We start from the raw sequence: 72089 nt of genomic DNA, 5'->3' as shown, positions 1-72089 counted from the left end.
CTATGGCTACCTCTCACATAAACATTGTACACTCTTACATATATCATAGTGAACTCATCGATTTACCTCAAAATTGTAGTTTAACCACTAAGCCTTGTCCATGGCTCCATGATTCAAGGGATGCTCCTTATGTGTGCTCCACCTCCATAGCTCCAACCATTACAAGCTCGCTTCAGGAAGAAGAAGAATGAAGAGACAAAGAGCTTCACACATTGGTCCCTCACTCTCCCTCATAGTCCCCCCCTTCTCTCTCTCTCTCCACAAGCAAGAGCTCTCCAAGATTGCACACTACAAGAATGAGCTTATCCATTGATTTTGGTTTTATACATGCAATTGATTTTTTGGCACCCTAGTGAAAGGTTGAAAGGATGAGCAAGAATGAAAGCACAAGTAGAAGCAAAAAGCAAGAGTTATGGAGGTTGGTTGGGTGTAGGATGAGATATCACCTATTCCTCACATAGCTGTGCATATATACACATTGTAGTGTCACTTTTTTCTTGTTTTTTCCTTACTCAAGCACATTTGCTTTTAAAGTGGGAGGTTGTTTAGGGTTAAAGTATGCATATGCCTAGCAGTCTACATTTACTCTGTACTTAGTGCCCACACACCTTTACGCTACAAGTGGTGATTGCCCATCACTATCACTTTATTCTTTATTCTTTTCTATAACAATAGAATAAGGGAAGGCAGGTCACACATTATGAGTGTTGAAATTCTCACATATGATCTTTGCTCTAAAGAAAGGTATAGCATTCCACTATGAGACTTTTAGTAAGCAAATCAACATGATTCTTATTTGTAGAGATCTTGAAAAGCTCTATGTGCTTGTCCTCAACCAAATCTCTCATAAAGTAGTAATAGACCTCAATATGCTTGGTCTTCACATAGAAGAGCAAATTACGTGCTAATTGGATGGCACTTGAAGACTTTGAATGCAATGTAGAAGATATATGTGATATTAAGACTTGCAACCAAGCCACCTAACCATAAGGCCTCCTTGCAACAAAGGTGAAGACATAGCTAGAGGTGGACTCCCTACTATCTACATGTCTTACATAATCTGAGTTTATATAAGCCATGACTCTGGTGTTCTAACTACCATAGCGAAGACACAAGTCTACAATGCCCTTAAGTTATCTCATGATACCTTCACGATGTCCAATATCACTTACGAGGTGTCACATATGATAAGCCACAATTCCACTACAAATACTATGTTAGGTCTAGCAGTTATCATGGCATTTATTAAGCTAGCCATTGCATATGCATATGAAATCTCGGCCATCTTAGCCCTCTCATCATCTAATTGGGGACAATCTACCTAACTTAACTTCATATACGAGAAGGAAAAAGTTTGCCAATCATCTTACTACCTTGCATGTGGAACCACTCAAATATTTTGTGAATGTACTCCTTCTATGATGACAAGTAGAGGTGTCTCTTAGAGCCTATATGATCCTACACAATAAGTGGACCCTAGGATACTATATCATTGGTAGTTATACATGATGCCTAATTGGGACTAGCTGTATGATAATAAGAGGCTCTTCCTAAAAGATCACCTTGCACACCTCAATCACTTGCTTGCGTTGCTTATGCATCTTGTCCTCATAAAACACAACATCATGGTAGCTGCAGATAACCTTCTGAGCCTACAAATCCCAAAGGTGATAGACAATCTCACCTACATCACCATATCCAAGAAAGATGCATTTGATGGATTCTGGATCCATCTTATTGCATTTATCCTTGAGAATGCAAAATGTCTCACATCCAAAGACTCTCAAATGAGGATATGAGGGAAGTTTTCCAAATCATACTTCCTTTGAAACTCTACCACCAATAGCAATATTATCAAGATCTATTAATCAAGTGAATTGCAATAGTAATTGCTCTACCCAAAATGTATGTGATAAGCCTACATAACTAAGCATATTCTAGACTCTTTCTTGAATATTCCTATTCATGCACTCTACAATATCATTTTGGGATAGGGTGTAAGGGGAAATCAATTGATTCTTAATACTCTTCTCATCATATTGAATGTTGAAATGACTAGGTTTTTTGGATGATTTTTGTTATTTTTGAGGCCTGAATGGTTGATTTTTGATGGATTTTAATTTATTTTTAGTAGTTTTGGAAGTGTTTGAGTGTTTTGGATGAGTTTGATTATCTTTTGGAAGCTCATGATGTATTTCAGTAGAGATATGAGGCTCTGTGATGTTCTGATAGGTTCTATTGAGGTTCTGATTGGTTCTGTTTAGGTCCTTTTTTTCTTCTGTATGAAGCATAGAGTAATGATTGATGAAGTTTGAGGTTTTTTGAAAGCTCATTAAATGGTTTTTGATAGTTTGTAATGGTTTTAGGATGAGCTGTGTGGTTCTGATGCTTTCTGTTGACCTTCTGTAACCCTTTGTTGTTGAGCTTTTGTAGGGCCTCTGTTTTGTTATGTTCTATTCTGTATGCCTCTATAAGTGTTCTATAGAATATATGTGAGACTTTGGGAAAGTTTTCTAGCCTTGGAAAGAGATGAATGTAAGTTCGAAAGAGCTCAAGGAAGTGGAAGAAGCAGTTGTTGAAGACTTAAGAGAAGACTGGAGTGAAGTGACAATGATGAGCTATGAAGAGTTACTATCATGGCTCTGGTGACCTTTCATATTAGACACCTTTTGAAAGGGGCATCCACGACCAAAGAAGGGTTATTATGAGTGATTATTGAGTATTTTAGTAAGGATATGATGTATTATTGATTGAGAGAGAAAGAGAGAGTCGAAGATAGCCAATTCTATGCCAAACAACGTATATATCTATGAGAGATTATGAGAGAAAGCTATGGAATCTTTGAAGATGATTCATATGTGATATTTCCATTCAAAGTGGAGTATTTTTTTTTTGTTTTTATGGTATATCAAAGAATTCTATGAAGAATATGAAGAGAATGATGGATTTTGTTAAATTTAAGGCTGTGGGAGAATTGTTTCTATGAAGCTGTGTGAAGATTTTTTGTTCCTGGTGTTCTTTTTCTTGTTGTGATCATATAAAATATGAAAGAGATGGTTGTTGATGATACAATATAGATTTTCTTGTAGTAGAAACCCTATCTCCTTGGTGTTCCTTTTGCGGCTCCACATCACAAAATTGCTCAAAATCACATGAGGCATATTCACCCCCATTGTCAAATCTTAGGTATTTCAGCTTATGCCCAAATTGATTCTCAACCATAGAAATGAAGTGTTGAAAAGTATATAAAAGTTATTACTAATGCTTTATGGGATAGGCCTAGACTTTATGCGAATAATCATCAATGAATATAACAAAATACTTAGCACCACCCAAGGACTGACAGGGCATGGGACCACAAACATCCAAATAAATAAGAGTCAAATTCTCACCAATGTATGTAGAGCCATACCTTTTATGCATGTTATGAGTCTACATACCATATAAACAATGATCACATGAATCAAAACATAAAAGTCCAAGGGTGGAAGATACTACAAACTAGTCAAGACTTTCATTTCTTTGAGGGACATATGCCTAAAAGGGAGATGCCAAAGAGATACATGTGGAAGATCAATCACACAACCGAAATAGGATTAGTAGTGCCAAATATAAGTAAGGATAAAAACTACTAGTCTTGGCACCTCTAGCTAAAATGAAGTTTCCATGAGTAATTTTCCATGCAAAATCACCAAAAGAGGTATAATATCTAGCATCATTCAACTGTCTAATAGAAATGAGGCTTTTACTCAAAGTCAACACATGGCAAACATCCTTCAAAACAAATAAAGTGCCAATAGCAAATTGCAAGAGAACATCATCAATGCTAACAATATCATGAACATGATCATCTAAAATGCATTTATCTCTTCAATCTTGACAATAGACTTTGTGATGCTATGATCATTCAATGTCTTAACATTATCCTGCTCTTTTCACTTGCCTTATCACACCTATCCTAGCACATTTTATGGCACTATGTTAGAATATGATCCAATTGCCCACAATAATGGCATGTAAGAGATGACTTGGGATCACAAGATTTACTACAACCCTACCCACGAGATCTAGACTTTGATCTACCTTATTGTGAATCTTTGCCACAACAATCATTACCATTTCTACCATCATTACAATCTCTATCAATGAGTGTATGAAAGGTGAGTAATACATCAATATTCTTTCTATTGATTTTCTTAGTAAGCAAGGAACCCTCTATATCTTTGAGTTTAAAACCATCTAAGGAGAATTAGTGCTTATGGTAATGTGTGGAAAGTACCCCATGACTCAAGGAGAGTGACAAGCAAGAACATAGCTCTAACATTCTCCTTAAAGGTAATCCCCTACAAAGTAAGCTAGCTGTAAATATAATGAAACTCATTTAAATGAGAATACATAGCAATGCCTTCCTTCATGCAAAGATCCATGAGTTTCTTTATCCAATACAATTGTGAAGTAGGGCTTTGATTATCATAAAGATTACATATTCTTCCCCATAATTTCACCACCCTCAAGTCTCAATGGCATTAAAGAAACCTACTTTAACAAAGACACAATGATAGTGGACTTACATAACTCATCAAGATCATCCCAAGTGCCAGCATCCATACCCTCGGGCTTTATGCCTTTGCATTTCAATGGCCTAATCTACTTCTTTTGGACCAAACTTGCCATATTTAGGTCTTCCAATAGTTCAAGTTATTGCTATTTGACTTGTTTATATTGAAAATAATAGAAGTACTTGAAGAAAATGCCATCATGACTACTAAACAAAGAGGATATGTGCTACTATAATAATAGTAAATCACCCCAAAACCAACCCAAAAATGAATGCAATAGGCAAGGTGTAATATAATATATAGTGTCACAAAATGCATGCAGTAAAGTACTCAAACCAAGTGTTTACTCTCAATAAAATGACTCAAAATTGAGTTTCAAAATTGATGTCCATAATGCTAAAATAAAAAAGGTATGCAACAATAAGAAAAAGTTCAAAAATGACAAGCTCCCATTGCTAAGGGGATCCAAGTAGCAAATAGGAAGTACAATGCAACTAGTAGTGTCAACAAAGAGTATAAACCACCAAGTACCAAACATCCAAAGGTGTCAAGTATGTGGATGCATACCAAAGTGCTTAACAAGCACATATGCACCACCATTGACAACCCATTGACAAGAATAAGTACTAAGTATCCAAAGCAAAAGTAAATTAGCCCACTAGTGTAGGCAATGTCTACAAAGACAATGTATGTATAAACTAACTGAGCATGTACATAAACAAGAGACTCCCATCGTCTCTAATGAACCAAGCTCTATAAGGAAATGCCAAATTACTCCTACTAAAGCAAATCCAGAATTTCTAAAGAGCAAAGTAAGCTCAATACATAAATCTCATAGCATCCGAGAAGCCCAAGTACATCGAATATACATCTAGGAGCATATACATACAATAGGTCTTCAAGATAATAACTGAGAAAAGTAGCCACTATGAATAGGTATATAATTGAGCTCAAAATCAAAGCTCAAAACTCAACAAGAGCATAACCATACATGTACATCAATATCAAGCATCCATATATCCATGTAGCATTCCTAGGTAGCATGTATGCATCAAATACATAAGCATTCGAGTTACATGCTTACTATCCACAAGGTATTATAGCAATAAACCCTCAAATGGTAGAGTTTATGAGCTCTAATGGATCTAATGACTTTCCCAAGTGTTAATGCATCATCCAAGCATCAAAACCCTACCCCATAAGCATCAATGAAGCATTAAATAATCAAATAGCTACTATCCAAAAGAGTGAATGACATGTCTATCCATAATTATGAAGCAATGGCTAAGCTATACCTCTTCAAATAATGCTCAAGACGGAGTCCAAGAACCTGAGGAAGATACCCAATAGGTTGCTAATGGCTTGAGAAGCTTGGGGTATGAGTTATAAGTTAAGAGTAGGAGTAGCTAAGAAAAAGGTGCAACCACATGAGTAGTCTAGGGGGGTGTTGATGTTGATGCTAGCCTCAATGAGGCACTTGTCATTACTTGGGTAGTCCTTGGAGGGCCTTAGAACAAGTTGAAACAAGTTGAGAAGGACGTGAAGCTCACTTTACCTCAAATGGACTGATGGGGCTACCATGGAAGCTACAAGTGAATTTTTTCTTGGGCTGAAATGAATATTGGTGAAGCTCCTAAAATGTCCACTTTGATACTAGTTGAAAGGTGAAAAGGGTGAGCAAGAACGAGAGCACACGTGGAAGTAAGAAGCAAAAATAGAAAGTAAGACCATCTATGGGAACTCCAACAATCACAATGTGTGTCATGTCTTCCCTTATTCTATTATCATAGTAAAGAATAAAGAATAAAGTGATAATGATGGGCAGTTGCCACTTGCAATGTACAGGTGTGTGGGCACTAAGTATAGAGTAAATGCCAATAGCTCGACACAAACAGCCTTTAACCCCCAACACCTAGGCATAAAATTGGACTTCTCTTATTTTAAGCATGCTCTCTAACTTTTAATCGACCTTCCCAATTTTAGTAAGCCAAGGCTTCGTGTTGCTAATGCCTCGCTCTGATGTATGTTACAATTTGCATGGGAGTAATCCTGACTAATAACAATAATTTGAAACACAATGTCTTCAAAAAATTATGTGTCCAAAATTTTCCTTTATGCCAAAATTTGCCTTGGTGTCTACTTCCTTGCCTTGGACTTGTTTTTCTAACTTTATTTTTTAATTTATAGAATTCTTATAAGGACAAAGGACCAAATATCGAGGAGAGAAACGAGAGAGTGAATAGTAAAAAATAGACAATGTGAGTGCAAAATGGAAAGTGTACTTGCTAAACTGAACCGAATGATAAGTGAAAGTACAATTAAGGTTTAGGTCTAAGATTTGACCTAACCACACTTCCATCAAGTAATTAGAGTTAAGTTTATTTACTCTAGGGTCAAATGTCATTACTTTAATGTCCTAACAGACTAGGTGTACATGCCATTTACTCTAGAGTCAAATGTCATTACTTTAATGTCCTAACAGATTAGGTGTACATGCCATGCAGGAGCTTCTTCACATTTTGTGACTATGACACAATGATACCGTGTTGATTTTGGTTTGATTGAATCCCCATATAATAATGTAAGTAGCTCATATCTAACATAACAAAAGCATGTTTCAAATTAGCCTTACAATTTACAATTGTATCCTCTTTAGGTCCAATGAGTAGCATATTATCTACATAGAGAATGATAACCAGCAAGCCCCCCCCCCCCCCCTTCATTCTTAATGTAGAGAGTGGGAGCAATTGGACTATTTTTGAGCCCAAGGCTAACCAAGTAAACATCAATTTTTGAGTGCTCTTGTCCTTTCACCACAAAGCTTGGAGACTATGAAACACAAATACGCTCATGAAGGTCACCATTCAAGAATGTTGTCTTTATGTCCAAGTAATACACTTTCCAACCATAATTTGTAGCCATAGCAATAATACACCTAACGGTACTCATGTGGGATGTAGGATCAAATGTCTCCTCATAATCTACACCTTTATTTTGAGCATATCCTTTTGCAACCAAACATGCATTGTAAAGAAGCTAATTTCCACAACAAACTGAAATATTGAAAATGCAAGAAATACACAATAATGCCAAGAAAGTCATAGCCAAAGTAGCTAGGTTTTCATGAATCGTGTTACTAATTGATAAATGGTGGCTAAGAATCATTTATGAGAGGCTACAGCATGATATCCTCCTCATGCTATGGAGGAGCATGGTATCCACCCCAATGCCATGGTGGCCAAAGAGAATGCACACTCAATGGTGGATGGTGGGAGGTAAAAACCTCAAACAAGAAATGTTTTGAATGGGCAAAAGATGATTGGCAAGTTGCAACTTAGTCTTTTATATTTAACCCTAAACCTAAGGCTAAATATTGGCTAACCTATTATTTTGCTTTGTTAGAATCCATCTCTGTTTAAAAGAGCTTTGTCCTCAAAGTTGAAATTAGGACAAGATACAAGAAAGATGATAAGGATAGCTTAAAACATATGGATCCACATTGAAATGAAACTCCAAGTTGAAAAAGATCACATAAGTCGATGAAGGAGGAGTATGTATATTGAAGAAACTGCTATAGGTTGTCCAAAATAGGATGCAATATAATTTTGACCATAACTTGAAGTAAAAGTGTTGGATTTCCATGTGCGAGCTATAGAAATGTAAAGGACAATATATAGTATCCAGCCGTGTTGTCAAAATTCAATTTTGATGATGATAAAGTAATTAATTTCTTCACAAAAATTCAATACAATAAGCCGTTTACTACTCAATGAGTGAAGTATCCTCTTGAGGAAGCTATGGAAATTGTTCCAAATATGAAGTATACTTCCAAGAAGACTCTTTCATAGGCAAACCCTTCCACTTAATGAGATACTCCACAAAATAATTTAGTTCCTTAGAACCTTCTTCCTCTTGCCAATAATCTTTTTAGGTTCGTAAATGATCAAACCATTTTCATTAAAGGGAAGTAGTTCTTCAAGAACCTAAATTTCAAGGCCAACATACTTCTTTAGTTGAGATACACAAAAGACATTGTGGACACAAGTAGTTGAAGGAAAATCAAGTTGATAGGTGAAATCCCCTACTCACTTGATTATTTTGTATGGACGGTAAAACCAATTTGCAAGTTTATTATGCCCTCCTTTAAGAGAAGCATAATGGGATTTTGGACCCTTCAAGAAAACCCATTCACCTTTGTCAAATTCCACATGCCTTCGTTTCTCATCTGCATAGGATTTCATTGTCTCTTGAGCTTTTCTAATATTGTCCTTACATTGCATCATAGGAGCCTCCATCGTCTCTAACTCTTCACGAGCATGAGGATTCACATCATCACTTTGTAACTATACAATGCTTTGAGAGGATATATGCCAATACTCACATGATGATTATTATTATAGCAAAACTCCACAAGATGAAGCCAATGATCCCATGCATTTTGTGTATCATGGCAAAAGTGTCACAAATAGACCTCTAGTCATTTATTAACCCTTTCGGTTTGGCCATCCCTTTGTGGATGATAAGTCGTGTTAGGAGTCAAAATAGTCTCCATAGAAGAGAACAAACTCTTTCAAAAGTTACCCATAAATTTATGTCATGATTGAACACAATCTTCATTGACATCCCATGAATTTTGAAGACACTTTCCATAAACAAATCACCCACTTGCTTTGCTATAAATTGAACCTTTGTTGGGATGAAATGGGTTGATTTAGTCATCCAGCCTACAACCACATAAATGATATTCCACCCATGATTTATTGTAGACAATCCCGTAATAAAATACATGCTAATATATGTCCACTTCCCATGAGGAATAGGTAATGGCTGAAGCAATCCACCGAGTGGAAGTGTGGAATCCTTATTTTGTTGACACAGAAGATATCTCATGACAGAGTCTTTAACATCTTGCCAAATGCCCTTCCAACAAAAGCTCTTATGTATATTATCAAACGTTTTGAATAAACCATGCTGTCCCACTAAATGTGAAGAGTGCATCTCTTGCAAAATGCGGTCCTTGAAAGATGATTGAGAAGTCAAGAAGACTTGTATTTGATACCATAAAAGACCATTGTGCCACTTATAATTTGGATACTCTTCTCCTTTTTCTTATTGCAATTCCTTCATCATTTTGGATGCTTGCTCATCAAGCAAATACTCTTCTTGAATGTCATGGATTCGATCCTTAGCACAGTTGAAATGGTAGACATGGAACATGCCCACATTCTTGATAAGGTATCCATTGTTACCACATTATCTCTTGTAGCCATATAGGATATCTCAAAATCATATCCTTGAAGAGTAGCTAAGCATCTTCGTTGCTTGAGAGAAAAATTTGGTTGTGAAAGGAAGTATTTTAGCACATGATAATTGCTTTTAACCTTAAAATTACTACCATAGATATAGTGATGCCACCTTTTGATAGCGTGCAATATTGCCAACATTTCTAGCTCATAAACATGTAATTGGCACTCCTTGTTATTAAGCTTTCCAGTTTCGTAAGCTATGACTCCATGATCTTGATATAAAACAGCCCCTACTCCTCTTCCACAAGGATTTGTATATATGATATACTCCTTAGAGAAATCCAAACATGCAAGGATAAGTACTAAAATTAAAAGAGATTTAAGCTCATTAAAGCATTTATAGGCTATGGAGTCCCACAAGAAGGCTTCTTTTTTAAGCCTATCCATCAATGGAGCCACCACATGAGCATAGTTCTTGATGGACCTCCTATAAAAAGAAGATAATCCAAAGAATCATCTCAAAGATATTGATTTCATAGAGGTAGGCCATTATTTAATACATTTCATATTGTTTGGATCCACTCTAATTCCTTGTTCTCCCACAATATGATCTAAGTATTCCACTTCATCTTCCATGAAAGAATACTTTGTTATCTTGGCAAAGAGTGTGTGTCTTCTTAGGGTATCAAAGATCCCCTGTACATATCTCAAATGCCCTTCCTTGGACTTGCTATAGATAAGGATGTCATTGCAAAATACAAGGACGGTTTTGAACAAGAAAGGATGCAATATTTTATTCCTAAGGGCTTGAAAAATAGCGGGTGCATTGAAAAGCCCAAATGGCATAACCAATAAGTGATTAATCCCCTTTCCGTTCAAAGTGCTATTTTGAAATCATCTCCGTCCTTCATTCAAATTTGATGGTAACCCAAATGAAGATCTATTTTGGTAAAGATATTTGCATCCTTAAGTTTATCCAAGAGATCATCAATGCGGGGAATAGGATACTTATTCTTAATTTTTAACTTGTTCAAATCCCTATAATCAATGCATACGTAAAATGATCCATCCTTCTTCTTAACCAAGAGCACGAGAGAGGCAAAGAGTGATTGACTTAGCTAAATCGAGCCCATTTGTAGCAACTGCTTGACTTATTACTCTGCCTATTCTCTCTCAAACTTCGACGATAGGGAGGTTTGTTGATAGGCTTTGTATTGGGCAAAAAGTGGATAGAATGGTCAACCTCTCATTTAGGAGGCAAGGATGACGATGGCTAAAACAAATCCTGATATTTCTCCAATAGCTCTTCCAATATTCGGTCTCTTTTCTTTGAAGAAGAAGACGGCTGATTTGATGGCTAACATTGATCTACTTTTGCAAGCAAAAGAGTGAAGATATATGACTTGACATTGATTTCCTTTTGTAATTTCTTCATGGAGATAAGCTCTATGTCTTTATGGTCAATGCCCTTCATGTGTTGCTCTTGCCATTTCAATTCCATTTGTATTTATTGTGAATCCAACGTAAATTTGCCAAGATTTTTCAGCCACAATAACAACATCAATTAGCTCCATATCCAAAGTGATTAAATCCACTTGTATTGTGCAAGTAGGTAACAATTCAATAGAAGTACATGGGCACACTTCTTTTCTTGACTCATAGGTACCATTTTGCAACTTGTATCCATAAGGATGGTTCCATATCAATGGGTAGCAACTTCAGCCTACTCAAGGATTTGGTATTGACAAAGCTACGAGTGTTGCTCGTATCCACAGGAATATTTACAACCTTGCCATTAATGATATCTTTGAGTCAAAGTGTATTTTCTCCTTTTCAATCCATCCATCCATGCACAATGTGAAATAGAACATAAGGAAGAATGAGAAACATCAGTGCCACCTGGATTGAATGGAAATCTATCCATAGGATTAAAAATTTCTTCGTTGGTGACTTCATACATTTTTTCCACCATTGGATACGCATAAACATGCATTAAATTGTCCTATTGTTCCTCTTCTTCTTCAACTTCCACATTTTGAGTAATCACCATGTTGATTTTGGAGCTTTTGGCCTTGCACATCAACTTATAATCTTGGGACCAATTCTCTCCACATTTAAAACACAATCCTTTGGCATGCATTTCTCTAAGCTTGTCATGAGGAAGGAAGTTGCTATTGGAACTATTTTGGGTGAGTTTTGGAGCACTTCAACTCTTGAAAATTTTCTTTTTGCCTCATCCATATTTCTGAAATTTTGTCCCTGTTTTGAAGCATAATTCCCACCCTATTTTGAGGCATAAATAGTAGGAAAAGTCGGCACTTTGCGATAATTACTAATATGACTATTGAAACCCTTGTTTTCTTGCTTAAAACCGTCTCTCAGCTGGCTATAAACTTGTCCATATCTTGTAGGTTGATGGGAGAAATTACTTCCCAAAATTCTTTGCTAAAAATTTCCTACATCTTTCTTGTATTTTTAAGAATATCTTTTAGCCAACAGAATTGCTTCATGCACTTTGTTGTAATTACTGTTATGATTGTTAAAACCCTTGTTTTCTTGCTTGAAACCCTCTCTCAGTTGACTAAAAACTTGTCCATATCTTGTAGGCTGATGGGAGGAATAACTTCCCAAAATTCTTTGCTAAAAATTTCTTGCATCTCTCTTATATTTTTGAGAATATCTTTCACTCAATTGATTTGCTTCATACAAAGTTTTTGGTTGTTGAGCTCCCACCTTTAATAACAAGGTGGAGTCAAGACCAAAGATATACTTGTTCAACTTTGCAAAATCTAAAATGCTCTCAACATACTAGAGAGATTCAAATAGGTATTTGAATAATCTCTAATGGATATCCCTCTTTAGGCCCATGCATACCATCTTCTTTGAAGACTCTCCTTTTCCAAAGGGGAAACAAAAGCATCAAGCATGGCTTGTTTGAACACTTCTCATGTGGAAAAATGTTGGCCAATCTTGCATATATATCACCACCAAGTGTGAGTGTAGCCTTCAAGGTGAAGAGTTACAAAATAAAATTTTTGCTTCATTGCTTCAAAGATAGAGTGAAATACATCTCAAGTTTGTTTATCCACTCCTTCCATTCCAAAAGTGAAGAAAATTTCCCCTTCAAGTTGGTCATATTGACCTTTTCTTTGTACTCCTCCTCATTGTAAGATGGTTGCAGATTGCTATTCATTTTCCATAAGAGTGTTGTCTCTATTTTTGAATAAAAAATCTCATCGATCCAATATTGGAAGCTCAATATATTTTAGTTTTACTAATAGTGGGTATAGTTGGATAGTACCTTAATAGCATAACAAGATAACAGTATTTGTCATTATTTTACCCAAAGCCTTATTCCAAGTTGAAAACTCTTAGCTTCCTATTGAGCTATAGAGCACTCGGATTGGAGCTACATTTGGGGAGAAACAAAGGATTTACCAATAAATACTCCACTATTACAACACCTTTCTTTCAATGGCCAAGAACAAGAAGAATGACCTTATTTTAGAAGCAATAAATGGTTATGTCAAGAGAGTTTCATGATGGTCAAAATTACACTAATGAGGCTCAAAGTCATGAGTAAGGAGATGAAGATATTAGAGTAGGAGTTGCCTACAACATGCATTAAAGGATTGAAGATACTCATGAGCCACATGCAATCAATGACTACTTATTATTATCCAAAGAGCTGGGCCACACGAATGAAGGGATTTCTAAGGACTTGAAGAAATTCAATGAAGGATTGAGACAAATGAATGAAAGGTTGATATATAGAGTGGCACAAATGAATAAGGGGATTACTAAACTACATCAGCAATAAATCTCTATTTGAAGGTCTTATTTCAGCCATAAGAAACATGGACAACAAATCACAAAAAGAATCCCAACCTATTGGTGACTCTCATAGGGTCTCTCATGATGCCAATCCAACCCATCTTAATAAGGAAAGTACCCAGCTTGTTATCCCCACCTTTGAAAGAGGTGAGCCATCAAAGGTAAGGGATAACTTCTTTTCATCACAAGCTGATGGCAATCATACTTCAAGACCTTAGTTCAGTAGCCCTAAAGATGATCATAGACATGCAGATGAACAAGATGATGTTAGGTTGGATTAAGATTATCATGGATGTGATCCCTTTTATAAATAATTTTTACCATTAGCCCACTCGTGTGCCTAAAGGGAATACAGTCAATAACCAAGATCATGTTAATGGGAGGAATGATAGAAGAAGATTAGCCCAAGACACTGATTTGAATAACAACTAGTAAGAAATGATCAATATCTTGATTAGTAGTGTTTAAAAACACTAGTATCCAAGCTTAGTAAAATGCTTGTGTTGAAGTTTGATTGAATGTTAGCTTGAGATTCACCTTTCGGGCAAGAAGCTCTGAGTTTTGAGCCTCCAAATTTGCAACGAATGTGAACCTTGCTCAGTTCATGATTATAATTACTTTTCATGACTTCAGTGCGAAGAAAGTTGAAGAAAACCAAACTTCAAGCTTTTTGGCTATGGTTGCTTGCCAGATCCACAGTTAGTGTTTTGCTCACAATGGCTAGTAGAGGAGGAATTTTGATTGAGCTATCAAGCTTAAATCATGGATCAATACAAAAATTTATGTAATAAGATCTTTACTAATGTATAGTTCCTTGCATCATGTCTATTACCTGTAGATGCCTTGTTTAGACTTGTAGGAGTTCCATATGTAACAACAAACCCTGCAAAGGAACTTGGAAAGGGTTATTGGGCACATGTGGGGCTCAAGGTAGACCTATAAAATATTGGGCACCTATTGTGAAAACTATTGAGATATTTGCAATCACACCTACTTCAGTCCCTTTGTAAGAAGCAGTGAGGGCTCAGGACTAAAATCCCATATGCACAGTAGGAGAAAGTACCGCCACTCAATTCCTATAAAGCATTGTACGTGCACTCTTTTTCAAATGCAATAATAGTACTCTTTTCTTTCCAATAAAGTGTCATGTCAGAGTGAAAACGCCACCAATCATGATGATATGTCTCAATGTTGGCCAAATCTTAGTGGTGTGGCTTTACTCTTGCCTTTCTTGAGTTGTATACATCATAAGCCCCATGCTTTGAGCCTCATTCAAGCAAAATTTTGAAGAAACCATTGGCTACCCTATTTTCCCCAAATTGGAATGTTCAAATCATGCCAAGAAGCTCCAATGTCAAGTCAATGATGAATGTACATGCTTGTCTTCTCCTTTGTGAAGCGAAGTACCAAAATCTACTCAAATATTCAAGAAATTGCCAACATTTGTAAGTTATCCAAGATTTGCCATAGCTAGAGTTTGGAAGAAGCTTGAAGAGAAGAAAATGGTTCAATCTTTGAAGGATTAAGTAAGAGAATGCTTCCAAGAGCTTAAAGGAGTGAAAGGCCTATGAAATATTGAAGAATTTCACTACTGTCTTGAATACTCAGTAAGAAGAGGAGAGAGAATCCATGGCTAACCTTGAATCTTGAAGAATTCTTGAAAGAATACCATCTACTTGTGGAAGAAGCTTTAAGAAGTGCCAGGGAACAATCATTAGCCATTAGGGATGAGATGCTAGCTGTAGAAGATGACCAAAAGATAGCTCAAAAATTGCAATAGAATTCGTGCTAAATTGGCTGCTCCCAAAGCCATGGGTGAATTTCTCCACCACTGATCTATAGGCTGCTCCAAATGAAGTGAAGAATGAGATAGTGTGCTCAATTAATGAAGATCCTGATAAAGATGAAAGTTCTTAGTAAGATTTGAGCTATGGAAGCTTGAGACAAGCTAAGGGAGAAGAGGGAAACTCTTGATTAGCAAAAAGTAATCCCATTTAAGCTTTTTCTAAACTTTATTAACCTTGGTCAGACCAAGAATCTCCAAAATGGGCCTCTTTTTGATCAAGAACTACTAAAATGTCCAAGAACTCACCATTTCTTCTTCATATCTTCTCCAGGAGCTACAAATTTGGTCAAGACTAACTGCAAGCCCGATTACTCGAAGTGTGAGTTGGTGCTCAACCATTGTACTCGTCATAGTGGATTCCTATTCCCGGTTACATCTTGTGCATTGCCTCTTTTATCAATCTTGTGTCTTTCGTTATTTTGCTGCGTGTTTTGCTCTTTTAACATTAAGTGCCTCTGCAGGTGCACAATTCAACACATGATTAGCACATTAAAGGCCATTAGGTCAAAATTTATGTGGCAGGCCTTTAGATTTCAGCATGCATCTATTCATCTCCAAGCGTGTCTAATTTTTCCTTTCAACCATGCCATTCTGTTGAGGTGTCATCCTTAGAGTAGCTTGATGTGTGATACCATTGTCAAGCAAAAATGTCTCAAATGCACAAGCCATGTATTCCCCCCCTCGATCCATGTGAGGTGTCTGCACTTTTACATTTCATGCAATCAATTGAATAGTGCTTTTATCATAGCACATGATAGGAGGTACCATAATTTAGGAAAAATTACAAATACTGTTCCCTTAATTACAAAAATTGCATTTGTTGGATGTTCCTTCCGCAGAAGTTCAAAGTTTCCCAGGGCATCCAAGAAGCCGCAGGATTTCATGTGTTCAATCTACACAAAAGAAGTAACGAATGCCCCCAAATCCCATTTACAATTTGCGAGCTTCAGTCTCGAATGCAGAGATTTGGGTGCAGTAGAGACAGGCAGCTTCGATCATGTGGGATTCATCCAGATTACAAACCTGTACTCGACATCAAGACTGTTTGGTCTTACAGAAGGAAAGTTCTGGAGTTATTTCGGGCATCAGATGAGCTGAAACCATATCTGTTGTTTTTCTGTTAACTCGTGTTTATCTGTATCGATTGCCTTCGGCTTAGACAGCAGTCTCCCCTAAACTAGATGCTTAGCATTTTCGAATGAGATTTCACCGCACATGTTTCAGCATTTCAACTAGAAAAATGTGTTATAGATCTTTATCTTAGAGGGAGGGAGAATTCCATTTTTCATGAACACAAGCTTGGATTAATTTTTTGTAAAGACATGAGACAATGCTTCCTTTGATGGTTACAGAAAATTTTTTATCTACTTTTGCATGAATGAGGTCACACTTGCAGAGCAATGTTAACTTTTTTGTCTGTAAATCATGATTTGGATATGTCTTGTGCCTGAGGCTCTAAACTTGCACTCGGGAGAAGTTTAGGATTTCTATTATTATGAGTATTAGTTGGAAAGATCATGGCTGTGTATGGTTTTTGTGCTTGTCTGTGAATACGCTGTTTATTTTTGAGTTTTTTCTTCACATGAATATAAATATGAGAAGACAGAATGAATGATTAAACATTCTGCAGAGTTAAGTGCATGTTCAGGTGCTTTATCAAGTTGCATTCTTTAACTCATAAGGCTGTGATGGGCAAGCGGGCAAGCTTATTAGGAGTGCTGCCCATTTTCCTTCAAGCTTTTCTGAATCACATTTACAGGTTCCTGTGAGAGCGTTCCAGCTGTGCTGCACAGCACTTAGCATTTATAGCACGGGTTTGTGACAAGAGCTTCACTTGGGCTCAATCACAACAGGCATAATATATCCACCACTGTATTGGAAGGAAGAGTCCACCTCTTTGCTGAACTTGGGCTCTGCTTTCTCATAGTCATCAAAATCGTAGGCCTCATTCTCTTTAAGGGTGTCTGGGTGTGAGTCAACCACCAAGGTCTCAAGCTCTTTAGCCACTTGTTTCATTGTCGGGCGTGAGGATGCAGCCTCTTCGACACACCGAAGAGCTATCTCCAGGAATACTTTCAAATCAGTTGCAGGACAGTCAGCCAATGGTCGGTCCAATATTCGTCGAAATGAAGGCAGTCCACCCTTTTGTAAAGCATTTCGGACTTCACGAACGATAAATTTACCATGTTCTATTGGCTGTTTACCAGTTAGAAGCTCCAAAAGAACAACACCAAAACTGTAGACATCGCTCTTTTCAGAAAGTCGTTGGCTTGTGTAGTACTCTGGATCAAGATATCCCTATTGTGCAGTAAGAAGAGAGTTGGTTAATCAAAATTAAGTTACTGTACAAAGATGGCCGCAACATTACAATAGTTGCAAATAAGATGTGAATTATCAGTAGAGAGACTAGATGCATGAAAGAGTCTCTTTTTTAGCAAACCACAATTTGAAGCAAGAGACAACATCTGGATGCTGAAACATTTATGTTCAGTTTGTCATGTACATTTCAGAGATCTGGAAGTTTAAATGTTGTGTTCTCCATTTTTCATGCATTTTTTTGACGGAAAATAGATTATAATTTGATAAAAAAAGACTGTTCCTTTTGAAAAAAACAGCAGATAGGTACATAGAGTAAACAAAACAGTCATGGAAAGATGTGTTCTGCCCATTTGACAGCCAGTCTATTCCATATCCATTTTCAGAAAATATCATTTTACTAGGTATGAATCATGATGATCTCTGAGCAGAACCTGTGAGGCACACAAACAGAATGGAAATTCAGAAATATACAAAACAAATGCATAAAATCACTCTGGCTGGTTGCTCTATGGGGAGTCTTTTGTACATCAAGTAGAGAGAGAAATGCCATTTTGGGGCTATGGTCTCTTTTTGAGAAAAGGCCAAGTGACCAACCACCTATGAAAGCACACTGATGGCTTGCTGCTGCATCTGCTGATTGTAAAGTCGCATTATATTAGGTGCTTATAAGATCAAACTGAATCAATCACAAAACAAAAGTAGAAGGAAGAATTAGATCTAGAGAATAGAGATATTAAAAGATTGCAAGGAGGTGGAAAGGGTCCATTGCAAAGGAAAGAGACAACTATTGCCCCCTTGAACCTCTGAATTAATGTAACCCAAATTTAGCACACAAATTTATCATTTTCAGAATATCATCCCAAATGTTCAGGGTTAACATTTAATGCCATCTTAATGTCCTAAAATTTTGGGACCTTTAAATTTTAGGGATCTTCCTCAAAGTTAGGCATCCCCAATGTGATTATCATATGGAAGCTCTTTGCTGAATACAATACTTTCAGCCTGTATATGCAAATTACACACTTTTCATGATCATGCGACTATTTGTTTTGTAGGATCTAGCACACACTCCAAAGCATAAATCCTTTCTATGTTCAAGTCTAGCCTTGATATACTTGAGTTCCAATTATAGGTGCCCAATTGGGTTGTGTTGGTGGAAGTGTATTATGTGCCCTATCTTTGTTCTAATCCACTAATTAAATATGAAAATTTACCAAAGGATACAAATTCTTATTCTATTGAGTTGTGACAAGAGGAGCTAGCTTTCTTGGGGGTGTTCACCGTGCAAGTTGCCATAGTCAAGGGTTGGTTTACTTTTTTGGGATAGAGGCTATATCCACAGCAAGTGCGCACTAGTCTATGTTGGAGTGTTGCCCTTCTGTTTCCAATAAGAGCTATTTTAATTCCTTAGAGAAAGGGCTACTTTCTTTCTCTCAAGGTTTTACTTTAAAAAGAAAGAGAGTTTAGGAAAAAACAAGTAATCTTAAGTTGAACTATATCAGCACTTAACCCAATTTACATATAGAACTAATTTCTCAAGGATAGTTACCCTAATGGGCAATGCTAACAAGGAACCTCTATATGATTGAGATAGAGATCATCCATAATCTCCATGGGAGATGGGAGAGATTGGAGGGTGACTTTGAGGACACGAGGAGGAGAGAGGCTTTTCTTGATACAAGAACTCCGGCACCTTCTCAAGAATATTGCTAGAGTTTTAACAAGCACATTAGTTTGTGGATTGCTGAAGGCCATAGTTTTTGATAGGGGCAAAATGTTTATTTCTGCATTCATGATCAACAACATAAGTGCAAGTGTTTTTTGTTAGCCTGCCTATGTTAGTTATGTTAGTCTATCGTCTCTTGGTTGCGAGAGCTCTTGTCAGAGTCTAATGGAGACACAGGAGCTCTGGCAGTTTAGGTGCATTTTCTTTCTTTATCAATTTCTTGTGTGCAGTCCTAGGCCAGTTACTACTTTCCACAGTCCATCGACACGTGCCAAACATTGTCATTGTCATCTGGGATTTTTCCAAGGTCACCACTATTTTTTTTTGGTATTTTTCTTGACCAACATTAAATGCTGGTCGGCTAGCTTTTTTGGCATCCACTGGTGCAAGTTGGCCAAATTCGGGCATTTATGGCTATTTACAGTCCCCCCCACTTGGCAGACACACACACTCTTCAGTCTTAAGTCTTCCCTTTTCAGGTGCACACTTCAGCATTTTGACTCTTCGTGCTTGGTGCTGCCATCATCATTAGCCTAATCTGATGCTTTTACTTATGCTTTGGACCACGTGCAGGGATTGATAAGTCCATCATCATTTTATCAGCATTCTTCTTCAGTCAATGCAATATTCTTCCTTCATCTTCTGCTTCTTCTCTCTGTCTCTCTCTGTCTCTCTCTATCTCTCTCTCTACTTCTCTCTATGTTTTTATTTCTCTTCCCTTGTGCACTCTCACATAGTATCATCGCCTATGCGAGGACATGGTTTGGAGATTTCTTATAGAAGAGTAGATTTTCATCGTGGAGGAGCAGCTTAGATCTTCAAAACCCAGATTTTCAGCTTGTGTTTACTACGTTTGCAGCCCGTATAGGTGGTCCATTGCTCGTTTGATCTTCCTGACAACCAGGTGACAATCTTTGGGACCTAGGCGATAGCATTTAGGCATTAGTAGATATGTTAGCTCATGTGTGAGTTTGTGCATGCTTTAGGGCTAGGCATTATTTAGGTTATTTTAGGTATTTTTTGTGGTCTTCATTCTAGTCAGATTTAGCATTTATTGATGGCTGACCTGATCATATTGAGGACATACTTTTGTCCCATTTATTTAGACTCTTCCTGCTCAGTCAGTTAGTCACTCACCATCTCACTTGTGGAACTTCTATTGGGGAGAGGAGCCAGTGCCAGTGCCCAAAACTAGTGACTCACTGTTGTATGTGACTATCTCATGTTGGATATATGGATTCCATTTCCTGAGCATACATCTTAGTTCTCATCTGTATTGTGTTCTTTAGTGTTCCTTCTTTCCTTTCTTTTTTGTCTTGTGTGTAGCAGTTTATCACAACACATATTTATGCTTCCATTGTTGCATTCACTTTTGACACGGTATCAGAGCTCAAGTTCTGTGCTCTTGCTATGTTTTCTTTGTTGATTTTAGGACTTTTTTGACCATTACTGATCAGGTGATTGCTATTCCAACTAGGCGCCCTATTTACTTGCGTTTTTATTGATGTCAGCATCTGTACAGCTTGCGTCAGTACCTCTATTGCCTGCATGTTAGTTCCAACCTGTGTTTTGGTGTCTTTCCTCTCCTCTTGGCTAGGCGACTGCATTATCAGGCCGTTTTTGCCATTTTAGGCAGTTTTTGACTGATTTTTTGACTTCTCGCAGCAGATTTCTTCTTCTTTTGGTCAGATTTTGGTGAATATTACATGTGAACTCTCATTCTCTGTAGTTTGTGTGTGTGGTTTGGTTGTGTTCCCTCTCCAAATGCTTTCTTTTCTCTCCTTATCTTCTCATTCTCTATAGATGGCTCCTCCGTGCATATCCACTGATGATAAGTTACATGGGCGTGACTATCTCACTTGGAGTGCTGTCATGAAAGCTTGGTTTGTGCAGAAGCGGTTATGGTATGTCGTATGTGGAGCTATTCCTTGTCCTCAGTATCCTACTCTGACATCAGATAATTTTGATGAAAACAACCATGAGGAAGGGGTGCGTACATGGGATTTGGACGATGCTTGTGCCTATTCGGTCTTGCTTCAGTGTATCTCTAAAGAAGTCCTCTCGACGGTTACCTCCTGCCGGACATCTTCTGAAGTATGGACGAAGTTGCAGCTGTTGTACATGGCACCGTTCCCCATGAGTATAGTCACTCTTTCTAGACAGCTCCAATAAATTACGCTTGAGGCCAAAGATACTATCTAGTCTTTTCTACTTCGTGTGATTCAGAACCAAGACCAGCTTCGGCAAGTGCAGTTTGCCCTTCTAGAGGCTCATCTTATTGGACTTGTACTCTTCAAATTTTCTCAGGTGTTTGATGGAGTGGCGAATGCTTTGAGGGCACATACATCATCCACTTTGTCAGTTTTACACATTACCTCAATGCTACTTGAGCATGATGTGTCTTTGTGGTTATAGGGGCGGCTTTTGTCATCTTATGGTGGTTCCAGTGAGACTTTTGCAGCTTCAGAGAGGGATTTGAAGAAGAAGACCAAGTGTTACACTGTGGGAAGAAAGGTCATTTATGGAAGGACTACAAAGAGTTAGTGGCTTCCAGGAAGCAGAAGGAGAAGAAAACAAAGCGGGCTGCAGACTCCTCCGACGAGTCATCCTCTACCTTAGAGTACTGCTAGTAGTGGTGGTGATAATGGCATTCCTCACGACTTGGCAGCCGCATCTCATTTATACATCTATATAGATATACAGGATTCAGAGAGGGACTTCCCTGATGCATCGATCGAAGTTTGGCAGGTTCAAATCTTGGAGCCAGGATTGACATCTAGGTTCATGATGGGCTATTTGACAGAGAACGGGATTGGGTCCTAGTCATGAGCTCACATGAGAGGACACTTTGGCAATCTGGCCAAAGGCGGGGAATCCATGGTCACGTATGTTCTAGAGACATTTTTGATTGGTTGTTCATGTATGCTACTGCGAGACATTGGGACGAACATAGGGATATGCTATGATCTTCTCTATTTTTAGATGTTGGTATGATCGACATCGACATCAGGTTTTCTTCAAGAAGGCAACTTGGTGGTGGCTTGTACACCCATTGCTTGGGTATCCATGGTTCTACTTGGTGGTTCTATATTTTATGGTTTATGATTCACTATCATTGTACTATTGTATTGTATCAGGTCACCCATGATCTGAGAGAGGGTGTTAGCAGATATGTCAGATCATGTGTGAGTTTGTGCATGCTTTAGGATTGGGCATTATTTAGGTTATTTTATACATTTTTTAATGGTTTTCATTTTGGTCATATTTAGCATTTATTGCTAGACGACCAGCATTAAATGTTGCCCGACCTGATCATATTGAGGACATATTTTATCCTATTTAATCACGCTCTTCCTCCTCAGGCAATCATGTTGAGTGTGTGGATAGAGGCAACGTGAAGATTTGCAGCAAGAGAAGTGTGCAGGTGAGTGAGAGCGACCGAGAGAGAGTACGATCTGATTTGGGTGTACCAATAAATGTGTTGGTACACAAAGAATAAAATGTATTATTACTTAGGACTCGTAAGGGTGCATTCACATATACAACATAATAATACATGTGTACAATACACAGAGGTGAATAAAGGACCTTTACATCCCAACAACCTCCCACTTAAAGGTCCGAAGTGAACCTTTAACCAACTCCCACTAGTCGTATGCAATGGTCATGCTGAGCCTTGCTCCTAAGGGTGCATTCACATGTGCAACATAATAATACATGTGTACAATATACGGAGGTGAAAAAAGGACCTTTACATCCCAACAACCTTCCACTTAAAGATCCGAAGAAGTGAACCTTTAACCAACTCCCACTAGTCGTATGCAATGTTCATGCTGAGCCTTGCTTAAAATTTTAGTAAGAACATTTGTAGAGTTGTCCTGTGTTTTGATCTTGGTCATGTGATTAGACCATCTTCCAGAATCTGTGTGATAAAGTGATATTGCACATCTATAAGCTTTGTGCGTGAATGATACATGGCATTCTTAGCCAGATATACAACACTCTGGCTATCACATCCCAACGCCAGAGTACTCATAGACATGCCGACATCCTCTGCAAGTCTGCTCAACCATATAGCTTCCTTAGAAGCTTCAATAGCTGATATGTATTCAGCTTCAGTAGTACTCAGTGCTATGATGTTCTGCAACCTGGAGCACCAAGAGACAGCTATGCCAGCAATTGTAAAGACATATCCGCTAGTGGACCTACAGGTGTCCAAGTCACCTGCCATGTTTGCATCACAATAATCGTGTCGACTAAGTGCACCCTGCCCCCATAGCAAATACGCTTTCTTTGTGTACCCTTAAGATATCTAAGAATATGCTTGACAGCCTCCCAATGTGGTTTGCCAGGATTTGACATAAACCTACTGACAACTCCCACTGAATGAGCAATGTCTGGCCAAGTAGCGACCATAGCATACATAAAAGAGCCACAAGTTGATGTATAAGGGACTCCCTTCATAGCATTGGCTTCCATGTTATCTTTTGGGCTGTTGGCTTTACTAAGCTTAAGATATGGAGGTAAGGGCACCCCAAGAGGCTTAGCTTCAGCCATGTTAAATCTGTCTAGTACCTTTTCAATATACTTCTCTTGAGATAAGAATAACAGTTTCTGCGTTCTATACTTGTGAATCCTCATGCCCAATATATGCTCTGCATTTCCCAAATCTTTCATGGAGAAAGCTAATTTCAGCTGATCTTTGAGAGCATCCAAGCTAGTCTTTCTTTTCCCAGCTAGCAACATATCATCCACATATAAAACAAGTATGATGGGGTTGCCATTTGTATCCTTTTTCATGTACAAACAATGATTTGCATGTCTGTGTGTAAACCCATGAGAGAGCATAAAAGTGTTGAACTTTTTGTACCACTACCGTGGTGCTTGCTTCAGCCCATACGAGCTGCGTTTTAGTTTACACAACAATTTCTCTTTTCTAGGAACTACAAAGCCCTCGGGCTGTTTCATGTAGATCTCCTCATCAATGTCACCATGCAAAAAGGCTGTTTTCACATCCATTTGGTACAGCTCTAAATCCAATACAACAATGAGAGCAAAAAGCACACGTAAAGTGGTCATCTTCACAACAGGTGAGAAGACCTCTTGGAAGTCAATCCCTTCCTTCTGTGCATACCCTTTGGCAACTAGTCTTGCCTGGTACTTGGGTTTCCCATCAACTGTCTTTACTTTGTAAACCCATCCCTTGGGCAACGACACAAGATCCCAAGCATCATTAGCATAGAGAGATTTAATCTCTTCTTGCATAGCTAGCTCCTACTTACTATTGAATTTGCATGACTTGGCCTCTTTATATGTAAGAGGCTCACCCTCATCTGTAAGCATCACATAGTGCAAAGGGGTAGCCACACTCTATAACCAAATTCACCCTCATCACCATAGCCCATGAAAATGCCTTTGGTGGATTTCGGGTCAAGTTTACTCCTCAGCTCATCTCTAACACATACAAAAGCATCACAACCGAATATTTGTAAATGGTCATATGAGGCCGATTTGCCAGACCCAACCTCCTCAGGTATGCCATTATTTAAGGATCTGTTTGGAGAGCGGTTGCAAATGTGAACTGCGGTTTTAAGTGCCTCTCCCCAAAATTCATGAGGGAGATTAGCAGTGGACAGCATGCACTGCACTCTCTCACATAAAGTCCTATTGTATCTTTTAGCCACACCATTTGAAGAAGGGCTGTAAGGAGCTGTAAACTCCCTCTTTTTTCCATGCAAGTCACAAAAAAGGCTTAAACTCAGTAGATGTGAACTCACCCCCATTATCGGTTCTCAAGCATTTCAGCTTTCTACCTGTATGAGTGGTCACAAATGCATGAAAAGTTTTAAAAACAGCAAACACTTCACTTTTCTTTTTCAACAAATCAACCCAGATTTTCTTGGAACAATCATCAATAAAGGAGACAAAATATGCAACACCATCAAACGATTTCACAGGCATACTACATACATCAGAATGCACTAAGTCCAAGACATTGGACTTACGAGAGACACCAGAGTAAAATGAAATTTTCATTTGCTTTTCAAACTGACAGTCATTACAAAAATCAAGTTAGAGCCTTTTCCAACAACTCTCTTCAAAGAGATAAGGACATCAAGTCCTTTCTGGCTCATATGGCCTAATCTCTTGTGCCATAACTCCAAATGATAGCCAATTTCAGCAACTACAAGAAACTTGCCATTCAAAGCTTTACAATGCAAACAATACAAAGTGCCCTTCTTGGTTCCTTTTGCAATCAGCATGGAACCCTTTTTTAATTTCCACAAACCACCACCAAACAGTGTAGTGTAACCATGCAAGTCAAGTTGTCCAACAGATAGTAAACTCTTCTTGATACCAGGCACATACCAGACATCTTTCAACACAAGCTCTTGCCCATTATCCAAAGTAAAGTGTACAATGCTTATGCCATCAATGCTGCAAGCATGGTTATTTCCAAGATGTACTTTTCCATAACTACTTGCATTGAACATAGCAAAATACTCCAAACAAGGAGTTACATGGAAAGAGGCACCAGAGTCTACAATCCAAGTCTGAGTGACACCATCATCAACTAACAAAAGTGCATCAATCACATCATCCTTGGTAATCTGCATATCCTGCATGTGACATACAAGAGCATCATAATCTATTGCACATAGTACATCAGCCTTTGCATCCGAGAGCTCCTCTATGACTACATTGAAGGCCACATTGGTCTTTTCAGATGCATTTGTCTTATTCTCTTTCTTCTTTTTATCTCTTGCATTCTTCTTTCTCTCTTGTTCCTTCTTGTAGTATCTGCAATCAGGTTTCTTGTGGCCCTTCCGACCACATTGATAGCATCTAGCCGTATATCCACCAACTTGCGCATTAAATACATCTGATTAACAGGTGTGGTAATCTCATAGGTAGTTTTAAACTTCTCCCATATTGCATGACCAGTATCTAAGCCCTTAATGTTTGTCAAAATGTCATCAATGGCACACATCTTTATATAAGCCACAACCTTTTTGTTGACTTTAGCCCAATCTGCATCAGACATTTGTGCGGGTTTATCTTCCTGCAAAGCATCCTCACAATCCTTTAAGAACAATATGCCTTGCATACGGTCTTTCCAAAGGTCAAAACCTTGACCATCAAACCGTTTGATTTTCATCAAACTCTTAATGTCGGAATTGGAAGAAGTTTCAGCCATTTGTTTATCACAAACACAAGTGTAAATGCATTGAACTACAAGAGCACAAGCTAAACCGGCAAATACACTGCTATTCTTGCCCAATCAGCAATAAACCTCTGCTGTTTTTACATAAACCAGCCACCACACGGGCAAATACTGCAGAAATTTACCAAAATCTGCACAAAATCCCAAATTTCTAGGTCAAATAATGTGTAAATGTCAGCAAATCTGACCCAGCTGAGCAAAATTTCATCAATACATGAAAAGCCTCAATTTTTCTGGGTCCAATGTCAAGAAATTTTACTCAGATGAGTAAAATTCCAACAAATTTGGCAAAATTTCCAATTTAACTGAGGTCAACATGCACAATGTCTGCTTGTCCCGTCGTGTTAGTCCGTCGCGTGATATGACTTGTTGCCTGCCCGTTGGTCCCCGCTCAACCTTGTTGCCTGCTCATTGGTCCTCGGTAGACCCTGTCACCCAGTCGCGAGCAGTGTTCGCTTGCCTATTGGTCCCTGCTAGACCCTGTCGCCTGGTCGCAAGCAATGTTTGCCTGCTTTGTTGGCGCCGTTGGTCTTCAGTATGAACTATGCTGCATAGGTCGTTTGCATATGACTTGTTTTGCCTCACGTGTCGAGTGATGTTTGTAGATTGCTATCACTCCTGTGACCTAATACTCTTGGGAAACTCAAACGTTGTAACTCAGCTCTGATACAAGTTAAGTGCACAGATAGAGGCAGCGTGAAGATTTGCAGCAGGAGAAGTGTGCAAGTGTGTGAGAGCGACAGAGAGAGAGTAAGATCTGATTTGGGTGTACCAACAAATGTGTCAATACACAAAGAATAAAATGTATTTATACTTAGGGCTCGTAAGGGTGCATTCACATGTACAACATAATAATACACGCGTACAATACACGGAGGTGAATAAAGGACCATTACATCCCAACAAGTCAATCACTCACCATCTCACTCGTGGATCTTTTGTTGGGGAGAGGAACCAGTGCCGGTGCCCACGGCCAGTGGCTCACTATTGTATGCAATTGTTTCGTGTTGGATATATGGATTTCATTTCCTGAGCATATATGTGAGTTCTCATTTGTATTGTGTTCTTCAGTGTTCCTTCTTTTCTTTCTCTTTTGTCTCGTGTTTAGTTCTGAAACTGGTCTATGACTCACATAAAGCGGTAGTCCCTTCAATTAGTACGTGGTTTTTTCACATACACACAAATAGAGACCTCACTTCCTCGCTCAACACTAGATTGGCCCTGAAGACCGGCGTCCCTCTCTGTATTTCTTTATCAATTAAAAGATGGAAAGTTACAAAAATGAAATGTTCCAAAATACAAAACCTGTGAACAGTTAGCTTTCATCTTTTCTGAGTAAATCTCAGCTGCATAAGGACAATACAACATATCCAGAACAACATCCCTTTTAGGAAAACACTTTCTGTGACCATAACTCAATAATTCAAGTGCAAAATTGCAGTCTGCAGAACTATGTATTTATTGTTTCTTGACTTGTTCTCAGCTTTATTCCATTCCAGATCTGTTCCATACCAATTGGACTACAAACTCTTTGACTCTGGCATCATTCCAGCAATAAAGCAGTCCCATAAACAGCACTAAATCAGAGCTGAAAACCTTGTTCCTATGTGGCGTAGTCATCACTTTCTTTAATCCCTGTATTGGAGAAGTAATCAGCTGCTCCTGAACTTGGACAGTGAGGCTCTTGCCTCAGTAGAAGTGCAAAGAAAACACAGAACTGTACATTCGATGGATTCAGCCCATCATGTAGAGCATTTCCTCTGAGAATGGAGAGAGAGTTGACCAGAGAGAGCAAGCTCTACCTTCGTACATGAGTCAGAGACGAAGAAGTACTCTCTATAGCTGATGTACTTGCAGCAATTGGCTCTCAGCCCTTGAAAACTTTACTCTTAGATATGTCTCTCTTGTCTATTACGTTTTTTTCAAATTCTCTCTCTCTCTCTCTCTCTCTCTCTTTTGGGAATTTGTGCCCACATTGTGACACATGGCATACACGTAACAATTTTCCCGTTTAAACCTTCCGGTCTAAAATGCTCCATGATCGGTGCAAAATTTGACCTCGGCACAGACGAGAGAATTAATCTCTCTCTCTCTCTCTCTCTTTTGGGAATTTGTGCCCACATTGTGACACATGGCATACACGTAACAATTTTCCCGTTTAAACCTTCCGGTCTAAAATGCTCCATGATCGGTGCAAAATTTGACCTCGGCACAGACGAGAGAATTAATCCTCGTGCAAAAACGAAGATAATGACGCGAATAGATTTTGAGGTCCAAAAATAGTAACTCCCTAAATTTTAGGGATGGTGACCCTTGCATTTCTCAAGTTGTTTTGAGCAACTTTGATCATTGCAACCACATCAAAAAGTATAATGTGGCTTAGTTACGGTGACTTTTATTCAGTGGGCATTCTCACATGTGCATCTTCTATCTTGGCCAGGCTCATTGTCCTACACTATCTCTAGTGGCTAAGCACACAGTCCCAAACCATTGGCATTCTATTCTTCAATGCCCATTCAATCCAGTCCCAAGGCTCAGACAAACCATTAGTCCAATTTGTCCCAATGGCTGCCTCTTTTGGCCATGCAAAGATATCGGCTTAATTCAAGAGAACTTTGGGAGTAAAAAGCAACAACAACTAAAGAAAAGAAAAATAAAATATTTATCGAAGCAACTGTAAAAAGTATCACCACCTGGTGACAACTTCTAACATAGGGGGACATCTATTTTTGCATTTTGCAGAAAATGCGAATTTGCGATTTGCAGGTGACCACATCCTAGTGCAAGTGATGATAGCATCCTGGTGTAGGTGACATCTTCCTGGTGTAGACGATAGCACACTAGTGTAGGTGACAGATTCTTAGCCACATGTTTTCCCTAATAGACGACACATCTACAATCTCTATAGTTGATTGCCTTTTGTCTTTTTTGCTGTCTTCATCAAAACGTAGATTTCTAGGTGATTGCAAGATTGAAGATGTCTTACTAGTTCACGAGCTTTGATGACTCAGAGGAGAAGCTTCTTTCCAAACTCTTCTGAGTGGAGATGTAATTATTGTGATTATAGTTAGCGAGAGGAGTCCCTTATTCGCACCTATTCCCCTCCTATTCATCCATCATAGAAGGCTCTGCCTCTAGTGAAGATGCCGTCCTTGATACCGTCGATACAGGTGCTTGTCTTACCTTCACTACCCAGAGAAGACAAACTCAATCGTTCCAACTATTCGTAGTGGTCATGTAAGGTGGAGTGCATACTCGATATCTTTGATCTTTGGACTCTTGTTCTAGATTGCATTCCCCGTCCTAAGGAGGATCCAACAAATAGGGACTCCTATGGACTGAGCAGCCTTGTGGGATTGGCTCAACTCTCAAGCCCAATTCTTTCTCTTTATGAGTTTTCAAGATTTTGTCATTGTGCCTGTTTGTAGGTTGGAGACCGCAGTGGAAGTGTGGAAGAAGCTTGTGTCTTTGTATCAACACAAGATGTTTTCCCACAAGATTTTCCTTGAGGAGAAGTTGTAGATGTTGAGTCTTGATGATTCCTTCTATATGAGGGAGCACATCATGAAGATGGAGGACATGAGAGGTGAGCTTGCCTCTCTTGGTTGGATGATATGCTTTGAAGATATGGCTTTTTGTCTTAGTTGCCATCTCCTCGGTTCAATGTCTTCTACATCAATCTTATTACATTGAGGACCAACAAGATACTCTTATGGGAGGAGCTTTTGCCGCTTGTGTTGGAGCATGATAAGAAATTCAAAGAGGTTGGAACCAATGATTTTGGCTCCACCAAGGTATTTACTATAGGTACAGGTGGAGGGAAGGACAAGAAGGATGAAAAGGAGAAGAAGCCACTCACATTGTGGAAAGAGCACTCATCCTGAGGAGAAGTGTTGGCAAAAGTATCCCCATTTGAAGCCAAAGGAGAAGGATTCGAAGGATTCAAAGGCTGCCCTGGCGACAACAGAGTTTGTATTTGTGCATGTATTTGCCGAGGAGGATATAACTCTTGCTTCGTCCGCTTAGGAGAAGGCCTTGGCTTGTTGATAGTGGGGCCTCTTCTCACATGACCTATAGATAGGATTGGCTTCAGGATCTAAGTGCAAAAGGGGGCACAATCACCATTGGTGACAATTCTACCATTCTCGTTTGAGAAGTGGGGACTATACCTTTATTGCTAGACAGACAGTCTTCTTCAACCAAAGTTCTTTGTGTATTGGATTTAGGTTTTAACCTATTGTCTGTTCATGGTCTTACACGGCTTGGTATCTGTGTGATATTTATATAGGATGCGGTGATAGTGGAGGATGCTAGGAAGGTGGGCTTCCACAAGTGTCGTTCTTTGGACAGGATCCTAGGAAGGTGGGCTTTACATGCTCACAACCTTAGCCATGCGGTCTTTCCATGAGCTTGGATTGCTTTGGCATGCTTGTTATGGCCATCTCGATTTTGATGCTATACGATAGGCTTCTCGGAAGAAGACGGTGGAGGGACTTCTTGATTTCTCTCCTATTTATACTTTGTGCCCTAGTTGTTTAAGGAGCAAGTAGCATAGGCAGTCTCATTCCCAAGTTGCCACTAGGAGGGCTTCTACCCTACTTGAGTTGGTTCACACTGACCTTTGTGGACCTATGGACATGGCCTTCCTTGGGGAAGGCCAAGTATTTGATGTTGATTATTGATGACTTGAGTCATTATGTGTGGCCTTATTTTTTGGAGTACAAGAGTGAGGCGTACTCATGTTTTTGCGAGTGGAAGGTGTTTGTGGAGACACTAACTACTTCCAAAGTTCATGGCGTATGAGCCGATGATGGTGGAGAGTTTACTTCTAATCTCTTTTCTTAGTTTTGCAAGGATCATGGCATTCGAGTGAAGTATATCCATCCAAAGAACTCCTTTGGAGAATGGTGTGGTGAAATGTGGAAATCAGACCATGCTAGAGATGGCCCAATTGATGTTGGAGTATCGGGGTCTTTCTTATACCCTTTGGGGTGAGACAGTAGTTCATATCCGCAATTGTTTCCCGACTTCTGCATTACAAGACATGACTCCCTATGAGGCTTTCTTTTGCTCTCCGTGTCTCACTTCTGCATCTTTGGATGTGATGCTGAGAAACGCTTCACCCACAGTTTGCGTTTTTGCGTTTTTGCATTTTTGCGTTTTGCATTTAGGGTTTGCAGCTTCAAAAAGGGGCGCCATCTTAGACTGACTGTGCCTATTTATAGACCACTCTCTCATTCATTCCTCACGGCTGATTCATTCAGTTTGTCACCTCTTCTCTCCAGTCTCTCCACTGCCCTCACACCCCTTCAGGAGTACATTGTGGTTCATGGTTTGTGGTTGTCTTCGTCATCTTTCTTGTGCTATGGCACCCTTGTTCCTTGATATCACATTCACTCCATGATTCACAACTTCATCATTCCATTCATCAGAGTTTTTTCTCTCTTCTCTTCTCTTCTTCATGTTTGCCGAGTTTACTTTGTGTTCCTCCCTGCAAACCCTATTGTCTCACTGGTATGTCATCTTTTGATATGGTATCAGAGTTGGATCTGCTCAAACAGCAGCAAAGATCCTCCACTCCAGTGAAGGCAAAGACCGGTGGTGGGTCCCGCATCCACTTCTCTTCTTCTTCCGTTGCATCAAAATCTCGTTTTTGTAGGTTTCAGGTGTTTACAGCTTATTGCTTACACCTCTTTCTTGGAGGACATTGCAGTCTCAACTGTCCCTTGCGGTCATCTACAGTCTGGCACCTATTTCTAGCCTTCCACCCGCAGTTTGCAGCTGTTTACAGCAGAGCGATTGTTGCTGATCACTCTCCATTCGGAAAACAATCTCGTTTTTGTAGATTTCAGGTATTTCAGCTTTCTGTCCATACCTCGGATGCAGAGGACATCGCGGTCCAAGTTGGCCATTGCTGTCTACAACAGTTTGGTGCCTGTTTCCAGCCTATCACACACTGTTCGGAGCTGATTTTAGCATGCTGACTACTACTGCTGGTTTTTCTTGCGTTTTTAGTATTTCTCTCTCCTCACCTGCGTTTTTCTACTGGTTGCAACCTCTTACTGCTGGTAGCATCCTCCTCCCACTGGCAGCTCACTTCCAGCCCTTCCACTGCCCTCCCACCCCTTGTGGCGGACATTGCAGTTTGTGCTTCACACTGCCCTCACACCCCTTGAGGCGGACATTGCGGTTCATGGTTCATGGTTAACCTCTTTCTTCTTCAACAAGGCACACTGCTATCCATGGCTTCTTTACCAACAGATGACCAGACTATGGGGTGCTCCTACTGCGGCAAGAATGGTCATTCCATTGATGACTGTCGACATCAATCTTTGCTCCCCACCCCCCCGGAGATTGTGTCTTCCACCAGGCACTCATTGTGCCACCTCTCCTTTCTGGGCCATTCTGGGCCATAGAGATCATTCTGCATTGGCTATCAGAGTACTATGCTCAAGGCCATAAGATGCATCGGATATGCACTAAGTCCTTTCAAGCGCTTGGAGGATCAATTGGCGCTATGACCTCCTAGAGATCATCGCAATGCTAGTGGCGGTCTTTTCCCACCTATTTTCGAGTACAGTGGCTACCACAGACCACGGTTCTGCAAACCGCTCCATTGAGAGACAATGATTGTTTGATACCGTCTCCTCGTCAGTCCGCTCCTTCGAGAGATAGTAGCTGCTCGACTCCTTCCTCTTCTTCGGCTTCCCGGTCCGCTCCATTGAGAAGCAGTGATTGTTGCTTACTCATTGCTCAGTCTGAGCCGCACCCTTCACCCTTGCCTACTCAGGTCTGAGAGGTTACTTCTAGGAGTTCTTCACCACCCCAAATACCTTCTTCGGCATGACTGGTGGCACTTCCTTCATCTTGAGACATTTCGGAGTCCATGATCCATGAGTTTTTGGATTCCCTATCTACCTCAGAGGGGGATGATTTTTCTTTACTCTCCGAGGGGGCATCTACATCTCAGAGGGGGCTTCTATTTCTCCGGTTTCAAAGGGGATTCCCACCCACCACTCCATCCTTTGCATATCCTAGTGGAGGCCGCCTACCTTCTTCTTTTACCCTTGGATGGGGTGGCTTCCTTCTAGTGGTCATCTCACCTATTGATACCCAAGAACTCGAGGATCTACCTAGATAGGGCCTTGAAGGTTCAGCCGTGACTTGGTGACGAGGCCTTTGTATTCCTTCCCGCATGGATGAATAGAGCTAGTGGCTTCTCTCTGGAGGTTGAGTTTCGGGTTCTCCAGTTCACTCTGTCTACTGTTCTTTACTGCAGATTATCTTTCAGGTGGAAATCTTGGATCTTAGGAATCCTCTACATCTTCTTTCTCCTCTTCTTCTTGCCTTGGTCACTTGGTCAACATGGAGCCAAATCCTGAGATCAAGTACAGGCATATTCTTATGGTTCTTGGCACCACACAAAGTCCAACATTCCTCCTATGCATTGCATGTTTTCATCATCTTTATACTAGGGCGCTTGGGCAAGTGAACAATTTCCCCACGAGGGGCACTGTCCAAGTGGCATCTGTTGCATGAGTATTCTTCAGCATGTAGCGTGGTATCTCCATCTCACTCTTCTCTTGTTCCCCTTTTTGGGCATGAGAGGGGGTGTTGAGAAACCCTTCACCTGCAGTTTACGTTTTTGTGTTTTGCATTTAGGGTTTGCAGCCCCAAAAAGGAGCGCCATCCTAGACTGATTGTGCCTATTTATAGGCCACTCTTGTTCATTCCTTACGGTTGATTCATTCAGTCTGTCACCTCTTCTCTCTAGCCTCTCCACTGCCCTCACACCCCTTCAGGAGGACATTGTGGTTCATGGTTTGTGGCTATCTTCATCATCTTCCTTGTGCTACGGCACCCTTGTTTCCTGGTATCACATTCACTCCATGATTTAGAACTTCATCATTCCATTCATTAGAGTTCTTTCTCTCTTCTCTTCTCTTCTCCATGTTTGCCGAGTTCACTTTGTGTTCCTCCCCGTAAATCTTATTGTCTCACTATGATCTTCAACGAGGCTTTGGCCTCCGAGGATCCTATTGATGGGTTTATTCCAAGTAATTCTTCATCATCGATTGACCCTCCCCCACTTCTTTTCTCTCCTTTCTTCTAGGTTGCCTCTTAGGACCCCTTCTTCATCTTCAGCTCTCCCCTCCTCCTTATCTATCCTCTACTTCGGCTTTCCCATCACCTCTGATAGATGCGACTACTTTGTCGCATACTTCCATTCCTTCAGTCTCCCCTTCGAAGTCTTCTAGGGCCTTCAGAGGGGAGTCTTCTTCAGCTAAGGAGGATTTACCTTCCCTTGGTGAGGGGGAGTTCCTACCCCAAATAGGTGCATTATAGGTATCAAAGGCTACTCAGTCTTTCTTGTAGCAAGATGAGCCTATTCAGATTCCTTGTTGGTACTGATAGCTCATGCAAGATTTTGGTGTTTCTCACTTTCCTACTCCTACGCGTCCATGCAAATCGGCTTGCTTACAAGTCTAGGAAAATAGTTCAATCTGTGTGAACTATGCGTTTATGTCATAGATTCTTCATGCCAGCAAGCCTACTACAGATTCTCCAATGCTCCCTCATTTGTTGTCTTTTGTTGTGGCATTGTTGTCTTCTTTCATGCTCTTATGTCACAGATTCTCCAATGCTCTCTCGTTTGGTTTATTCACACTTGGTCGGATGTTTCTTTTGTTGTGGTATTGTTATCTTCTTTCATGATCTCTTCACACAATTGATCTCTTCACACTTAGGAGCATTGGAGAGTGGCCTTGCGCATTCTTCGTTATTTATAGGGGACTCGATCTATGGGATCATGTATGGAGAGGGGGTTACTCTCTCTATTTGGAGTGATTTTGATTGGGCAGGTGATGTGGATTCGCGATGGTCCACTATAGGTTACGCCTTTTCCCTTGGCTCGGGAGTTATCTCATGGAGTAGCAAGGAGCCTAGTGTGGCCCTTTTTTCTATAGAGTCAGAGTATCGTGCATTATGCTCTATAGCTATGGAGGTAGTTTGGCTTTGCCGCATGCATGTTGGCAGAGATTGGTTTTCCTCAATCTAGACAGGGTGAAAAATTTATACCAGTCACATCCAAGGAGAACCATGACGCAATAACAAAGCCTCAAGAGAAACACAGAGCCGCATGTGGCTAACTAGAGTGCTCTAGCTTTGGCAAAGAATCTTGTGTTTCATGCTCGCATGAAGCTCATAGAGGCTCAATATCACTATGTTTGAGAGTGGATCATGGATTGCGAATTAGCGGAGGCCTATTGCCCCAGAGAGGACAACACAATTGATCTCTTCACGAAGCCTTTGCCCCATGCTTCTATGCTTCATCACATGAGGTTGTTGGGTCTTCATACACTTCCAGGATTTGAGAGGGGGTATTAGCTTGCCTATGTTAGTTATGCCAATCTGTCACTTCCTGGTTGTGAGCTCTTGTCAGAGTTTGGACGGAGACATAGGAGCTTTGGCAGCTTAGGTGCATTTTCTTATTTTCTGGTCCTCCTATGTGCATTCCTAAGGGAATTATTGCTTTCCATAGTCCGCCTGCTAGACATTGTCATTGTCATTTGGGATTCTTCTAGGGTCACCCCTATTTTTTGCGCATTTTTCTTTAGTGACCAGCATTAAATGCTGGTTGGCCAGCTTTTTTGGCACCTATTGGTGTAGGTCAGCCAGATTTGGGCATTTATGGCTGTTTATAGTCAATCCGCCCACTTGGTAGACACACACACTCTTGAGTCTTTAGTCTTCCCTTTGTAAGTGCACACTCCGACATTCGTTCTCTCCATGCTTGGTGTTGCCATTGTCATAGTCAGTGCAATATTCTTTCTTCATCTTTTGCTTCCTCTCTTTCTCTCTCTCTACTTCTCTTTGTGTACGTGTTTCTCTTCTGTTGTGCACTCTCACACTTTTTGTCTTTGGTTCAACCTTTTCTTAATAATTTTATTTCTTCTTGTGTAGGTGGACCTCCTTATAAAGCAGGATTTTGGGTAGTCTTTCTAGTCATTCTTGACTTGGATGGTGTCCTCCAATACCTATGAGGAGGTACTGGGCCACAGAAGGACAAGTGGGCAAAAGCAAATTAATATGCATGATGGTAAAAAATAATGTCATATGCAAGGCAGGGACTGGGTTTAACATGATGAAGAACATGTTGACATTGGTGAGAAAGAAATGCCCCATGTTAATCCCATGCAGCTTCAGCATGTGATTGGCTCCTAGGCAGGTGGTATCACTTGAGTAGGCTAAGGCTGGAAGCTGCACTAGGAAGTTAGAAAATGCATTCTTTCTTGAGCTGAATCTGTCACATCCTCTGATTTAGCAAGAGCCACAGTTATGCTTGGATGAGCCTAGCATAGCTAAATATGTGCCCGCCGATTTTCCATCTACAGGAGGCTGTGCAAGCACAGGTAGTTGCAGACTGCAGTTTTTGTCATCAGGGGCAGGTCACATCTACGTGTGTACTCCAGCCCCAGTTAGCATTGAATTGCTATATACTGAGACCACACATCATTGGATTTAGTTGGTAGCAGTTCTGTAGTTTTATTCCAGATGGCTCCTTTCATACTAGTCCCTTGGAGCTTCTATTCAGAAGGTAGATTAAGTCTTGAGATCTTTTTTATTCTCTTCTTCTTTCACCTTTCTTTGTTACTGATTTATTGCTGCTAGGAATAAGGAAGTGGAACTGTTAACAAGATGAGTACAAGACCTGCACAAAGTGCATGCAGACGTGCTAACAACCCTAACCATATTTTGATATGAGAACAAAACCTGTAGTTAGAAACATTGTGGGTGTTTGCAAAACTCATGATGTATTAAAAACCCTGCAAAGTTTAACGTTTAGGCCTTTACCAGGGTTCCTTTGACTTGTGTAGAGACATGGCCTTTTCCTGTACCTCCATCATCAGGAGCAAGTTTAGATAGACCAAAGTCGGCAACCTTTGCAACAAGTTTTTCATCCAAAAGGATGTTGCTAGACTTGACATCTCTGTGGATAATGGGTGGATCTGCTTCTGTATGCAAGTATGCGAGCCCTCTTGCAGAACCGTGGGCAACTGCCACTCTTCTGTGCCAGTCCATTTTCACATTTGTTCGGCCTGGCGAACAACTCCATATTGATCATGTTTTTATGTGCCTTGCATTTCCATATTTATTAAAAGAAAAGAATCCAAACTGTTTAGTGTCTAACGTACCTGATAAGGATTCACGTAAAGTTCCATTAGGCATGTACTCGTAGACAAGCATTTGCTCCTCAAAACAGAATCCTGCAAGACCTACAAGATTCTTATGGTGCACTCGAGATAAAAGCTCAATCTCATTTTTAAACTCAGCTCCTCCTTGTTGAGAGCTTGCTTGAGCTTTCTTTATTGCCACTAGCTCGCCTGATGGTAATACACCTTTATACACCTGAGGAGACATGTATAGAAGGCATCAATTGGGTTATCATATATAATAACATACCTTTGTACACCTGAGGAGACATGCATAGAAGGCATCAATTGGGTTATCATATATAATAGCATGGCTGCCTTGACACGTGTGGCTGAGAGAGCTACAATGAAGCAAAATTCCAGGCTTTCGGCCTTAGGTAGCTAAGCTTTACCCTCACTTTTTTTTCTTGTATATAAATATGTATTTTTTACTTCTCATCCTGATATGGAAAATATCTTTCACATGAAACAATGTACCTTTCCATAGCCGCCTGCACCAATCTCGTTGCTTTTGCTGAAATTGTTAGTGGCTTTCTTCATCTCAGAAAGAGTAAATAACCGAGCTCCCTTTATTTTTGGTGCATCGCCATTATCTTCTCCAGCTGTCATCCAAGATGCTGAATACCACAAATGTGAAGGTAGTTAGTCAAATAGACTGGACCTTGGATGCTCTGCACTAGATTTCATTTCAAAAGTTAAAGTCACTCTTTTGAGAGAGAACATAAAGATGTTGCTATCCTAAGCTGCCGAATTCGAATAGTTAACCTTTGTAAACTTGCCAATGTTTTACACAGATTGCCCTTGAAGTTGTTGACTTCCTTAAAATTCCTCTAACCAAAAAATAAGTGCCAGAGTTTTTACAGTTTAAAAGGTTCTATTGGAGACATAGTGCTAATCTTGGATTTTGGAAAAATGGGCTCACCATTCTGTGACAAGAAAAATCTTGCTGTGACTCGTTCTGCATCTCTAACACTGGTTTATAATCCCACTTGAGCTAGCTATATTTAGACAAGCGACAATGAAGTTGATGTTGCAAGTGCAACCACATGATGAGAAGCTATGCATGGAAAACACAAGAAGCTCTTGTCCATGAACTACAGATTGGAAATGTATAACTTTCAGATGGTGAATGAAATGATTATTGTCTATATGTTTTGAGGAGACGATATGTTGATGGGTATATCTATCAGACTTTTGCTAATAAATGGATAATCTGGTTGCAGTCTTGATGCTTATTTATTCGATATGGTCTTATACACTGAACATAAAAAATTAGTTGTTGTTTGAGAGTGTGAAGTAGCTGTTGCCACTGATGTCCATTGTGAACTGGACTGATCTCTATTGTCACTGGAAAGAGCATAGTTTTGCAATGGTTGCTGCTGTTGTATTGTGTACCAATCATTATTTGTATTTTCTTCTTAATAATCTTCTACATAAATTTTGAAACATATTGCTACATAGCTCAAGTATAGGTAATTGTGATCCCACCATCTTTGTATTAATGGCCCATGAGGAAGTGAGATCTAAGAATTCAAATCAGAAGCTTATTTCATTTCATGTGTTGCTCAATGCCTTCAAAATTGAGTCATTTTGACACTTTTCAGATTTGATGTAGTGATTTTACTATGTTTAAATACAAAAAGAAGTGTTGAATCCTCATTGTAACAAAACATCTGTAGATGCACCTACCAAAAGGCTTACTGATTTCTTCTGCCTTATCAGCTCTTCTCTTCTGTATACAGGCATAGACACAAATAGCAATAATAATTACTCCAAGCACTAGTACACCAATGCCTATGGCAGCCTTGACACTTCCACTAAGCCCAGATTTTTTGGTTTTTTCTGCATCCACAAGGCAGCAATAAGCAGAAGAGCATGGCATGGGACACAAACCAAAACAATATTCATACTGCTAATTGCAATTTGCTCGTCCAAGTAATGATATCACTGCTCCGTTCATTGTCATTGAATATATATATGCTCGAAATGAGTGAGAAAAAGCATGTACCAGGAGTGTAGGGACCAAAAGGTAGATATTCGTAGGGCCCAATACTGGGAAACAAAATAGCCTTGCTACTAAGGAGTGCAGTGATCAGATTAGCTTGGCTAATGTCCCAGACATCAGCATTATTTGGGTAAATGGAGATATTTGCAACAACATCTGAGACAACTGCAATGTAGACTTGATCATCATTTGTGATCAGTGGAATATTCTTGGAAAATCCAGATTGTAAAGTAGGGATCACTCTAGAGTCCAATGTGACCTTCAAAGCAATAAAAACAAGAATGCCACTGACAGGATAGCTACAAAGGCATTTCCCAGATGTAGCTGTTGGATTGGGCTGGAGTCCTGTGGAGCAACCACATGCTGAAGGAGGCATTGAAGAAGAGGGTGCTGAAGTAGGATTGCAAACACTGCTTGATTGAAATTGATCTTCATCACAGTAGAGGTTTCCTTTTAAACTGCAGATAACAACAGGGGAATTTCCTTCAGGAGGCATCTTTTAAGATGAAAACATTGTTTAGGTTGGGAGGCTTAGAGATTTACTTCAAGGCTCCACTAAAGGATCCAGCAGTTAGTGCAGATATACGGTTTTGCTGAAGGTCAACCTCAGTTAGGCTGGGACCTTCTTGCGAGAGGTCTAGGGTACCATTGAGACTATTGTAGGCTAGTGACCTGAACATATAACAGAGGTTTCAAATAAGGACATGGAGACTAATGCTCAAGCATATTACTATGTCAAGTTCATTCTAGCTTACACCGATGTAAGGTTTGCAGGTGAAAAAATCTCTGCAGGCACTGCTCCCTCCAGACTGCCTGCTTCCATGGCTCTATATAAACAAAGATCTTAGGAAACAAGTGAATGAGCACGGACAAAGTTGAAGATTGCAGCACTTAGAGCTCCACTGAGGCTTTTTTATCTTTAAGACTTACAGTGACTGCAGGTGTGGAAGGAGTGAAAACCATAGGGGTATTGGACCAGCTGTAAATTGGTTGTGGCTCAGATCCCTGTCAGTACAAGAAAAGTTAGAAGACAGCCAAACAGTGATTATCACCAAACCATTCACGCCATCTTACACTCACAAGATCTGCAACTTGACAAGGCTTCCGAAGTCTGGCAGGGTACCCTGAATTTTGTTGTTATCTAGTTGTCTGTAGGGGATGGTGAAAATTCAAGTATGTCAGTCATCTTTCAGATCTTATAATAGCAAGGCTTTACACTAATAGTGGAAGAAGACATGTTGATTGCAAATTTTTTATGGAAACACATTAGCCTACATGGCAGAAAGTGTGGTGAGGCCTTCAAAACTTTTCGGTATGCTGGAGAAACTATTGAAATCCAGTCTCCTGTAGTTCAAGGACATGATATCAGAGAACAGTAATGGAGTCTCAAGGTGATTTCCAAATGTATGTGTTCCACCTACAAGATATCCAGGTGAGTAAGATTTGCAATATCGTCTGGGATTTGGCCAGTGAAGGAGTTGTTATTCAGCAATCTGTGTCACACTCCATGAACATCATAAGTAAAGTAACTTTACTTGAAAGAGGAGTTCTAAGCCTGCAGAAGAAAGATAGAGAAATGTTATCAGTGTAGACCCACTTACAAGTGGATGATTGCCATTTGGGAATTAAAAATGCCAGTTGAAATGTTTCCTGAGAAATTGTTGTCTTGCAAATGGCTACAATATAGACAATAGTGTTAAGACATTGCCAATTGTGATTATAACATACTGCATGTGCTACTATAAGCAAAGATGTGTGTCAATTATGATAGTACTGAACATACTGCGTGTGCTACTATAAGCAAAGATGTGTGTCAAACATGTGATACACTTTGGGCCTGCAAACCTGTAACAAGCTTTGAATCATTTCTACTTTAGATGGCAACTTACAAGTGCTTTGCCTTTGTTAGCTGGCCAATCTCCGATGGGAGACTATCACTAAACTGGTTGCTAGAGATATCAAACCAGAATAGCTGTGACAACTGGCCAATGCTTGATGGAAGTGGTCCACTAAAAAAATTGTGATTCAATGCCCTGGTAAGTGTTCAATGTATGCATGTTAGATCCAATGCCAACTGCAAACACCCATACTATGTGTGAAAGAAGTCAGGAAAATTCACCACCAAACAAAGGAAACATCTCTTCCTTACAAGTATGTTAAGCTTGTGAGGCCTCCCAAATTGTCAGGTATCTGCCCAAAAAAGCTACAATACTGTAGATACCTGCAACAAGTAAACTAGAGACTTCACAACACATCTTTAGTATGAGGGATCCAACTAATCCACTGTTACAGAGGGTATGTACATAAAATGCCTGGGGAGGGTGAAAAAACAAAGAGCTTGTACAGAACATCCGCCTGCAGGGTTTTTTAGGATGGCCTTATGAGAGGAAATGCATGGCTCGAGATATTTCCAAAATCTTGCAATCTATGCATTCTGAAAACATACAAATCTAAAGCCATTCTAATAAAAGGAAAGGCAAGCAGGGCTAAATGCAAGTGCTAGCAATACACCCTCTCGCATCATATGATTGCCTCAGGTAATCATTTGATGTGTCAATAGGAACTTGAAAACAAGCTGCCGGCATGCTATCTTTTAATTTGAAGAAACTAGATTGAATATCAGTCTTATCTGCTGAGCTTATTTAATATGCCTACATGTATTCTGTTTAGGGACTTCTAAGCATCATCATTGTACATGTCAGAAACAGCTTGAAAAGAGGTTTAGATGAAATAAGCCCAGCAAAAGAGATAAACAGCCTACATGATACTTATGTAATGATTATGGCTTCGCGGGATGCATGCTGTGGAGTCTTTTAAAAGCTGAAGATATGAACTGTATGCTCTACATTTTAAGATGCTACTAAATTTGCTTTGTTTTTATCCAACAACTGGAAGGTAGCCTTTTGGTTACAGAAAAGCATATGTACGTTGGCCTTGAAGTCTCAGAAGTCAAGTCGGATGCACATTTATTGTTTCATTCTCAGTAGTTTGGACTTGGGTTTATTACATCTCGAAGGCAATCTATAACTCGTGTTCTATAACTTGCCCTATCTTGGGTGTATAAGGCTTCAAGCACAGCTGGTGTGCTAATGCACAGATGGTGTAGTGTATTTATTAAATCTTAAAAGTTAGTCCTAAAGATTGGAAGGCAGAAGCTGATGCTGGAGCAGGATTATTTCATCACTACACATAAAAACACAAAAAACCACATTTTGATGTCCTCATCACTAGGGCTCACACTTACAATTGGGTAAGATTTCTTAGGAGAAATAACCCTGGTGGAAGTGTGCCGGTCAAGTTCCCATTGTAAGACAAGTCCCTGCATGTTTTGTATCATCAGCTTCGTTTCGAGTAGATAAATAGTGGAGCGGGTGAAATATGGCATCCACTTTTACGTTTTCTTCTGTGATAACTAATCATTTTCTGTCACTTTTGTGATGGCCTGTGATGTAAGTTTGTGCTTATGGCATGCGTCTGTGATCATGTATGTGAGAGTTTATTCATTACTGTTGAATTCTTGCCTCCACCATCTTATTTAAATAGTATATCTTATATTTGTTTTAGATCAATGTGTGGGCTTGTGCTTGTGGTTACATGCCTTTGTGTGTATGCATCTTGGAACGACACTCACAGAACTTGTAGATTGACAAGAGATCCAATTGCTGAAGGGAGTAAACCCGTAATGGACATGGCTGGCAGTACTCTGGAAAAAGATTACACGAAGCAGTGTCACCGATACACTTCTATGACGAGAAATGACCCCATTTAAGTAATGTCCCGGAAAGATAGTTGAAACTTCTTACAATTTTGTAACGGTCGTTTTGGTAGTGGAATCACAAGTAACACCCGTCCAGGCATCATCGCAGGGATCTCCTGCCCAAGAGAAAATGGTGCCAGACCATGCCTGTCGCAGAGCCTCGAGTGCATCCACTGCACAAAGTGTAGGACATTGGTGACTGAATAATCCAATTTTAAAATCTTTGCCTATTCATACATGGCAACTCAACGCCAGTTCCATCTCAAGGATCCTTACATCAACTGAATGCAAGTGATATTAACATCGAAAGTTGAATTGAAATACCCCTCTGTGAGACCATTAGGTCCATGGGATGATACTTATTACTCACAAGCATTCTATGCAAAGTAGGACGACAGAGAGCAATTTAGCGGACAAGCTAGCTAGCAGCTGTGAGTAACATGCACGAAACTTACAATCTAGAGCAATCTTGCTCTAGCACTATCAACAGCAAAAGCATTGATTTGATTTGATTGCATCGAGTCACATAGTTCACTGTAGACGTCCTGATTCACTCACCATCCTGTTGATTTGTGACTGCGAACGCCTGATTGGAAAGGCATGCCAAGGCGACAATGAGGCTAATTGCAAGGAGCTTCATTGTAGCCATCAAATTCAAGTAAGAGTTGGCCTTGCGTCCTTCAGTAGAAAACGACATTCATTAGGCAAGTTTGGGTTCCTTGTTGGGAGCAAAATCCAGCTGTGTCAGTGTGGTTCTATCTCCTCAGAGTAGCTATCATTCAGCTGGAAGGTTTATCCTAAATAATTCATGACTGTGAAATCAGGCACTAGGCACTGCTCCAACTAAGAAGCACTCTAATCGGGTCTAAAAAGCACTCTAATCCGTCAGTCGATCAAGAATAATTCTGCTGGAATGAATCTCCGAGTGCCATGAATCCTGCCAAGGAAAGGCTAAACAAAGGATTGGGCGTGGCCTAAAAGAGGTGAGGAGGAGGAAGAGAGGGAGCTGAGCATGAGAGAGAGAGAGAGAGAGAGAGAGAGAGAGAGGTGCGAGGGAAACGATGAGAGGGTCGGCGGGACGGCACCCAAATGACAATCAAGCCTGTCACAAACCAATATGAATCAATGAATGAAGATACATGCGCTGAGAGAGAGAGAGAGAGAGAGAGAGAGAGACAATCTGCAAGCTAACAAGCACCTGCGCCGGCCAGCATCGTGATGAGTGTATTTTATCAAACAAATTAAAAATCCCGCCTTATAATAAGTCGCAAATATGAATAAAGGCTAGCAGACCATTTAAAGAGTTATATCCAACCTACATATAACACAAAGCAGGGCGTAGTAAGCGATACTCCACCAAGTCCCACATACATAAAAAATGATCCCTTGCAAACAAAAACAATGGAGTTGATGTACTTAGAAGAGATAAGCTGAGAAGAAGGAAAAGTTAAGGTTTAGGTTGTTGTCAACATAAATTGTAAATCCTTGTTCATTGTATAGTTTTACACCTTAGAGTTATGCTTGACATTAAAAGATTCCAAGAGCTAGTATTTAACTCGCCTTGTATTGGTATCTAAATTCTCACATGGTGACCTTTAATCTTCATCTATGAGAGGTCAATGGGAGGTGCCCAAATGAAAGATACATTTAAGGCTTGGATATACCACATTTGTAGAGTTGTATCATTATGAAGCTTTGAAGGGGAAAAATAAGAAGGAAGCATGCTTTGGATAACATGATAGTGCACATGACGTATTCATTGATAAATTTCAATTGGACACTCTCTTAGGGTGAACATGTGAAAGGACTCATGTCTCCAAACCACACATTCTTATGTTTGCCTCAAAATCCAAGGATAGACACATACCTTGCCTCATATAATTCATAGACTAGTCGTGCATTGATCTACATGTTAGTTCATTGATAAGCGTGTGTACATCCCTCCACACAAGTAAGGCTAACTTTGCATGTGTATTTGTTCATGTCCTGGTATCCACAAGTTGAAACAACATGTACATATCTCATACACATGCAATCATCCTTATGTTATGCAAAACCCTTAGTTTGATTGGAAAATGTTTAATGAGTAAGGGTTAAAAAAGATACAATGCTATTGATGAAGTGGGGGTATAAGGGACTAAATAGTAGCTAAGAGAGGCGGGAGGTTCAAAATAATAGCCAAGGGAGTGAATGAAGCCTATTCTCTCTCTTCTACCTTCTCCAATTCCTTCGCGCGCACACACACACACACACACACACACACTCTCTCTCTCTCTCTCTCTCTCTCTCTCTCTCTCTCTCTCGTTTGATGCTTATTATGAAATAAGTTGTCAACTAAAGCTAATAAGTTGTCAACTAAAGCAATATATAGGCTTGTGAAAATCTTTCAAAAAATTTACATTCCACTCCCATTAGCTTGTGATTCCATTTGCTTGCAATGGGCATGTGCATGCATATGATACCACACAAAATGAAACAATAAGGATAAATGATACAATACATAGGTGTTTTCATAGAGAAGTAATAACAAACTCACTAAGTCTGAACTCATACCACTTTGTTTTGGTTAATATTTTTGCATTAAGGTTAGTAACCCTATCCTCATAAGTCTATAATTTGAAATAAACATCAACCATGCATACAATTCATGGTTGCATCCTCCTACCTTAGAGATGACTGCTTTAGATGGAAAAGCCACATGCCACATGCCTTGAAGGCACCATCAACTATTGCAAGACAAATGGAATAAGCTAAAATCATGCAATAAATCATGGTGCCATGACTTGCTACAGCTTCAACAAGGCAAAGTGGCATGCAATCTTCAATGCACCATGACTCCATGGTACGATGACAAACTCAAAAGAACATTGCTTTCATAGCTCCATTAGCATGCAGAAAATGATTGATACCATCATTATGAGGGGTGTACTCCCTCAAGCACCTAAATCCATTGGCTTGAAATGATTTTTTCCATCAACATGAGCCATATATACTTTGAAAGCGTATGTGTATTTTATAAATTCAACAACAGTCTTAGACATGACAATCTCATACTTTTATTTTCTTATCTTATATCTCAGCTTTCCCCTGACTTGATTGCTATAAAGTGGAGACTCAAAAGTTGCAATCTCATACTCCTTGCATTCCCATTTGATATACATCCTTACTATACCTTGAGAGACAGACGCAACAATCTTATAAATTAAATAGTTGTCTCAACATTGGCTACATTCTTATACTTCTTTTTCAAAAATTTCCACTCACTTGACTACGCTGTACCTTACAATAGTTTCAACTTACCCTCTTAGGATTTTTTTTTCCGACCTATTTTCTCAAAAATCTATTAGCTCTTCAATCCACACTCTCACAAACATATATCCTTTTTCCATCTACTCACCTTCTCAGACTACATTCTCATTGTTTTGATGGCTATTTGAGAATATCCTTACCATACCTTGAGAGACAAAGAAAATGGTTACAAGCCACAAGAAACTATGACTTTAATAAACAAACAAGTGGAGAGAGATATTGGTCTGTGAAAATGAGCGACCAGGGACATGATGCTGCATGGGGTCAAGTGGGGGTAACACATGCAAATATCATTTTTTTGTCTTTCCAACACTTACCCGTAGCGGGAGTCGGGTTGATAGGTGGAAATCCCAAGTGGTACCATGCATGTTCGACACGTGGTTGTGATATTTCAATTTTGAGACGCGCCTCATGCAGGAAGAGATATCCTCATACAAGAAACATGTTCTTGCTTTGATTTTGAGTCCCTGAGTGGAATTTTATGTGGCAGGGGGCATGTTTGCTATCTAGTAAACTAAGGGGAAGCAGGGGCAGCTTGGTAGAATAGGGGAAAAAACAAAAATGTGAGGTGTTTTAAAAAAAAAGGAAGAGAGGGGGAGAAGCATTCTACACAAGAAAATTAGCATATGAGAGAGAGAGAGAGAGAGAGAGAGAGAGAGAGAGAGAGAGAGAGAGAGAGAGAGAGAGAGAGAGAGAGAGAGAGAGAGAGAGAGAGAGAGAGAGAGAGAGAGAGAGAAAAGAATCTTACAGTCTGAAGAGAAGGGAGAAATCTGATGCTCAGAAGAAGAATAACAAGTTTTTAGAAGAAAGAGGCCATGCGACTGAAGTTATTGGAGCCGTGGAGCATGATGGTAGGGCTGTGCAATTGAAGTTATCGGAGCCATGGAGTTGAAGTTTTTAGAAGAAAGAGGTTGTGCAGCTGAAGTTATTGGAGCTGTGGAGCATGATGGCAGGGCTGTTGAAGCCAATTGACTGATGCGAGTTCTCAATTTTCATATGATGGCAATAAGAGCCTTCCTTTTGTCTTGTTTTCTTCTATTGCTGCATGAGGCAACATGTGAATTCAATAGTATCTATACCACCAACTTGGTTTCCCATAAAATTCATCATGATTATCCATTGCTATATTAGTGTAAACTCTATTTTGATGCAGTAATGGAATGTCTACAATAGTGAAATGCTTGTAGCAGCTGAATTGGCATAAAAATTCACCGTATAAAGCTTTAGTTACCTGCGTTTTTTGTTTGCATTTATGTGTGCTCCGAGAAAAGAAAAACAAAAATAATCTACAACTAATTTTGCACTGCTTGAGGCAACCACACTTTGTGGGGAAGTTTTCGCATGGGGCTGGCATCCCTAAAAAATAGGAATTGTGTGAATCTGAAAGCTTGTGTTGTTAGAGTCTCGGCCATGGTTGTTTCTGCATCGGTTTCTCTCTAAAAATGGTAAATTTTGAGCTTGAAGGTTTAAACTTCTTAAGTGTTGAGTTGAAGTCTCAGTGAGGAGTCACGAGTGATCAGGAATATTTGATCATGCGTTCAATGTTGCTATCTCATGGGTTTTGTTGAGGGGAGATCCTCAGTCTTTATTCTATGGTGTTGTCTTGGGGGTTGTTAGAGACCAACTACCCAATTCACCCACAAACGTGAAGCAATTGCAAGCACACACACATATACAATCAGACTTAAGCACACATAGAAGTAGGGATGAAATCTTCTTCTTCTTCTTCCACACAAAAAGCTTAGTCTACAACATGATAAAATGCAAAAATTTGAAAGTACTAGTGATATAAATGCGTGTCACATTGCATCCAAATGTGGCTCTCATGGAACTTGCATAAACTAATGACTCAAATCGAATATATAGTTTGGGTTTGTGACCTAGTGATGGTCAAATAGGTAAGACTACCCACCATAAACTTTCTATACATAGTAATGTCCTCAATCACGTCACCCTCATGTGCACTAAGATTAGTATTAACATCTAAATATATAGAAATTATCTTGCAATTAGCCATGCTATAGTTTTTCAATATGTTCAAAGTATAATATTTGTGTGATGGCCATATCCCCTTTGAAATCCTTATTATCTCAATGTCAAGAAATAGGGAAACTCTCCCAAACCCTTCCTTTCAAACTTAGTCTTGAGAGGATACTTCACAAGATCAATCTCCACCTCACAATCACCCACAATACTCAAACCATCTACATATATAGTGATGTCTAAATTACCTCCATCACCCTCATATATATATATATACATATATATATATATATATATATATATATACATATATATATATATATATATATATATATATGTATATATATATATATATATAGTGAGTGATCAACATGCACCCTATGAAACCTAATGTTATCTTTGTGACAAGAATATCCCAAGTGGAGCTATGGTTATCTCAATGCTAAGAAAATAGAGCAACTATCCCAAATCCTTCCTTTCAAACCGAGTCTTGAGAAGATACTTCATGTTATCAATCTTTGTCTCACAATCACCCTTGATAATCAAGTCATCTACATATATATAGTAATGACCACAATACCTCCATCACTTTCATATATGTATAGTGAGTGATCAACATGCACCCTATGAAACCTAATGTTATCTTTGTGACAAGAATATCCCAAGTGGAGCTATGGTTATCTCAATGCTAAGAAAATAGAGCAACTATCCCAAATCCTTCCTTTCAAACCGAGTCTTGAGAAGATACTTCATGTTATCAATCTTTGTCTCACAATCACCCTTGATAATCAAGTCATCTACATATATATAGTAATGACCACAATACCTCCATCACTTTCATATATGTATAGTGAGTGATCAACACGTGCCCTACCAAATCTAATGCTAACAATGTATTCCATAATCGAGTCAATCCATTGCCTCAGCACTTGTTGTAGCCCATACAAGGCCTTACAATGCTTGCATACATAATTAGGACAATCCTCATCCACATAACTAGGTAGCTACTTCACATAAATTTCTTCTTACAACCCTCTATGCAAAAAGATATTTTTAACATTGATTTCATGCACAATCTAAACCTTTGATGTAGTCACTGCTAAGATGGTCCTTATAATAGACATTTTAGTTATTAGAGTAAAAGTATCCTCATAGTCAATGCCATGAGTTTATGCACATCCTTTGGCAACCAATCATGCCTTATAGCACTCAATGGATTTGCTTGTTTCACCTTGTAAATCCATTTTCAGCCAATAGCTTTCTTGTCTTTAGGTAAATGCACAAATTTCCATGCATTGTTTGTCTAGCTATGTATGCATGATGATGAGCTACATAGCTATCATATGTTCTCTACATTAGCTTTTTTTACTATGGGTGACCTACATGGATCTAGATCACTACTAGATACCTTAGTATCATCTTATGCCTTCCTCACATCACATGTCTTAATAGTTGGAATCCCAAACTCTTCATCCTAGCTTTGCTTAAAGCCATTTGACTCTCCATCAACATGAGAGAAACATGATGACATATCAACATAACAGGTGAGTCCCCAACTTTCTTCGTTCCTTTTCTTGATATCTATGATGTAGTTGATGGAGTAACTTGTGATTGCAATCTACACCCCAAAGTCTACTAGTAGACCCACTTAATGCTTATGACGACTAATCTTCTTTCCACACATCCACATACTCATGCACATTAACCCTAATTATATCCTACACATTACTATACCAACTGCTCATTTCTTCAAAGATATCCTTGCTAACTCTCAACTCAGGTGTAATAGGGTTATAATATATGCATCCATTTTTTTCAAGAGAATATCCCACAACTACATATATTTTTTCTTTGGGACACAATTTATTGCATAACTCATCAGGAATATGTATATACAAAATACATCTAAACACTTTTCATATGGGATATGTTTGCCTTTTTATATATATACTCCTCAAGTGTCACATAATGAGTGTTAGCCGTGGGTATCCTATTCATAATATATATAGCACTTGCTGTACTTTAGCCTAATAGTAATGAGGTAAGTTTCTTTTAGACCAATGCACAAGCCACCTTTTCAATATGCTTGTTTTTCCTCTCAACAACTCCATTTTTTTGCGGGTATATCTACATGCAAATTATCTCCGAATGCATTTTTTTTACAAAAAATAAATAAACTAATTGGAGAAGTATATTGTCTTTCCATTCGACCTTAGATATTTAATATGCAACTGTGTCTCCTTCTTAGCCAAAGCTTCAAAGCTTTTAAAGTGAGTAAACACCTCACTTTTCTTACACATAAAATAAACACATACTTTCTTAATATGATCATAAAGGACAGAGATATAATACTTGTAACCACTCATGGTTGCAACCTTTGTAGAATCCCATATATTAGAATGTATAATCTCAAGTGGCTTCTTATATACATTCTTTTCATGTGGATATGCATGCTTCTACCATCTTGTGACAACCATTACTTAAGAGTGAGGGAGAGAGAGTAAGAGGGTGAGTTGAGTGAGGGACCAAGTTAGTTTGAATCTCATCTTCATCTCTTCTTTCCATCTTGCTTTCATTGCCTAAAGGTTTAGAGATTGTGTGGGAGGTAGTGTGTACGAGGATGTAAGTGTGGAGAGAGCGAGGGATCAAATGAGAGAAACTCTTCTCCATTCCCTTCTTCTTCTTTTTCTTCTCTATCTTCTTCTCTTGGCATTGGAGCTATATGGTTCTAGTGCAAAGGAGTGGAGGTAGTGTCTTGAAGTTGAACATAGGAATTGTGAGACTATAACAAAGCCTTCCATGCTTTTGGGCTATAAATTGGTGAAAGTAAATTGATGAGTCTATGATACCCTTAAATTTCTAGCTTTGTTTTTTTCACAAGGAGAGAGTAAGAGAGCTTACAAAGTTTGGAGCAAGAGTACAAGCCAACTAGGTAAGAGGTAGTTGAGTTGTAGTTGTAGTTGTATTGAGTTATTGAAATAATAATAGTATCCATCCATTGTCCCATTGTTGAGTGCTCATAGAGCCTAACACTTGTAGTCTTTTGAGGTTGTAACTAGTTGCACATAACCTCAAGGACATTGTTATTCTCTTATTAGAGTTTTGAATGTTGTGATGAGCTAGGTGAAGCATTATGATTTCTGTATCCTTTGCAAGTTCTTGAGCTACCATGTGGTGTTGAGTAGAACTAGTTTTTGTGTAAGCTAAGAGTTGCATTTTAGGAGCCGATTTTGAGCCATGCTCGAAGCATTTGAGGTCGTTGTTGGAGTAAGAAGTGCCAAAGACCAAATTTTCATGAAAAATCAAATGGCGACGAATGATCGAGTTGGAGTTTTTCTAGATGCATTTCGACAAGGAATCCAAGACAAGTCTCGGTTCATTGATTAGAGGTCATTTGACCCCCTTTTAATCCCCATAAGGTTCGGTATTATAAAGAAGCTACTTGATCTGGGAGGTGGAAAGTGTGGACAAAGGCCAAGTTGATGGATTTCGATGTTGCGAAGCGACTTGTCCCCAGAAGACTGATCTCGAATCTGAGTTTGTTTGCACGCTCAAAACCAAAATATCCACTTGGGGACAATGTGAACATGCCATAGATGAACTGGTTAGTTTAAAGATTAATAACCTTAGGTCCCCTCCCAATCTGCCCGATGCCTCTTCATTCGGAGGAATTCTAAAGAGAGAGAGAGAGAGATTCTTGATCCAGATTGAGAGGGGAGGGAGATGATTGTAATTTGGTTGATTTTCATGGAGGATTAAGAAATTTGATTTTTTAGTATTTCTCTCTGATGCCAGGAGGCATATTTCACGGTGGATTCCGTGCCACGATGGATTCCGTGAGGTTTTACGGTGGATTCCGTAAACTTTGATGACTGGGGCTCATATACAAAGTGGATTCTTTGTGCGAGAAGTTGATGGGGACGCCTGTCCTTTTCGGGCGTTTCATTAATTTAGTGTGTACATGGGTGATTCCATAGCGGGTGATTCTGCAAAATGCATATTAAATTAATAAATGTTTATGAGTTTAGAGTGCGCACTCGTAATAAATTAAGGTTAGGATTTATTTCTAACCAGTTGATTTATTTATATAGCTGAAGACTGCTAGGTATTCACTTTTGTCGGTTTAATTGTATTATTTTACTAACGATTGTGAATGCTTCAGTTGATGTGTAGAGATAGCAGCAGTGGCGGAGGAAAGCATTGGAGTCTAGCGAGTATTCGACCTATGGATTATATTTTGATAGGCGCCACACCTATATTTTGTTATGTCTATTGAGGCATCGATTATTTATCATTATTTTGTATGCGCCTATGTGCACGGATATGTTATTTCTATTTGGACATTGTATTGGGCGTGCCAGACTCTTTGGGTACCGTCCATTAGCTTTATTCCTATTTTTGTAAAAGCAAACTCAAAAGCTAAAAGCTTTTTATAATTTTTGTAAATTGGGCTATTATTGAGCATGAAGATGGAATATACATAAAATACATGCTTTGTGAAGCGCTCACACAAGGCATGGGGGGAGATTGAACCCAATTGGTCTCTTGCTCTTGTCATTCATGCTTTTTACATTGTAATTTGTGCAAAAAGGTTGAGTTCATTGTTCTTGGGGACCTTTCGGGATTCACTACATGAGCATACATCGACCGATCTGCGCAGCAGTGGTATCAGAGCGGAGCTGAGATCAAGAGCTTCCAATCGCTACCCATCTCGTGCGAAGGCGGAGCTCCTGGAACGATCGGGCTCTACAGTCAATCTCATCGCGAACCGTCGATAGAGGCAGACTTCTGGAGATCAAGAACCCCTGTTTCTGTCATCAGATCGCGAAGGACCGGGCTGTACAGGCGGAGGACCACTCCTACATCTCCTTCATCAAGTCGTCAAACAGAGAGAGATAAAGCTTATTATTTTCATAATACCTTCTTAAAAAAAAGCTTAATAATAAGCTTATAAGCTTGGTTAGAAGCTTAAGCCATAAAATCGATCCGTCTGGTCTCGTAGTATGTTCGATTTTTTCGCGTGGCGGAAAAAACGGCCCCCCCCCCCCCCCCCCCCACACAAATTTGACGTTTTTTTATTATCAGCCCCCCACTAAGCTTAATCCATTAAGCTTAATCAAATCAAGTAAGACAAGTCATCTCCCAACTTTGCAAGTCAACAACTCCAGGTCCCGCACCTCAGAGATCAAGTTCTGCAAGTCATCTGTGATCAAGTTCTGCAAGTACACTAAGTCGGCTAAGTTCTGCAAGTCTGCAACTTTGTAAGTCACCTAAGTCTGCAACTTTGCAAGTCAGATTAGTCAACTGGAGTCAGAATCGACTTGTGCTCAAAACTCCTAGAAGGGCTATTCCTGCGCAGAAACTCCGAACTGCAAAGTTGTTCGTTGGAAGGTATTCTACCCATACGTAGGTTTGCTGAAGCATTTTCAGCATACGAAGAAGGAAAAATCGCAGATTTTCTGAAGATTGAGAAAGAAATACCCAAAAACACATAAGCCTTGTAACCCCGAATTTGAGCTACGCTCATCCCGCTAACTTGATTTTGAGTGAGAAAGGTCTTTTGAGTTTTACAGGATGACAGAACCACATATGGATGATCTTATGGCTGAAGATGACCTACCTGAACCTACGATGGAGCAAAAGCTGGACTTAATCATGATGCAATTGGAAGAAGAACGAAAGGCTAGGCAAGCATTGCAAGCGCAACTGGCAAAATTACAAAGAGCGTCTACCGACAAAGAAGAACCTCAAGCTGAAGATTTGATTCGACGTACCATCGACGCCACTCTTGAAGCTCAAACCATTCACAAGGAATCAAAGATAAGTAAACGAAGTTTCAAATTTCGTACTTTCAATGGCATACGAGAAGGAAAGACTGTTTTAGCATTCTTTAGTCAGTTTGATGACTATTTCCATGAGGAAACCTATCCAGAAAAAGATAAAATCAAGTGTGTTACTAATCATTTGGTAGACAGAGCATCACTTTGGTGGACTGTAGTACGCAAGAGTATAGATTGTCCTGCTACTTGGGAAGATTTCAAGAAGAACTTCATGCAAAATTTCCTTCCACCGCAATTTCATGAGAAAGCTATCAAGCAATGGGATCTACTTCAACAACGGGATCGTGAGCCTATACCTCAGTATACAGAGCATTTTTGGAATGCACTCCTCCAGCTATGCATACTTGAAGACGTACCAGAGGTGACACATAAGCGGAAGTATATGTCTGGACTTCTTGGGCATTACTACACTGAAGTGAACATGTTCAAGCCTGCTACTCTTGAAGACGCCATTTCACTAGCTCAAGACACTGAAGATAAGCTACGCGGTAGAGACAGACGACCACAGCAATTGCAAGCCAATGGTAATTATGGATCTAAACAATTCAATTCCAATTTTAGAAGATTTAATCCATGCCGTTTCTCTTCATCATCTTTCCGCAAGAATTGGGCTAAACCACCTGCATTACCATCCAATGTCAATCCAAATCCTAAGCCTATTTCACAGCCAAATCCAAATGTACCTAGACTTCCTGCCATTATAATTAATGTAACCAAAGCCAAGCCAATAGTATGCTATAAATGCCACCAGCTTGGACATCTCGCAGCAAATTGTCATTCAAAGAAGCCACCAGCTCATATCAACTATCTTGGAGCCATGGACGAAGACGAACATGAGGATATGCTTGATTTCACTGAAGATGAGGACGACACTACTATTACTTCCGATACTTTACCAGGTATGCCTACTCCACATTCATTATTGACTATGAAATGTTTGGTGCATGGAAAGGAAAAGACTATTTTGCATGATGACGGTAGTACTCATGATTTTATTTCAGCAAAATTGGTAAAGGAATTGAAATTACAGACTGTACCTACGCATTATCGCATCAAAGCTGCATTTTTAGGCACTAGGTATAATGGTACACAAGAAGTGTAAGATTTAGAGATTCAAATTGGTTCATACACTGAAAAAAGAAATTTCTTAGTTGTTCCATTACAGTCGAATGACATTATTTTAGGAATGCCTTGGCGACACCAGCATAACCCAGATATAGATTATTCCACACACACAATGAATATTAATTTTCAAGGAAAATCTATTATCTTATATGGTATGCATGCATCTAATGTCTTTCCACTGCTTTCACATACTCAAGCTAAACGTGCATTACGCAAGAGTAGTAAATCCTATCTCATTTGGGTGAATGAATTGCAAGTAAAGGAAAATCATATTCGCCCTAGGCATAAGGAATTTCTTGCATATTTTAAGGATTGTTTTGCAAAAGACCTACCACCAGGTTTACCTCCTTCACGTCCAGAAGACCATAATATAGATTTGATCCCTGGCACACAACCACCTTGCAAAGCACCATATAGGCATAACCAGATAGAGCAAAAAGAAATCTAGAGTCAAGTTGAGGAATTACTAAATAAAGGTTTGATTAGACCTAGCAGTTCTCCATTCGGTGCACCTGTATTGTTAGTCAAGAAAAAGAATAATACCTATCGTATGTGTATTGACTATCGAGCTTTAAATAAGATCACTGTAAAGAATATGTATCCTATTCCTAGAGTTGATGACCTTATGGACAAACTGAAAGGATATTCTATATTTAGTAAAATTGACCTTAAGTCTGGTTATCATCAGGTGAGGCTAGATAAATCTGACATATTCAAGACTGCATTCAGAACACAGTTTGGTCATTACGAATTTTTGGTCATGCCATTCGGATTGACTAATGCACCTGCTACCTTTAGTAGAATGATGAACCGTATCTTTTTGAAATATCAGTATTGTGTAATTGTTTTCTTTGATGATATTTTGGTGTTTAGTCAAAATGAGAAAGAACATTATGAGCATTTGACATTAGTTTTTCAATTATTGAAAGAAAATCAACTGTATGCAAATCCTGAAAAGAGTGAATTCTTTAAGACAGAAATTGAGTATTTAGGTCATATTGTATCATCTGATGGAACTAAAGTTGATCCTAAGAAAATTGATGCAATATTGAATTGGCATATTCCTAAAAACGTGCATGAGTTACGCTCATTCCTTGGTCTTGCTAGTTTCTATAGGAAGTTTGTACGTAATTTTTCATTACTTGCTTTACCATTAACCAAACTTCTCAAGAAAGGAATTGTTTATCAATGGACCGAAAATCAACAGAAATCCTTTGACTTACTGAAACATACATTAACCAATTACCCTGTTCTACAGTTGCCTGACTTTAATAGACCATTCTTTCTAGTAGTGACTGATGTTAGTGGATCAGGAATAGGAGCCGTACTTATGCAAGACAATCATCCTATAGCATATTCTAGTTGTAAGCTGAAACCCTCTGAGCTGAAATATTCCACATATGACAAAGAGCTATTAGCAGTTGTATAAGCATTAAGACAGTGGAAACACTACTTAATGGGTTCAGAATTTATGATAAAGACCGATCAGCAAAGTATTAGACATTTACTTAGCTAACTCCAAATCTCTGACCGTCATATCAAATGGGCTTCCTTTATTCAAAGTTTTCATCCTATCATTCAATACCAACTTGGAAAAGAAAATGTAGTGGCTGATGCATTGAGTAGAAGACCTGCCATTCATAATATTTCTGTCATATCTTTTGATTCTTTGATTGCTATGAAAGATACATATCACCAGGATATTATTTTTCATTCTGATTGAAATAAATTAGTTAAAAATAATTTCATTCCTGTTGATTCATTGTCATATAATGATGGATTTATGTTTTATGAAAAGAGACTGTGTGTTACAATTCCATTCCGATCTTTTGTTTTGAATGAAATTCATTGTCCCCCATATCAAGGTCATAGAGGTATCATATCTACTTTACGTATGTTAATTGAAGATTTTTATTGGCCGCATATGGATGCTGATGTATCTAACTTCGTTTCTGAATGTTTGATTTGTCAAAGAGTTAAGAGACATCATGGTAAACAGTATGGATTACTTATGCCTTTGTCTATTCCATCTAAACCTTGGGAACAAATTTCAATGGATTTTATTACTGGTTTACCAAATACTAAATCTAACCATGATATGATTTGGATAGTTGTAGATAGATTTAGTAAACAAGCATATTTCATCCCATGTAAGAAAACTTTAACAGCATCACAAGCAGCACAGTTGTTTTTGAAAACTGTTTTTACTAACCATGGATTGCCAAAAGTTATCATTTCAGATCGTAATTCTAGATTTTGTAACAATTTTTGGATTACCTTGTTTGCTAACCTAGGCACAAAGATTGATTTCTCATCTGCATTTCATCCAGAAACTAATGGACAAACAAAAGCCACAAATAACATCATTCTAGATCTTTTACGTGCATATACTATCTCTAAACCTCAGACATGGGACACTCATTTGCATTTATTACAGTTTGCATATAACAATACACCGCACACATCTACAAAGAAAGCACCGTTTGAAGTGATTTATGGATATAGATTATCTACACCTGTTGCATCTTTGTCTAATAGAATTCAGAGTGCTGATGATATTGCTAGTATGCATAGCAGTATATTTGATGAAGTTAAAGATATGATTGCTAAAGCCCAGCAATCATATACCAAACAAGCCAATAAGAAAAGACAAGCCATGAATTTCAAAGTTGATGATTATGTTTGGCTGAGAATAGAAAAACGTAGATTGCAAAGTGTAGATAGACATCTAGTTGTCAAATTAGCTCCCAGATTCTATGGACCATTTAGGATCATTCATAAAATTAATGACAATGCATTCAAGTTAGAATTACCATCTCATTGGAAAATTCACAATACATTTCACATTAGTTTATTGAGACCATTTAGAGGCCAATTACCTGTCCACCTTGTTTATGAAAACCCATCTTTATTCGAGGAAGAGACTGAAATACTTGAACCAGAAGCTATCATAGACACTGACTTTATGACCACTAGAACTGGCCGAAGGTATTCTAGATATCTAGTAAAATTTAAGAACCATCCTGTAGAGGAAGCACAATGGATGCACGCTAGAGACTTAAATGCTTTCCCCACTCTGTTAGCTCCATATTGAGCTAATAGCAATTGAGGTCAATTGCTATCCCACCCCGGGGGTATGATGCCAGGATGCATATTTCACGGTGGATTCCGTGCCACGGTGGATTCCGTGAGGTTTTACGGTGGATTCCGTAAACTTTGATGACCGGGGCTCATACACAAAGTGGATTCTTTGTGCGAGAAGTTGACGGGGACGCCTGTCCTTTTCGGGCATTTCATTAATTTAGTGTGTACATGGGTGATTCCATAGCGGGTGATTCCGCAAAATGCATATTAAATTAATAAACGTTTATGAGTTTAGAGTGCGCACTCGTAATAAATTAAGGTTAGGATTTATTTCTAACCAGTTGATTTATTTATATAGCTGAAGACTGCTAGGTATTCACTTTTGTCGGTTTAATTGTATTATTTTACTAACGATTGTGAATGCTTCAGTTGATGTGTAGAGATAGCAGCAGTGGCGGAGGAAAGCATTGGAGTCTAGCGAGTATTCGACCTATGGATTATATTTTGATAGGCGCCACACCTATATTTTGTTATATCTATTGAGGTATCAATTATTTATCATTATTTTGTATGCGCCTATGCGCACGGATATGTTATTTCTATTTGGACATTGTATTGGGCGTGCTAGACTCTTTGGGCACCGTCCATTAGCTTTATTCCTATTTTTGTAAAAGCAAACTCAAAAGATAAAAGCTTGATATATTTTTGTAAATTGGGCTATTATTGAGCATGAAGATGGAATATACATAAAATACATGCTTTGTGAAGCGTTCACACAAGGCATGGGGGAAGATTGAACCCAATTGGTCTCTTGCTCTTGTCGTTCATGCTTTTTACATTGTAATTTGTGCAAAAAGGTAGAGTTCATTGTTCTTGGGGACCTTCCGGGATTCACTACGTGAGCATACAACGACCGATCTGCGCACCACTCTCTCCTCTCTCCTCTTTGCTGTTGTTCGTATGCATCAATTCAAGAGAGAAGGGGGAGGGTTGTGATGAAGAATCCGGAGCAAATGATGATGCTGGAGCGATGGACGACGTAGATCAGGCCGAGAGAGTGCATCTACGGCAAAGAAGAAGCGTCAACGGCCTTTCGTTTATGAGATACGAGCCTTGAAATCGCGGTGTCTATACATAAGTGATCAATTCTTTTGTTTTATGGAAAATGATTGAAGAAAGTGCTTGATTTTGATTATTCTTGATTTTTCGATGTTGCATTCTCTCTGAAATATGAAAGAAAATAAAAAAATACAATGATACAATAATTTCCTGCAAAACACACAAAACCTGTAAGTTGTGGTTTTTATAGAAATAATGGAGTTTGGGGGTTTTGTTAAGTGTTTTGGGGTCATATGGGACAAAAATGGATATGATAATAATGCTGAGTGTCCTTGATTAGTAAGAACTCATAATTCTAAAATATCTCATTTTTATGAAGAAATAAATGGAAAAAATAGGGAAAATAAGGTAAAAATTAGTTTTTACACCTAAAAAATTAGAAAAAAATACATTTCATGTTTGTGAGCGTATAACAAGGTTGCAACATGAGGATCAAGCCTTAGTCAAGCATTTTTTCTATGTTATAGTGTGCTTTTATTAATTTTTATATGAAAAATTACATAGAAATAAACCTTACACCTACCCAACGAATGCAAAATCTAAATAGTAGGAGGGATGAGGGTTTGTGAAGTGGTTAGTTGCTTAAAATGATTCAAATTATGATTTATTTTTCTATGCACAACATATAGGATGGCCATTTGGATTAAGGAGACTAGTAGCATGAAGATATTCGGTGCTAGTCTCTATCAACGCCGCATGTACGATTAGTTGGAACATCATTGAAGGGTTGTTTTTGCACTTCACCTAGCTAGTTTCTAATGATAAAATTCTTGAGCACAATGGTCATCTATATTTTCATTGAGAATAACATGGTATCAAACCTGGACGCATTGCAATTGCTTTCCAAACATTGACCTATGTGGAGTGTGTAAGGAAACCCGAGCTGTAGGGTAGATGAACGATTTCTTGGGGCAATCTCGGTAAGGAACTATCAAATCTCCAACATTGTTCAAATATATAAGAGTGGATATTGTTCGTATATTCTTTATGTTAAAGTAGCACATCGAGGGGCCAATCCTCTTGGTGTAGGAGAGCTGCAGTGTGGGGCCATGGTAGTTGGCCAGAGGGGTGCCTCCTTTATGTTTGTGTTACATGGCACATTATACCAAGATGTGTGGGATCTCCCTTTGAGGAGTAAGGAAGGGTAATTGTTGGACTATGGTTGTATTACAAACACAATATCTCTAGTAGTGATTAGGACAGCATGCCCCTTGGATGCCCCCCCTGGCCGTGAGGTCGTGTGGGGTTGTCTTGTGAGTGTTATAGAGGCCTCGCTAGTTCCTATAGCTAGTGTTGGTGGGCCCATTTTAGTTCTCGAAATCAACTAAGGGATGTGTTTTTAGATGGCTCACCTAATGATGGGTTTGGCCCTTCACCTCTAGATGTTTATCTAGATTACACTTTAGTTTGAGTGCTTTATCTTCCTTCTATTGTTGGGTATCCTTGGCCTTAGGATTAGTAGCAATTGGTTATTGTTTTAGTTGTAGTTTCATACAAGTTTGTGTATTATGATCCTTGGGTATGAATAACTCTTTCATTTGATGTAGTACAAATAGTAGGCGGCGGTGATTGCTACTATGGTTCCTAGACTTTTAGGTTTTTTGATTTGGTTAATCATCTTGGGTAGCATGTTTTGAGCAATAGAAGGGGCTATTGCTAATTTAGTTGTATGATCAATAGTTTTTTACACTTGTATGCACAATATGCTTTATGGACATGGGCTTCTTAAGGGTTGTAGTGGATCTTGTACTTGTAGTATTTGCCACTAGCCATTTTGGATTGTTCCTTGAGAACATGTTTCACCTTAGGCTCCTATTGCATGGCTGGTTTGATAATATATATTTTTTGGGAATCCAAAACAAATGATTGCTCTTGTAATATTCTTACAGTTTGAGTAGGGATTTGGGAATGATCATTGTTAGGTATGCATCCATTTATGTTTCCTCTATATTTGAGTTTTTCACCGATGCTTTTACAACCTTTAGAGGATGGTGCCACTTTTGATTCCTTTGGTTTCCACTAGTATTAAGAGATGTTTGTGCTATTTTTTGTAGGTTTGAAATTTCTTATTGATTACAATTATTATTCTTTCCTTTTTCCATTTGCTAATTCCCCAAAATTAAGAGTAAAGATAACTCTTTCTCTTGCAGTTCATAGATATTTAAAGGTTTGTCCCAAGAGGCTCTTTCCCATTGTCTTCTCTATTGTGAGAATATAGAAGAGTATAAGTATGCTCTTAGTCTCTTTGGTCATCATTATTTTACTAGCAAGGTATATGGAGTGCCACTATAAGGATTAAGCTTTATGTTTGTGGGAAGAATTTTTGGCTAACTAACTTGTTTCCAAAACTTTTTGTATTGGATTGAAGTGGAATGCTTATTAATGAGAGTGTTAGAATTGGCCTCTCCTTTTGTAATTAATTGAACTCAAAAGCATGTAGTTGGGAGAACTATTTCTTCATCAATGTCAATGTTGGTGAATCTAACTACTTTGACATGGAAGTTTGGTGCTCTATTTTTGGACTTGTGGTTTGAGTCACTTGAATGTGTTTGTTGATCGAGTTCTACTTGTTGTTCCAATAGCTCATATACCAAGTTTGTTCCACCATTATGATGGCTTTAACTACATTGTCAAGCTCATCCATAGGATTTTATGCTTGTGGGGCCTTAAGGATTATTATTTCTTAATTTTTCTTCCATTCCAAGGTCTCTAATTTCACATTTTTGATCTACTAATGAAATGGATGTGGTAAGGATTGAGACCTTTGAATTTCATCTTTTGTTTAGGATGCCTTTGATCAAGTAAAGCAACACCATATCACTTGTCTTGATGTTTCTTAATTGTACTTTCTTTTTGAGCCAAGCCTTGTGTTTGGTCTTTCTAGCAATCAATCATGCTTGCCAAGAGGTGTGCTCTAGCTCAATAAGGTGGTTCCCCTCCCACTCCGCTTGCACTAGTATTCAAAAATTAGGAACAAAAAATTATGTAGGCATAATGGCCTTTGTGTCATATGTAAGTTTATATGGAGTTTAAATTGTGTTTGTCTTGTAAGCACTTTAATAAGCCCATAAAGATTCCATGAGCTTATTATCCTCATCCTAGATGTAGAGACTATTTTGAGGAGAATAGTTATCAATGTTTTGTTTGTTAATTTACTTGGCCATTAGGTTAACAATAATGAGGGGTAGACTTTCTATGGACGACCATGAATGTGCAAAGCAAGTGATCAATGAATTGATTAATAAAATGCACCCCTTGATCTCTCAAAATCTTGATGGGGCAACCAAATCTTGAGATGATAACTTGATGGGCTCCCATGAAAATTCCACGTGGTTTTAACATCATTCTTAACATTAGTCCATTTACATGGAAATGATAATATATCCTACTTGTAAGTATTGAGCTGTAGGGGTAATAGATCCCATGAAGTCTATACCCCATTTATTTGTTAAGGGTAGTGACAGTCAACAATGTTTAAAGCAAGGTGGCTAGTAGTGCATTGATGATGAGTAGATAAGTGCTATAGTAGTTATGGCCATGGGCACAGCATAAGGGTAGAAAAAATATTACCATTGGCAATAGGCTATAAAAGGGGAAGGCTCATCCAAGCAAGAGAGAGTCGTCGGTCCATCTTTTTGGTTCATCCTCCTTGTTGGTTTGTTTGTTGGGTCACTTGACCCATTTTTGATTGGCATTGTGGGAGCTACAATAGTAGTAGAGTTGGTCCCTTTGTATGTCCAGAGTCATGATCATTAGTAGTATAACAACCATTATTTGTTGTATTACAGTGTCCTTGAATTTATGCAATTATGCTATTCGTCATATATTGTTCATGAGTATTCAGATATTGTGAGTTTTGTCTCTATTGAGACAATTATATTGAATTCAGATGCTAATATGAACTTTGAAAATCTTTTTTGAGTACATCATCTTTGTCTCCACATTTTTTTTTGAGTATGCTTGTCTCTGCACCTTGGAAATTCACTATAGATTAGGATGTTGATGTCCACCTATGTCGATTCTAAGTATGACCACACTTTGCAATGTAGTGGTGATTCTTGAACCCAATTACACATGGTGACCATGATCCATGTTCCTTCATGTGCTTGGTTGTTGAATGTGTATGTGTTCATAATGTCTACCTAATGTAGTTCAAGCTCTTGGCCAACCATGGTGGTCTAGGATTGTTGAGCAGTGCCAAATGGCACCATCTCTTGAGGCTCCTTCTATCCTTAGTGATGATGCATCTCATGTGCAATAGTCCTCTCACTCATTGCAAAAGTTCCAAGTCCTAGGAATGGAAGCAAATCTGCACTCCAACTTATCACTCTTACTACATTAAAGCTAGTGGGTCATTTCTTTGCTTCTCCTCATCTAGTTGTTATCCCACCTATACCCCCTCCTTGATTTTCAATCCTTAATAGAATGGTCCACCAAACCAACATCCCATTCCCAAAGTTCTCTAGATCTTTTCACGAGGATCCAAATGTGCTCATCTTCAAGTTTGATATTGCTTACACTATCAACTTCCCTGGTTAGGTCAATGAGCTTCACAAAGTCGCCATATTTGGATATTTGATATAAAAAAAGGCAGCAACATGGCTAGTGATAGACCATGGGTGGTGACCCACCTGGAATGCCACATCGATGACATTTCAAAGTAGATTTCAACCCAACCAAATAGATACATAGATGCTTGAATGGCTTGGCAACCTAAAGAAAAGAGATAAATCAGTCTAGGCTTACATGATCAAGTTCACAATCCTAAAAAGTAGAAATGATTCAAATGCCCAACTCTAGGATAAAATGTTAAACACCCTGTATGTCCAAGGCTTCAATAAGCCAATCTAGAAAGCTTTTGCCTTTGATCAGTTGTCTACTAATAACATAGATCCATTTTACAAGAAAGTTCTTAGATTGGAACAATTTCTATCCAAAGGAAAATCCAAAAAAGGAAAAAAATAGACAAAGTTAGGATGATGACACTAGTATTTTAGACTTTGATTTGGATCTAAAGGTAGAAACTACCAATGAGGAAGATGACTCTCAGAACATAGAGGAGAAAAATCCTAGCAAGTCCAAGAAGAAATAAAAGGGAAAGAAATCCTCGAAGGACACTCAAAAAAATGAGACCAAGAATCTATGGTGTACACAATGTAATAATCCAAGCCATGTCTAGACTGAATGTGATTTGAATTAATGGTGGTGTGACATCTATAATATGATCATTCTCAACACAAACTACTCCCAGCATAATGGCCCCTATCAGGTGGTCCACCGCCCTAGAGGATGGCAAGGTATTAGAGCATCCCAGTCTTTGGCCAATGGAATCCCATATCATCCAACTAGATGTTTAGATTCCCATAATAGCTTACACAAATCAGGAGTATCATCAACTACGTGGTGGCCATGGGATACATGGTAGTTCAAAAAGAAGCCTTCTAGCCATTTTCTAAACACTATTTCTTCTGAATGTAGGAAGGACAATGGAGATCGGAGTGTCTAGAAGCCTAGGCATATGATACCTAGAGATGGCAAGGGCAAGGACCAATAGCCATTGCCTAGAGCCAATATAGTGAAAATTTAGGAGCTACTAGGAGCTGAATATCAACCTAGTAACCTAGTCTGCAAAATTGATAAGGAAGAAGCATTAAAAGCCATAGGTCCTTTGTGGGTAGAATAGGAGAGTCCCCCACTAAGTGGTAGGATGGACATCAAACACAAACTGTGATGAAATATGTACCACCAAGTTTTGGTTTGGATGTTCAAAACCTGAAAGATGGTCAAGAAATTTAAGTGTGGGGAAGAATCATCCACAGCACAATAATGGTTGGGGTGATAAAGCCTCAAAAGGAATGCATGGAAGCTACATTGCGATGTACTCTTAGAGTAGTATAGCTAGTAGCAAGAGGCATAGACCTCACCAATTCACGGATTACAACGAGGTGTGAAGATAAGTCTGGATTTGAGTTTAGGATGGAATCAACAAAACCAAAGAATAGTCATAGGCCTGAAAATTGCGAAGTCTAAGTCACAATATGAGAATGTTCATGGTAAACTATTCTCACAACAAGATAAAAACAAGCAAGTTACAAGGGAAGATCTGCAACCCAATGGTGTCATCAAAGTTCCATCCCCAATGATTGGAACCCCACAGACTGTGAGGAGTAATCTGTAGTTTAGACATCCAAAAGTTTATCTCAGAATAACACTAAACCAACAACATCGAGATGTTCAACTTGGTATTGACAAAGGCAAGCATCTTGAGGGATATCTTAGTAAATAGAAAAGTGATATGTTGGAAGTTCATCCTAGCAAGGAGCAAGAAAAGAATTTGGAAGATCATCCTAATGGTAAGAACCTGGAAGCTAATCCCAAAGGCAATAGAAGACCCATTCTGAACCCACAAAAGTGGAGAGAAATAGGCCAAGAGTTACAGCTGCATCAAACTCATCTGAAAAAACCAAATGGTGTATAGTTAATATCACTATCCCATTATGAGATCTTTTGAATCTTGTATCTACTCTCAAGGATCATCTACTGAAGCTTATCTAGCCCAATCAACCAATGTTACTAGAACCCCAAGTAGCGACAATAACTGCAACTGCTCTAAAGGAGATAGTTCAAAGGATCTACCAGGAGCTAGTACCACTAGGGCCATTATTTGATCCAAAAATTTGACTACTTATTTGATACAATGAAAAAATTATCCAAAACATCCTGCTTGACAGTAGATCCGTTGTCAACATTATTGTTAGCCATTGGCTTGACCCACTATGTTTGCCCTTAGCATGGTTTAGAATCTCAGTCATAGTAGTTATATGTGTAAATCAATCTTAAAATGCCTCATGAAGTTGTATACCTCATGAAGTGTAATTTGTAGGCAGTTGAAAAACGTTACCCAAAGAGGTATTGTGTGTCTTTCTCATGTATGGATCATCATTCTTGATCATGACCAGTTGTATTATGGACTTTCTTGCTTAGCAATACAATATGATAGTTGGGTGCCAAGATTCATATCTATATTTTTGTCTTATTTCCAACACATACTTTGATTTCTTTCTCCAATTTGCCATTATGAGTGTTGTAGTGTATAGTTCCATGTCTCTATGCCATTAGAAAATAATGACAGGCTATAGTTCGGTCCTATTATGCATTCGGCATAGATTTGGGGCTAAAACACTTTGGGAATATTGCCATGCTTTTGTGAACCTTTGATGTGGATGCTTAATTTAAAAATGCCTCTGGTTGATGCCAAAAATTTGAAGCATTGTCAAAAAACAACCATGTTTTGGAAAAGAAAACCTGATTTCCTGCTTGTAGTTTCAAAGCTTTTCTGTGTGCATAATTTGTGTAGAGACTTGAAGTAGTAATAGACATTTGTGAAAAAAAACCTATATTTTATGGATGAAAAATGAATTTGTTGTATGGAGTTCAAAGGGTTTTCTGTTTGTATACCCTACCATTGATTCTCTATATCTCTAGTTTAAAATACCACCAAACATGACTTGCAAAAATTTGGATATTCTGTATGAAGCACTGATACATTTCATACAACAAGATGATGCAATTCCATCATTCCTACCTTGCATCACTTATTTCAAGTCCTACTCAAAAAACATTTTTGTTTTATGCCAAAAATCTACAAATTTTTTGTTAGAACCTAAAGCAGTGACAATTGCCTAAAACACTGATATATTACTTGAAGGAGGATGATGCATTTCATAGGGTTAGTTTGGTCTTTCTTCTTGTATAATGGACAATTACTTTGTAATTGCAGAAACCATTAGTAAAGCAATAAAAGCAGGAGTTTTAGAAAATTGTAGAAGGAGCATGAAGATTTTCAATCCTGGATGAAAATAGAGACAGATTGTTCACAAAGATATTTCAAAATGCAAGCACTATTGCAGGAATACCATCTTTGTAACAAGCTCCGGCTAAATCTAGTGAGAAAGAGGAAGCACTATCTTTTGTCTACTACAGGAAGCTTACTACTACAGAGGAGTAATGAGAGAGCATTTAGGTTTCATTTTTGTTTTTGAAGTTTAAAATTTAAATTTGATGAATTGCAATGGGTAAAATAAAGGAGAAGAAAAAGCAGAGAAAAATTTTCTTTGAGTATGGATGTACTCCAAAGAGTTGTTCTTATGTTCATGGGTCTTTTGAAGAAGGAAAATCCTACATGTATTTTTGTATGCTTGATTTGTGCAATGAGTTTGATGGTATTCACAATAAATTTTCATTAATAGCAAAGAAAGGTTCAAGTTCGAAGATGGATAAAGCATGGGAGAAGTTGGATACTTTTGAGGATATTCCTCATGATGCTTATGAATGGTATGATGATCATGAATGCAAGAAAATCAGGTCTTGTTCAAGTGTTAATCATATTGGCAAATTGCTTACAATAATTGAAAATCTCAAGGAAAGATATAATGATGTTTTGGTTTTTGATTCAGATTCTGACTCAAGTTAGAGTGATGATGATGATGATTGGTGCTCTTTACCCATGGACTTGACAAAGATTGAGGTAAAGGGAGTAAGAAAGAACAAGAGCCAAAGAAGCCAAGAATCCTTGAGTGCCCCAAACCTAACAGAGTAATTTGCCAACGAGAGAGTGGATCATCACACACTTTGCATAAATAATCTCAATGTATTTTTTCATATTTTGGTATTTTTCAAATTGCCATAGTCAATCTCCAATCATCTTTAATCAAGAAAAAACAAGCTAGAAGTTATGAACAATGAAGATGATCAAATTTGTAATCAAGAAGATTAGTTATGTATTCAAGAAGATGATAGTGTTATGGATGATAAGTTTGAGGATTACAATTTTCGTAATGAGGATATCATTGCAGATGATTTTCTTGGTTCTCTTATTGATGCTAAAGAAGATAATGCACCTATTAAGTTGGATTTTAATGAAGGAACTTTGCAAGAACTTGAAGAAGAGCCACTACTCATAGTGCAAAATGCACATCTTTGGATGTATTTGTTGAGGATACCTGTATTTCTAGCATGCAAGATGATATTTTAGGTCATTGCATCGCTCAATCTGAAGAACAAGTCATTGTTCTACTACATGAATTGTAGAATTGCAAGATTAGCACTGTAATTCATTTGGACGAAGAGTAGGATTGCAAGATTGGCACTACATTTCCTTTGTAAGAGTTGGTTGAATATGAAGAATTGCAGTATGCAATCAGTTTATATGGTTTTTCTAAAGCTCTGCATGAGGTACACTCTATGATTCAATCTTCAACTAAGATGATTTATTGGTTTTCTGTTGAGCTTGAAAAGTAGAGAAATGTAGTGTTGTTGCTATCACTAGCAACCGCTGAGACCCTACAAACCGCTTATCAAGTCAAGCATTTCAAGCGATTGGAAATGGTTACCTCTCACATAGTTGTGCATGCTCTTACACAATGATGCAGTGATCTTACTGTTGAATTTGATCTTTGTAGTGCTCTTCCTCAAATCCTTCGATGGCTCCATGATTCAAGGTGCTAGCTCAAGCTAGCTCCATCTCGATGCTGCAAGCTCCAACCTCCATAGCTATGTACCCTCACTCTCACACACTTACACTCTCCCTCTCTCACTCCCTCTCTCCCTCTCTCATGCACAAGAAGGAAGAAAGAACAAGAATAAGAAGAGAGCTAGTTTTCATACACACTACGAATGAGCTTATCCATTCACTTTTTGGCTTTTATACATGCCCTTCTCCCCCTGGGCACCCAGCCCATTTCCATGACCAACCATCTGTCAACCTTGGTCCTCTTTTCCACTATTTTTTCTATTCTTTCCTATTCTCATAGCTCCTTTACATGCACCTTTTCATTTACATCTATTCATGTAGGATAAGCTTGAGGCCTTCAGGAATCTGGTCATATAGGATAAGCTTGTGATATATGATCAAAGATTGGTGGTGATGAAGATATATTGATTGATTGAAGAGGGCCTTCAGAGTTGCTAGCTAGCTACATAGAAAAATGTACATGTAAAGGAAGAATAAGTGGAATACCTAGGGGGAGTGCTTGCCTTAATGTGTATGCATTGTACAAGTGGTACAGAACTAGGAGATGTGTCGAAAGCCTGAGGTCTTGTCCCACACTTGAGAATCTAGTTTGTGGAAGGGGGAGGTGCTATGCATGACTTGGGAGACATGTCTATCACAATGTCTTGCCCTTGATATGCCTTAAGTCTGTGAAGTGGGGAGGGGCTAGGGATTTAATGATCCCTAGATGTAGTGTTCCTGGCACTCATCCATACGAATGTGGAGCCCCAAAAAGGAACACCAAGGAAATAGGGTTTCTACTATAAGAGAATCTATCTTGTATAATTAACAACCATTTCTTTCATCTTTTATATGTCCTCAACAAAGAAAACAACACCAAGAACAAGAAATCTTCACGCAACTTCATAGAAACAATTCTCCCACGACTTTAACATTAACAAAATTCATCATTCTCTTTGTATTCTTCATACAATTCATTGATAGACATGGAAAACACAAAAGAATGCTTCACTTTGAATGGAAAAATATCACATTTGATTTATCTTCAAAAATTCCACAACTTTCTCTCACAATCTCTCATAGATAGATACATTGTTTTGCATAGAATTGGCTATCTCCAACTCTCTCTCCCTCTCTATCAATAGTACATCATCTCCTCACTAAAATGCTCATAATAACCCTTCTTTGGTCATGGATTCCTCTCCCAAAATGTGTGTTTGATATGAAAGGTCACTAGAGCCACTACACTGACTCTTCATAGCTCCGTCTTCTCTAGTCTTCTCTTGAGACTTCAACAACTGCTACTTCACTCCACTCCAGTCTTCTCTTGAGACTTCAACAACTGCTTCTTCCACATCCTTGAGCTCTTTTGAACTCACATTCACCTCTTTCCAAGGCTAGAAAACTTTTCCAAAGTCACACATACATTCTACATAACACTTACAAAGGCATACAAAACAGAACAGAACAGGAATAGGGGCTCTACAGAAGCTCAATAGAGGGTTATAGAAGGTCAACAGAAAGCATCAAAACCACATAACTCTTACTAAAACCATTCCAAACTATCAAAAACCATTCAATGAGCTTTCAAAAAACCTCAAAATTCATCAATCATTACTCCATGCTTCATATAGAAGAAAACATAACAAAATAGAAGCTAAACAGAACCAATCAGAACCTCAACAGATCCTATCAGAACATCACAAAGCCTCATATCTTTACTAAAAAAATCATGAACTTTCAAAAAATAATCAAAATCATCCAAAACACTCTTAAAATTTTTCAAAACTACTAAACATAATTCAAAATCCATAAAAAATAAACCATTTAGCCCTCAAAAACAACAAAAATCATCCAAAAAACCAATTCATTTACAACATTGGGTGCCTTGCCTTTTCCTCTAGCCACTGTTTTTCCAGCTGCATTGAAAGCTTGATCATCTCCTCACCACCATGGGTATGATAATACTTTATTAATTGATAGGGAGTAGGAAAATGTGAATTCAAATGAGTTGTATCAGCTTTCATACTCCTCCCATAGGGACAATTCTCGTGCCCAATTGATTGATAAGAATTCTTCATGTTGAGTGATAGGGGATTTAGGCACTGGTAGAGACTTGGCACTAAGCTTCCTCTATGATAGCTCCACCAGTTCCCTCTTTTTGTGCCTCAATTCCATAGTTATCTTTGGGGAAATGGGGTCTTTTTCATGTACTTATGCTTGCAATTCTGCTTGTGGGGGTGGGCTTGGCACATTAGGCTGCTCTTCCTCATTATTCCCTTGCTCAAAATCAGGTCCTTCTTTAAGATTTGGATCTATAGGCTCCTAAGTAGGGGGATGTGCTGTTGCTCTTGTTCCCCAAATCCGAGCAGGTCAAGCTCTTGCCTA

General features: G+C 38.8%; 1 protein-coding gene across 1 annotated transcript; it reads right to left on the bottom strand.

The window, feature by feature from the left end:
• Nucleotides 1-16490: 16490 nt before the first annotated feature.
• LOC148022482 (leucine-rich repeat receptor protein kinase HPCA1-like) lies at nucleotides 16491-44888 on the bottom strand. The gene is made up of 19 exons (XM_087695449.1): nucleotides 44289-44888; nucleotides 43777-43903; nucleotides 43605-43676; nucleotides 43218-43292; nucleotides 42123-42194; nucleotides 41863-42006; nucleotides 41575-41649; nucleotides 41395-41466; nucleotides 41249-41317; nucleotides 41054-41122; nucleotides 40904-40978; nucleotides 40729-40800; nucleotides 40517-40645; nucleotides 39977-40431; nucleotides 39658-39810; nucleotides 38446-38585; nucleotides 37951-38164; nucleotides 37610-37854; nucleotides 16491-17783 (listed from the first exon to the last, which is right to left on the bottom strand). Exons 1-19 carry the CDS (start codon nucleotides 44425-44427, stop codon nucleotides 17316-17318), a joined length of 2865 nt encoding a protein of 954 aa, XP_087551575.1. The 5' UTR covers nucleotides 44428-44888; the 3' UTR covers nucleotides 16491-17315.
• Nucleotides 44889-72089: the final 27201 nt, after the last annotated feature.

The sequence above is a fragment of the Lygodium microphyllum genome, chromosome 16, assembly GCF_053477565.2.
Source record: "Lygodium microphyllum isolate KBCC chromosome 16, Lygodium_microphyllum_v1.1.10, whole genome shotgun sequence".
In the NCBI taxonomy this organism is placed as follows: domain Eukaryota; kingdom Viridiplantae; phylum Streptophyta; class Polypodiopsida; order Schizaeales; family Lygodiaceae; genus Lygodium; species Lygodium microphyllum.
This window is presented reverse-complemented; position numbering and strand designations above follow the sequence as displayed.

Coding starts and splice junctions, on each gene's coding strand:
- LOC148022482 (XM_087695449.1), bottom strand. CDS start 44,427: ATGTCGTTTTCTACTGAAGGACGCAAGGCCAACTCTTACTTGAATTTG. Junction 41,467..41,574: donor CAAATGGCAATCATCCACTT/GTAAGTGGGTCT, acceptor AGTGTGACACAG/ATTGCTGAATAACAACTCCT. Junction 37,855..37,950: donor TTTACGTGAATCCTTATCAG/GTACGTTAGACA, acceptor GTTGTTCGCCAG/GCCGAACAAATGTGAAAATG.